This window comes from Pinus tabuliformis, chromosome 3_1 (genome assembly GCF_031772625.1).
Source record: "Pinus tabuliformis cultivar Carrire ecotype Pingquan chromosome 3_1, CPIR1, whole genome shotgun sequence".
Lineage (NCBI taxonomy): Eukaryota > Viridiplantae > Streptophyta > Pinopsida > Pinales > Pinaceae > Pinus > Pinus tabuliformis.
The window spans coordinates 288,242,248-288,314,336 of NC_142301.1; the positions used below are offsets into that span (position 1 = coordinate 288,242,248).

General features: G+C 38.2%; 3 pseudogenes; 2 read left to right on the forward strand and 1 right to left on the reverse strand.

Annotated features, from left to right (window-relative positions):
• Positions 1–14,429: 14,429 nt before the first annotated feature.
• Positions 14,430–14,831, forward strand: LOC149186912 (sucrose synthase pseudogene; annotated as a pseudogene).
• A 56-nt stretch (positions 14,832–14,887) lies between these two features.
• LOC149186913 (sucrose synthase pseudogene) lies at positions 14,888–15,331 on the forward strand (annotated as a pseudogene).
• A 26,591-nt stretch (positions 15,332–41,922) lies between these two features.
• Positions 41,923–42,552, reverse strand: LOC149186914 (L-type lectin-domain containing receptor kinase IV.4 pseudogene; annotated as a pseudogene).
• Between the last annotated feature and the right edge of the window lie 29,537 nt (positions 42,553–72,089).

The following is a 72,089-nucleotide window of genomic DNA, read 5'->3' on the forward strand; positions in this document are numbered from 1 at the left end:
GAAGAATGCCCTTATTAGTGCTCCTTTACTGCATCCCCCAAATTATCACCGTGATTATTTCTTGTACTTGGTCATCGCTGATAGTACTATTGTTATGGTACTTGTCTAGGACGATGATGATGGAAACGAACACATGATTTATTACTTGAGTCGAAATCTTATTGACACTAAGACTTGATATACCCATGTCGAGAAATTGGCTTTGGCAACCGTTCACATTGTTCAATGCTTTCGCCACTATATTCTCTTACGTAAGACCACTGTGATTTCTGATTGCAACCCCATGACATACATTCTGACTCGTCAGTTGTTGGGGGGCAAGTATTCTAAATGGATTTTTATCCTACAAGAATTCGATTTGGAATTTGCTAAAGCTAAATCGAATAAATCACTGGTTTTCGCCAAGTTGATTTGTGACCTTCCTTCTGCAACCACGTCTACTGCATTCGACAAGCTGATTCCTGACGAAACTCTCTTCCTCATTAGTATTGTCGATCCATGGTATGGAGATATCATTACCTATATCTAGACCCAAACCTTTCAACTAGATTTATACAACTCTGAATGCCGACGCATCCGACATTAGTCCCAACCTTATCGAATTATTGGGGATACTTCGTACCGTTTTAGTGTCGATTCCACCCTTCGTCGATGTTTAATGCTTGAAGAAGTTGAGAGAGTCTTAAATGATTGTCACCATGGGGCCTATGGTAGTCACATGTCAGGATATGCTATGGCTCAAAAAATCCTTCGCGTCGGTTATTTATGGCCTTCGATATTCAAAGATTTCATTTTAGCAGTCCAAAAATGTCATGCCTGCCAGATTTATAACTACAAATAGCGCACCCCTACCGCACCCTTGCACCCAATTGTTACCGTTAGACCCTTTGCAAAATGGGGTATTGAATTCATGACATGTAACCCTCGCTTGGCCAGGGGGCATGGTTATATTATCATCGTCGTCGATTATTTCACTAAATGGGCCGAGGCGATGCCCACATATGATGTTGACAGTAAAATTGCGGTTCAATTCCTTTTTAATCACGTCATAGCTTGATTTGGTGTCCCTCAAGCCATCGTCACCAACCATGGCTCTCATTTTTGAAATTATATGATGATAGATCTTACTGCTCAGTTGGGTCTATGTCACAACAGCTCAACTCCTTACTATCCACAGGCCAACAACCAAGTTGAGGCAGTCAACAAAGTCTTGGTTACAATGCTTCAATGTACTGTTGGGATGCATAAACAAAAATGGCACCTTATGCTATTTTCAGCTTTGTGGGTATACAAACCGCAGTTAAGACAACAACTGGATTCACACCCTTTCAGTTGGTGTATGGTCTAGAGGCAACCCTTTCAATTGAATGTGATATTCCTTCATTAAAACTAGTTGTCGAATTACTCCTTGGCACTTCACCGAAGGAGGAACGATTACTTTACCTCAAAAGGCTTGATGAAACTCGTCATATTGTTGTGTTAGTAATTGAAGCTCAAAAGAAACGAGTTAAAGCACAATACGATAAAACTGCTACTCCCCGTGTTTTTGTTGAAGGTGATTTGGTCTTGCTATATGATCAAGCCAATGATAAATTGGGAGCTGGGAAATTCGAACCAATGTGGCATGGGCCTTACATTGTTAAACGAGTATTATAGAAAGGTGCCTATGAGTTGGTTGACTATGAAGGAAATCAGTTGGCTAAGCCCTGAAACGGGATTTACCTCAAGAAGTATTATGCGTGATTTCGTGTAAATACTTTGTACATTAGTGTGCGGTCGGTTTTGGTGTGTTTGTTTGTTTTTGAAAACGTGTTTTCCTTTTCTTACCATGTGTTCTACTTGGTTTACAGATGTCATCGAACCTTTATGTCGGTTTTGTTGATGGAGCTTGTCGTAGTACACAGAATCTATCTTCCGCTGCATGGGCAATCTATGACCCTAATGGTGAGTTAGTGAATTTACAAGGCATATGTTTAGGTCGTACTACTAATAACATTGTTGAATATAGTGCGGTTATCGAGCTTTTTTCAGAAGCTATTTCTCTTGGAATTAGAGAGTTAGTCATTAATCTTGATTCACAACTCATTATACTACAACTTAACAGACAATATTTAGTCAGAAACCCTCAGATTTTGAGAATGTATTTGCGAGTTCGTCTCTTGGAACGAGATTTTGATTATATCACTTATCAACATATTCTGAGACGTTTGAACACATTAACAAATACAGTGGCTAATTATGTATTAAATAGACATCTGCAACATATGTAAAACAAAACCATCACACAATGAACATAACATGAAAACATGTGTGTGTGTGTATATATATAGTGTTTGCAAAAGTTTATTACATCAAAATGTCAAAAACTGTGTTCTGAGACGGATGACTTCTCAAGCCTAGATAAGCGCGGAAAATAAAGACTAGAGACAACTATTTGCCCACATGGTTCTCATGGTAGCACGACACAGCTCTGATGACTCGGTTGAGCAACCAATGCATTCTCACCTACCAGATGCCTCTAATATCATAGTGGCACCTCATCGATCGATGCATATTCTAGAATGCCCCTTGTTAGGGTTTCCAGGGTGCGTTCAACCTCTATGATTGGGTCTGCTCCTTCCTCATAGGGAGCATCCTCTATTTGTTGTGCCACTTGCTCGGTTATCGAAGAAACCCATGGAGGTCTCTCTGGTCTAACATCTGCAAAAATCACGAATGTCAAATCTCAGTACACGTAAGAAAAGAAAAAAAGAAAAACTCAAAAACTTTAAAAAACTGGTTTTTACCTACATCAGTCCATTGTGTGCTTGGTGGAAGTGGAAGGTCGGGATCTCCCCAGAAATTCATGTCAGAGTACACCCAATCATCTACCATGATTAGATTTTGTCGTAGTCATCCAAAAAATGTTGGGGGAAATGACATTCGCTGACCACCTCCCTGTCGAGGCATCAACTCACCCCACCTCAGCAACTGTGGATCTCTGAGCATTGGTGCATCCACTTCTATTGAAATAGTGGTACACATTCCAAGAAGAACGTCACCAAGATGGATCCATAGCCGAACTGTTTCAACTTTCCTGACTTGCATTTCATGAGTTGGCTCTTCATGTTGACCAACAATCCCTCACACCAGTTAAAAATTGTGGGGCTTAGACAATCAATGGCGTACTGGAAATGAGACTTTGTTGCTTCATGAAAATCCTGAGCCCCAGCTATTCGGACCATGGTATGGAGAATTGTTCTTAGTGGGAGATTAGTGATGGTATTTATGTCTATCTTCCCACTCTGAGTTTTTCGAGTGCCTGGGCAATGTCTCACAATCAACATATCTGTACTTTCCCCTCCAGTACAAGAACTAGACAGTTGAATTCGTTGTCCCCTTCTGGACAAACCCGTAATGAAATAGATGTCTGTGACATCTATCTCAAGTTCTTGGTCCCCAATCATAAATAGTTGGCGATCCACATCCCACCAACCAATTAAATGTTGCAGTAACTTAACCTGGCTCCTAATACCAGGGATCCGAAAGAATTCAGTAACCCACATTCTCGAAGGGCAGCAATGCAATTTGGGTCCTGGGTTGCTTGATGGTCTTCAACTTCATGTCCTCTTTCTTTCTATTCAATCACCATTTTTGGTTGACTTACCTGTGCAACATCCAAAACACAACATTTCATGAGTTTCTATGGAAACAAATTTGAGAAAAAACCATTAAACATGGAGAATTTTCCAAAAAATTCGAAACTCTGCGCTAGCGCATCTATCTGTATATTTTTTCGCGTTGCCACAGTTGGCCATAGGGTGAGAAACGTGGGTCCGATGGGTAAAACCCGCGTTGATTGCCCTCGGTATAAAATTTTGTTAAGCCATCCTTACAGCCTAATCTATAGATGAAAATGCATGAAATTACAACCAAATTGAATGGAAGGGACAAATCTCTTACCTGTAGTGAATGACTCGACGAATGGTGTCCGGGATTGATTGTACTCCTCACCTGAAGATCAAGGTAAAATAGGGTAAAAGTGCTCTTTGATTTACAAATTGTGAAATGGTAAAAATGTTTTCACTTTTTGAGTTTTTATAAATTTTTAAAAGATACTTTTACCAAATTAGGGCATATTTCACTTATATTTTAATATTCTTCCTCGAAATGGGTAATATGTGTTTTACTTATGGAGCGACATGTCATGGTACATGGTGATGGTGATTAATTATAACTGATTCAATGAGTTTTATTTTATCGCTTTTTCAGAGTCGTCAAAAATAAACGAAAAATTGACCCCCTTGAGCATCTTTAAGCTCTTTTCTAACTCTTGAAACATGAAAAGATTGTCGAGTACTTGTCGTTTCAAACTCGTTAAAGTAAATGAAATGATGTCTACTCAGTATTAATTTAACCCTTTTATGGAATGAGATAAACTATTGTACGAAAAAGGAATACCTTAGTCGAACATGGCTAAGAGGTTCTCTTTGATATTATTTTCTACCTTTTCGGGTTCAAGAGACGATTTACGAAAAGGGACCTTTGGAGTTTTATTTTTTGCCTCTTTTTCAAACTCTCTAAACATGAAAAAGATGTTGAGTTTCACCTCCATCAAACTCGTAAAACTTAAATGACATAGGACTTGTCATCATGACGAGATTGAGTTTCTCCTTCCTAGGACTTGTTAAAATTACTAGGATGGATTCATTCGAAGGATGAACTTATATGGCAAGAATATGTTATCCCCTTCAAGCTTGCGATAAAAAATAATGGGGTACTCACTAGAAATAGTGGGGGGGAAATGAAAGTGAACATCTCTCGTATTTTGAATATGACACTTATCTGTTGCTCATGTCGGGTTTGGGTTATCCTCACTTCATCACTTGCCTTCCTGGGTTTGGGAAATCCATTTTTCCTCTCATCTGATTATACCACTTCATCATCATGACCTCTGATCCTATGTTGAGTCAAATGTTGCCAAACTCTAGAGTCGTGTCGTCGATATGTTCAAGAGAAGTCCTATCTGCAGTTTTTTACCGCTTATACATTGTCTGACTTTCTGCCACAGTCCTGAATCAAACTTACCTACTCTACTATATCCTTTGTTTCATGTCGATGATGTGGGATACATTATGGCCCTCCTTCGATGGATCACTTCCTGTTGACTTCAACTCATTATCCAGGAAGATGATCTAGAAATTCCCTTCCAGTACCTTGGAGCTTGCATGCCTCAATGGCAAGTTCTTCACATTTGACAATAGGTTTACATCATTGGCCTTCAATCAAATGATTCTATGAGTATTCGACTTCAGCTTCATTATTCACACTCATGGATTGTGCTGATTGTACCTTGAGAGCCATTATCATTATTGGTGGTTTCTCTCATGCTTGTTAACGGTTTACATCATTGACCGATAATCAGGTGGTTTTCTATCATGTTCAACTTCGACACATCTATTCACATGCTAGAATTCATACATTGATCAGATCGGGACAGAGCTCAAGACCCTGTTGTGTGGATTTGTAAGTTATTAATGATTGTACACATGATTATACAAATGGTTGCGACCATACCGTGGGTCCATATATATGATCCTTTCTATTTGGATGGTTGCGTCCATACCGTGGATCCATGCACATGATCCCTTCTATTCGAATGGTTGCACCCATGCCATGGATTCATGTATTGTTAGATGCCTATTCATGTATCATTAGGCATGTTTATATCAGAGATGTCAGATATGTATATGTATATGTATATGCTTGATTTGCAAGTCTCCTGATGATGTTTTTCCAGTCCTTGCCTTGACTTGTAAATCATTTCACCCATCACTCCTTGTTCTGCCTTCATGCTTTAGGGGCCATCTATTACATAGTATTTTGTCACATTTCCTGTTCACTTCCTATTCCACATCCCGAAGTGCCAAAATGTTAACAACTGTGAAGTGTACTCATCATGAAACACATACCAAAACATCCTTGGAGAATGGAAGAAAAATTGCCTTGAATCAATTCTGGAGAAGGTTGACTGAAACCCTAAATTTTAGGACTAACGCTCTTTGCTCCACTGCTTTCCCGTGTTGATGGCAGGCTACAATTTTTTGACCTAGCGCTGCCAGTGCGGGTTTTGATATGAAATCCCACATTGAACCTCTTCTAGTAGACTTTCTCAAAATGGAGGAGAAGCTTCGCATGTTAGAAACTTCGAGAACAATGAGCTAGATGTTGTTGGGTAGAGATATGGTCAAGTTATCCCATTTGAAGCTCTTGATCCTACCTTTAAGGGGCTTCCCCTTGATATGTGGACCTTCCTTCCTCTTTTTTGGATCTCTAACTCCCTCTCCCTTCCTATAAATCAAATCCCCTCCATCCCCAAATGGTTGGTCATTGATTGCCTGCATTCCTATGCTGATATTATGACCAAATGTTGCCCATCTAACTTAGAGAAGGAGTGCTTTAAGAGTCTTGGCTTGGACTTGGACATCCACCAAAAGGAGGTCTCCAACATCAAGGCAATGGTTGTATGCTTCCCTTTTTTATTTATTAATATACACATATGATGTTCACTTTCCGTAAATGTCTAAATATTTATGCATTTAGCTTGATACTCCTTGATCTATCGAGTAGTTTATGTTTGATATATAATGTGTATGCTCTTGTATCTTGTATTGTCCTTTGATATCTCTTGTAGGTGCTCGGACATAAGGACCACGCAAGGAGTGAGCCTAGAAGCTACGGGATCAAAGTCATCATCAAAATATTGAGCAATTAGCATCAGAGCAAGGTAAGTTTCTCTTTCTCTCTCTGCATTTTTAAACATAAGCTAGGAAAGTCTGCTTTAGTTTGTTCAGTTTGTTGCTAGACCCACTCATTGGGCTAAACAGATCGCCTTTGTCTGCAGAGGGTATTTATCTTCACAACAACAAGATTAAAGGAATTGGTGCATGATAACACCAAATTCTCTTCAAAATGCGGTGTTTAAAAAGGAATCATAAATGCATAAGTGATTGTTGAGACCACATAAACAATTTTAATGGCTAAGTAACAAATTGGTGAAGGGAATTGACAAGTACCCATGTGGGACGAGACTTGAGCAACCGAACATTGAAAGTTTCAAATGACATACTAGAATCACCTATAATGGAACATTTGTCGTAGATTTGGAACTGGAATAAGGCATACTATAATCTAATTGGTGTATTGTAACCATTTCCCTTGATGATAAAATTTAATCATGTGAAATATTGAAGACATAACAAAATCATTTCATAGATCAAACTTTGTCTCGAAAGAATATTGTAGTCAAGAGGAGCATCAACAACCTCTACCTCAATATTAATAGTTTTCCCCCCTAGTTTGACTAGAATGACATAGATGATTCCATGTGGTTTAAAAGTTCTACCATCGAAAGCTTAAACAAGGTGCTAAAAGGACTAAGTCTGGGAGAGCTTAAAGCTCGTTAACATGGCAAAGACACAATGCATGTAGAAGTTACCTCATCAATCACACAAATGAAAATATTCATGCTACATGAAGATATCTAGATTTGAAAACCAATGCGGTGAGGAAGTTGTGGTTTGGCTTGGTCAAGGTCAAATGTATGTAACCAAGTATCTGAAGGGTTGATCCCACCAATATTATTCAACAATGCCTTATTCTATGGGGGTAGCTATGAATGGCTCTTAAGGCAAACATGGTGCAAGGCACCTAAGCCAAATAAAGTTCCACAATGCTATAATTTTTAGTAGCTTGGGCATTAGGATTATGCATAGTCCTTCATAATACAACTTTAGGAGGGCATGGAATTGTGTTAATAATTGGCCTCTATATTTGTAGAGGATCGTTTGATTAGAATGTGGATGTCTCCTTATCATTTGATCTATTAATTAAAGCATTGTAATTACAAACATTGGTCCATATGTTGACATCCCTATCACACATGAAAATATTGCTACTCAAGGGAATACCCCCATGTAATGGGGCATATTGATTAGCCCCTTATAGAGCTGCAAGGTTATTAGCAAACAATTGCTATTATTCTGGAGGGAAATGTGAGGAGCCCCAAAAATGGATAATTATATGGGCTCATTCAACCTCCTAATTTGACTTAATCCACCATTCTCATTAGTTTATTGCATGTTTTTGATTATATTTATGCTAATAGAGTGAATTGGGTTAGTCATTATGCCAACAAGTCTAATGTGTGCTTTGTGTAGCCTTTTTGGTCAATTTGGAGACAAAATTGAAGGTTTTAATGAGCACTTGGCAGCCAAATTCGTGGGAGAACAAGGGAGAGGATTTGTAGGAAGGTGTCCCCTTCATTTATGGGCCATTACCTTGAATTCTCCACCATCATCTCGGAGTTCAAGGGCCACCAAATCAATTATCACAAGGGCAGCCGAGCAAGTGCTAGTAAAAGTGTTGTTAACTACAAGTTTTGGCAGCCGAATTCCTAAAGTTTAGGAGGGTTGTTGGGGTCCTCAATTTGTATAAATAAGAAGGTTTAGGGCCTCATTTTGGTTAGCCAGTAGTTAGTCACTTTGTAGGCAGAAGTTAGCTAGTTTGTAGTTCGATTTTAGGCAGTAGATTAGCTTTGCTCTCAGCACATTTTCAAGTTCTCCTTGTGGACAGTTTTTGGAATGTAACATTTCTTGCTCAATAAAGATGAATCTAGCTTTGCACCAGCTCTAAATCTCTCTTAGGAGGCTGTAGCTCTTGGGGTTGGGCCCATCTCAAGTGCCCAGTACCTCCTTTGTTTACTTTCATGTGTTTTTGCTGCATATTTAGATTTAAATCTTGTTTTGTTATTTAGGTTGTTTTTTATGAGTAAAATAACTTTGCTAACAGGAAAACTTCAAGAAAAGGGCCAAAAAACATTTGTGGTTTCACCTCTCCCTCAGTGGGATCAGGAGCTATGACTAGGATGACTTTGCTGCCCACAAAAACACTGATTTTGCTTTGCCATGCAATCACTAGTGTTTGATCTTCATGTGTAGAAGTTGGTTACAAGTTCAGACTTTCTTTTGCTTAGTTGCATGAGTTAAAATACATGGTTTCATTGCAGGTCACACTTCTGTTCATTCTCTTTACTGACAGCTAGCAAATTAGGTTAACGTAACTAGGTCTTTGAATTTACAAGTCTTTGTTGGTTCAGATTGGAAAAACGACTTGCAGAGCACCTGTATCACTCCTTCATCTACTTATTCTCCATCAGCACCATCCACTCCACCCTCTACTTAGAATCCTTACCTCACATTTGCCACATTTGCTCACATAACCCTAGTCTTTGTACATCATTGTTTCAGCCTTCTTTGAGCCAACTTAGCTATCTACACCTTCTCACCACTCCATCCACCAGTCCCTGGGCCACTTCAGACCCCTATCCTACCTCCATATCCATTCATGCATCTTCCCTCACTCACCCATCCTCCAAAATCCAATTTTTAAACATCCTGTAGAAATTTCTGAACATCCTGTAGAAATTCTTGAAACATCCTGTAGAACCCCTGTAGACTTCATGTAGAAGCTCACGAATGAGGTTTCTTGATAGCCAAACTCTGTGAAACTCTATGGAAGGGTGTTAGGGACCCCTTAGGCCCTCTCTGAACCTTCCCGACCTCTTCCAAGCATCTCCTCTCGCCAATCCACCTCTGCACAGTCAAAAACAGTTAAATTGTATGCATGATAATTGTGACAACTTATTCAAAAATACAAAAAGATGTTTTCTTCAGATAGTGATAACTTAGACACATGCATTTTACCTTCCTAGAAGTCAATGGCATCTCTTTCAGTAGCTTTCATCCTCTTTTTCGCATCAGTAGGGCTAGCTGGTAAAATTAGGGTTTGCTAGGGTTTGCATTTCCTTTCCGCTTTCCAGTTTCTTTCTGCAAGTAAATTAGCCCCTTTGAGTTAGCTTTCATTCATCAGTTAAAAAGCTTCTTCTAAGAGCTCATAGAAGTTGGCTTAAGCTCCTAGCAGACTTGTGCCAGCTGACCAAGTGACAGCTGCAGCAAGAGCTAGCACTTGTGCATACAGCACCGTCGCTTCCAAGTTTGTTACGAACTACCGGGTTGATAAAATTAAAGAAGGGAGTTCCAGGAGTTGCAGCATTATTGCTGCAATACTGGGGCCCACCATCTTTTTGGCGTCGTTGCCGAGGAAGCGTCAAAGTATTGGTGATTGTTGCTTTTCTTCTATTTTCCACTACAACCTTCTGCTAAGTATTTTATTTCATTCCATTTCCGCAAAAGTAGAGTAGGTATTTCTTGCTTTCATAGATTAGCATTTCAAGTCCGCAGTTTCCATTCTGCAAGCATAGACTAGCATTTCATTCCTGCAATTTCATTTGAGCAAAATAGATTAGTCCTTTCCTGCTTTCATTTCAATTCCGCATTTTCATTTCAGTAAGATAGTTAGTTGCAGTTCAATCTATTTTAGTTTTGCAGGTACCAGAAGAAAAATACAAAATCAACCAAAAAGATTTCCTTTCCTGCCTTGTAGGAGTAGAGATAAGTTAGAAAAATGATTGCACAACACCCCCATTGCTTCACACAACCAACCTTCTCTCTTCTTCGATCGCTGTGATTAAAGAACCCTTAGGTGGACAACAAGACATATTGGAAGAACCTTAAGGGAAGAAGAAGAAGAAAACATTCCTCTGGAGCAAATGGCTGCAAACAGAAATGTTGGGAGCAATACCTTGTCCAAGAACGAATTTGCAAATCAGATGGAAGATTTCAAGAGTGATATAAGGCAGTTTCTTGCCATGCAACTGGATACCTTACAGATCCGAAGGAAGCAAGAGGAAGCCAAGAGGGCTTTGGTCATCTTTTGTCCGAGGTGCACTAGAAAGCATCCTAGGAACGAATGTCCAATGCACTCCCTAGAAGTGTGTTTCGTCTGTGAAGAATACCATCCTACAAATCAGTGCCCTTCCTTGCCTGGACTTAAAGCTGCATATCAGAGAGCCAAAGGAGCCACTGAACCACTCTATTATATGAACCAAAGGAGGCCACATGGACCTAGATCTTACCAGCAGGAACTGCAAGGGACATCTGAGACCTATTATGACCCCTATCAAGCCACTTTCATGCCTTCTTGGGGTCCCCCTGCTCATCCTTCCTGGTTCACACCTCCTCCTTGTTCCTTCATAGATCCATATTATGCCCAACCAGCTGCTCATTCATTTCACTCTTATGCTCAGCCACAGCCTCAGTGGAATGCACCTCATCAAGGGTGGAGGCCCCAGTACAACTCTCCTCCCACTCCTTTGCCTCCACCACCTGCTCAACCGCAACCATCGCCTCCTCCTCCACCAAGGCAGCCCCACATGCCTACCCAACCACAAACCCATCCACATCCATCTCAAAAATACACCTCCACTCAATTACCCATACCACCATTCCCAAAACCATACTATGGAGTAGCTCCATCCAATTACAATGCTGAGGCACAACATGTCCAAATGACTCCTCTTGAGCTCGATGATCTTCACCATAGCTCAGGAAGAGTATTGCAACACAAAGATTATATTGACAACATTGAAGGACCAAAGGCAAAAGAAGATTCACAAGAAAGGATCAAAGAACCATGGGCTGCTCTTGATGAAGAGAAGAGATCAGGATCAGAGATCAAGAAAGCTCCCTCATGGTTACCATCAAATCTTCCATGTATTCAAGAGAAAGATCAGCAAAAAGAGGAAGATGAGAAAGTCATGTTAGAAGGTGACATGAAACATGATCCAGATCAGCAAAAGAACCAAGGATATCAGAGCTATATTGAGATATGGTTTCATACTGTCACTAAGTTGCAGCGGTACTCTCTTCCTCAGCTATGTTTGATCCCTTCAAAGTCAGATCATTTGGTCTCTGAAATCCGGATACCTGTCAAAGCATGCATTTCGAGCCTTCACATCATCTTGTCTCTAATCTCGATGTGCACATGGCTCCATTGGAAGTATTCTTATACTTGAAAATGATTTTTTTTTTCAAGTAGGGTAGGGTAGAAAAAAGAAAAAAGATAAAAAAATGAAAATAAGAGGAAAATAGAAATCTAAGGTGAAAACCTCCTCGGAGGTGCCTTAGATTGGCTCATTGATTGAAAACCTCCATGACGCGGTCAATGGGTTGGAAAAAAGAGAAAAGAGAATAAGATCTCTGGATGAAAACCTCCCTTGGAGGCGCCTAGGGCAGGCAATTATGGTGAAAACCTCCATGAGGCGCCCTAGTTGTTTTTCAAAAAAAAAAAAGAGAAAAAGAAGAAGAAAAATAAACCTAATTTGCATTGAATAATTGCAGGTTGCAGCAAGGACGTTTCAGGTCAGGAGGATCACTCAAAACAAAGACAAAGGAATTTTTGTGCCTTCTACAGGAAGTTCTGTATTTCTACAGGAAACATCCTGTAGAACCTTCAGGCGAGCCAGATTTGATTTTGGAAGGGAATCTAAAGCTTGGAATCTATTGGTTATGCCTACAAGCATCCATGTTTCCATTCCTCACCCTTCTCCATCATTTTTTCCATGTCATTGTGCTTCTTTCCTCAAAACTGTGTTTTCTACAGGAAGTTCCTGTAGAAACTACAAGAAGTTAAAAATGGATTGAAAAAAAGTAGTTTGGCGAACATGATAGCTTCCTCAAGGGTTCAGAAGTCCTCCTGCAATTTTCAAACTCCTCCTCCATCATCTCCATGCCTGCATCACAGCCCAAGCTCATTCTTTTTCACCATGCAAAAACTTGCAGAATGCTTTGAAGAAAAAATACATAGAACAGAATTTGTTTTTGCCCTAACTTGAAAACCATGCATCCATTTGAAAAACCGTTTTACGGGGAATTGTACAGGGGTGATGGCAACATGTCGGAGCAGTTTCAGCCAATTACGGTGCACGGTTTCCAAGAAATAAGCCTCCATCACCATCAGCCATTTTTGCATTTTCTCCATATCCGTGCATCCGTTTCAAACCTGTTTCATGGGGAGATGCACATGGGTGATAGTAGCCTACCCAAGCAGTTTCAGCCGATTCCGATGCACGGTTTCCGAGAAATTGATCTCTGAAATATTCAGCCATTTTCCATTTTTCTAGGAATCTGTGCATCCATTGATCGCAATTTTGCTATGGGAGGTGCATAATGATGATAGGAACATGCTCAGCAAGTTTCAGATCGATCCGATCTATCGTTCCGGAGCAATGGAGAAAACAAGTTTCGGTCTTGAGAAAATTCAGCAGCAGCAGCTTGAGGGTGCAGATCTGAACGTGGAAACGAACTCCTGCAACTTAGATCCGGCTAGAGGATACCTGCACAAGCAAAATAACCACACATCAGACAGCAAAGAGCTTATAGCACAAAGGAGCCATCATGCAACCACCGAAACAGATGCATGCAGCAGCAAAAAGCACCTCACAGCAACCATTTGACTTCAGGTACGTGACTAAAACTTGTTCCTCTATTGCATGAATCTAATCTAAGCACTGCATGAACGAATGAGATGGGGGGATTCATCCAGGAAGCTAACCATATTCGATTGCACTCATCCAGGCAAAAATCACGCAGCATGCGTGTATAGTCATTCACGTGGAAGTTGAAAAACACAGGCAGTGGTAGACGTGTTGAACTCCAGCACACAGGACATCAAATGATTAACAGATAGAAGAAGACATGCAGTTCATAACATCACTGCAGTTCGAAAAAGCCAGCGCACATGTTTTTGCCACCTCACCACAAATCACGCAGCAACTAAAGAAGGCTCGGCTGAAACTCACGAACTGTTGTTCATCTGCACTTTCCACATCCTCAACTGAAGTGTGCACAATCGGTTAACCTATCGTCCTCCACTGAGTTTTTCTACCTGTCTTCGAGATTCTGCTGCGTATCAGGTTCGCTCAGAGGCGCAGGGGTGCTCTACAAGCATTTCTACAGGAAGCTATGCTACAGGAAACCCAGCATACGAAGAAGCTTGGACTGTTCACGTCGAGGGTGGCAATTCTTAGAGAGGTAGGCCTGAACATTACTTTCCCATGCAAATAATTCAAAAGGTGGTGAATTCGACGTGTTGAGGGGGTAGGGAAAATGTGAATGAAAGTCTGTCTATGAATTCAAAAGCCTTTTTCTTATTGCTGCCTGGAATTGTCTTTGTGGTCTGCATGTGATATTTTCTCCAGGGTCTTGAATTAAAATCCCTCCTGTAGAAAAATTGAGACACTGTCAAGGCTCACCGGTGAAAATTTGTGAATTTTATATGACTGTGTGCATAACGGAGACGTAGCTCTGCGTTCTATGTAGAAAAATCCTGAAGTCCTCCTTCTATACGCGAGCAGGCAAGTTCAGAACAACAAAAACAGAGTTTTTTTTACCATGCTAGGAGGGTTCATTAGAAAAGAACCTTCGGACTCCAAGAAATTACGAGAAACCCCTGAGGTGGTGGACTTGTTTTCCCATGCATTGGAGAATGAAATGTTGCTGAGAATAAAACATCAAGGATTGGACATCAAACCTGAAATTATTGTGGTGACTCGGTTGATTCCTGAGGCCTATGGTACAACATGCAATCAACGAATTAAAAGAATTGGTGGAACACAGCATTCAAGGATACTCCGGGTACCCTTTAGAACAGAAAAAGGAGTTCTACAGAAATGGGTTTCTCGATTTGATGTGTGGCCTTACTTGGAAAGATTTTCAGAGGATGTATTAAATGAAGTAACGACAGAGCTAAAAGGTCAACCTAATCTGATCATTGGCAATTACAGTGATGGAAATTTGGTTGCATCTCTGATTTCACATAGACAAGGAATCACTCAGTGCAACATAGCCCATGCTTTGGAGAAGACCAAGTACCCATATTCAGACATATACTGAAAAAATATGAAGGAAAATACCATTTCTCTTGCCAGTTTACTGCAGATCTAATTGCAATGAATCATGCAGATTTTATTATCACTAGCACATATCAAGAGATTGCTGGAAGCAAGGATACTGTTGGACAGTATGAGAGCCACACTGCTTTCACCCTTCCTGGTCTTTATCATGTGGTTCATGGAATTGATGTTTTTGATCCCAAATTCAACATTGTTTCTCCTGGAGCAGACATGCAGATTTATTTCCCTTATACAGAGAAGCAGCATCGTCTTACTGCTTTACATGGTTCAATTGAGGAACTCTTGTTCAATCTTGAACAGATAGCTGAACACATGTGTATTTTGAATGACCGTAAAAAGCCCATTATCTTTTCTATGGCAAGACTCGATAGAGTGAAAAACATGACAGGACTGGTTGAATGGTTTACAAAGAACAAACACTTGAGGGATACTGTCCTCCACGTTCTGGGGAGGAAACCATATACAGAATTCCCATTCTGATCAGTGCACAAGCCAAAACAGAGTGTGAGGAAGCAAGATATTGAGGCAGAGAAGAAAACTAAGGGTAAGGAAGCTAAGGGAAAGAAAACCTAGGGCAAACCATCACAAGAAAAGCAAGAAAGAGAAAGAAGGAAGAAACAGAGAGAAAAAAACAAGTTTAATCCCTGGTAATTGTTGCAGGTTGCAGGTACACAATGCGGAAAGGGGGCCTCCCAACACAAGCAGAAGGGTCCCTACCAAGTTCCCAGGCATCCTCACATCCATCCCCTCCATGAACACTCATTTTTTTAGGGTTTGGACACAATCTAATCATGGTTCAACCTTCTACAGGAAGCTACAAGACTTTCTACAGGAAGTTCTGTATTTCTACCAGAAACATCCTGTAGAGCCTTTGGGCAGGCCAGAATCGATTATGGAGAGGGATTTGAAGCTTGAAGTCTGTTGAGGAGGCATGCAACCACTCTTTTCTTCCATCCTCCACTGGTTTCATCTCCTTTCACCACCATTGCCACCATCTGATTGAATATACTTGCACAATCATACCAAAGCTGAGAATTCTCTAGGAAAAGGAGCAGGCAGTGGGAAGAAGCAGAGAGAAAAGCATGATTTCATGACCGAGAAGAGGACATCACTTCAGAAGCTTAGCATGACAGGGAGGCCACCAGGGCCATCAAAGATGAGGAGATAGATTGGTTGCTCAGAGGATGAGCAACACTTTCAGTAGGGGGGTGATGATGAGCCCCAAAAATGGATAATTATATGGGCTCATTCAACCTCCTAATTTGACTTAATCCACCATTCTCATTAGTTTATTGCATGTTTTTGATTATATTTATGCTAATAGAGTGAATTGGGTTAGTCATTATGCCAACAAGTCTAATGTGTGCTTTGTGTAGCCTTTTTGGTCAATTTGGAGACAAAATTGAAGGTTTTAATGAGCACTTGGTAGCCAAATTCGTGGGAGAACAAGGGAGAGGATTTGTAGGAAGGTGTCCCCTTCATTTATGGGCCCTTACCTCGAATTCTCCACCATCAGCTCGGAGTTCAAGGGCCACCAAATCAATTATCACAAGGGCAGCCGAGCAAGTGCTAGTAAAAGTGTTGTTACCTACAAGTTTTGGCAGCCGAGTTCCTAAAGTTTAGGAGGGTTGTTGGGGTCCTCAATTTGTATAAATAAGAAGGCTTAGGGCCTCATTTTGGTTAGCCAGTAGTTAGTCACTTTGTAGGCAGAAGTTAGCTAGTTTGTAGTTCGATTTTAGGCAGTAGATTAGCTTTGCTCTTAGCACATTTTTCAAGTTCTCCTTGTGGACAGTTTTTGGAATGTAACATTTCTTGCTCAATAAAGATGAATCTAGCTTTGCACCAGATCTAAATCTCTCTTAGGAGGCTGTAGCTCTTGGGGTTGGGCCCATCTCAAGTGCCCAATACCTCCTTTGTTTACTTTCATGTGTTTTTGCTGCATTCTTAGAATAAAATCTGCTATTTAGATTTAAATCTTGTATTATTATTTAGGTTGTTTTTGATGAGTAAAATAAATTTTCATGCTCAGATTTAGTTGATCGGTTGCTAACAAAAAAAGCTTCAAGAAAAGGGCCAACAAACATCTGTGGTTTCACCTCTCCCTCAGTGGGATCAGGAGCTATGACTAGGATGACTTTTCTGCCCACAAAAACACTGATTTTTCTTTGCCATGCAATCACTAGTGTTTGATCTTCATGTGTAGAAGTTGGTTACAAGTTCAGACTTTCGTTTGCTTAGTTGCATGAGTTAAAATACATGGTTTCATTGCAGGTCACACTTCTGTTCATTCTCTTTACTGACAGCTAGCAAATTAGGTCAACGTAACTAGGTCTTTGAATTTACAAGTCTTTGTTGGTTCAGATTGGAAAAACGACTTGCAGAGCACCTGTACCACTCCTTCATCTGCTTATTATCCATCAGCACCATCCACTCCACCCTCTACTTAGAATCCTTACCTCACGTTTGCCACATTTGCTCACATAACCCTAGTTTTTGTACATCATTGTTTCAGCCTTCTTTGAGCCAACTTAGCTATCTACACCTTCTCACCACTCCATCCACCAGTCCCTGGGCCACTTCAGACCCCTATCCTACCTCCATATCCATTCATGCATCTTCCCTCACTCACCCATCCTCCAAAATCCAATTTTTAAACATCCTGTAGAAATTTCTGAACATCCTGTAGAAATTCCTGAAACATCCTGTAGAACCCCTGTAGACTTCCTGTAGAAGCTCACGAATGAGGTTTCTTGATAGCCAAACTCTGTGAAACTCTCTGGAAGGGTGTTAGGGACCCCTTAGGCCCTCTTTGAACCTTCCCGACCTCTTCCAAGCATCTCCTCTCGCCAATCCACCTCTGCACAGTCAAAAACAGTTAAATTGTATGCATGATAATTGTGACAACTTATTCAAAAATACAAAAAGATGTTTTCTTCAGATAGTGATAACTTAGACACATGCATTTTACCTTCCTAGAAGTCAATGGAATCTCTTTCAGTAGCTTGCATCCTCTTTTTCGCATCAGTAGGGCTAGCTGGTAAAATTAGGGTTTGCTAGGGTTTGCATTTTCTTTCCGCTTTCCAGTTTCTTTCTGAAAGTAAATTAGCCCCTTTGAGTTAGCTTTCATTCATCAGTTAAAAAGATTCTTCTAAGAGCTCATAGAAGTTGGCTTAAGCTCCTAGCGGACTTGTGCCAGTTGACCAAGTGATAGCTGCGGCAAGAGCTAGGACTTGTGCATACAGCACCGTCGCTTCCAAGTTTGTTACGAACTACCGGGTTGATAAAATTAAAGAAGGGAGTTCCAGGAGTTGCAGCATTATTGTTGCAATACTAGGGCCCACCAAAATGGTTATAAGCATTGCAAATAAATTGGTCTCTTGTTGAACCATTCATCATTTGATGTCCTCCATCTTGGGGTATATGTGAGCCAAATGATTGTCTTTGCAAATCTTACAAGGGAATCTGCCCTTTGTTCTCTCCTTCTTGCCCCCAACATCATTATTTGTCTCATTATTCTTAGTGACACCTTGTCTAGAGTTATAATTTTGCTTCTTATTCTTCCTTTTTCCTCAAGTTGTCAATTGCCTTCTAGAATTGAAGGTTGAACCAAATGGACATCAAAGATATAATTAGGTGTTGAGACATGTTGCGAGCATTGCATAATCATAGGTTGGTTAGTGTTTATCAATAATTGTCCCATTTGAATTTCCATTTGATTCGTTGTGTTATTTCTAGTAGAATCAATCACATCATTAACATGAGACCTTGGCATTGACTTTCCAGGATCAATATCAAAGTGAGAAAAAATTGGAATTATCTCATATAATATGAAATATTGAAAATAAATGTTATGTAACCAAATTAGAAAATAGAAGAAGAAATAGATCAACGACTTCAAAATAAGCCTCTTCGAGGGGGAAACCTCATTTTGCCTGACATAAATGAACAATTCTTGGATGATACAAATGACAAGACCTCCTTGGTATATACAGGAGTCTAAGGGGTCACAATATAATTAGAGCCTACACAACAATAATAATGTAAGGACACAACAATAACAATAATGAGCTTCTATGAGGCACAATCATAACAATAGGGGGATACATTAACATTATAGGTACCTAACATGCCCCTATTCTTCAAAAAAGTGTTGTCATCAATGCTTGAGTAGTTCTAGATGCTTTTGTATAAAATTTCCATCCTCCCATGTGAAATTTTCAGCGGGTAAGTTCTTCCACTTAAAGAGAAACTCTAAAATTGATTGATTTCATAGTTGTCGGGTTCTTATTTCTGTGACTGCTTTAGGATCCAATATGATTTTTCCTTCTTCTTTAAGTTCTAGCAATATTATTTGAACTGGGAGCTTCTCACCGATAACCTTTTTTAAGCATGAAACATGGAAAACTAGGTGTACTCAGGAAGATGCAGGCAACTCCAATTTGTATGCCATGGTACAATCTTTTGCAACACCTTGTAAGGACCATAGTACTTGGGTGATAATTTATTATCCTTCTTAGCTTTCTTGAGGGACATTTGTGTGTATGGTTGTAGCCATAAAAATACCCAGTCGCCTACATAAAAAAATCTTTCACTACGATGTTGATCGGCTTGTTGTTTCATTTGATTTTGTGCTAGAGTGAGGTTAACTATTAAGAGTTGCAAAACTTGTTGTTGATGCTCGATGCGATCTTCCACTGCTTGAACCTTAGAATTTTCTCTTAAAGATGATGTGATGGACGGTGGATAATATCCATAAAGTGCTATAAATGGGGTCATTTTTGTTGTTGTATGGAAGGAAGTGTTGTACCACCATTCAACCAGAGCTAACCCCTTGACCCATTGTGTTTGTTTATTAGATACAAAGCAACGAAGATATCCTTCCAAACATTTATTCATTATCTCAGTTTTCCCATCAGATTGAGGATGATAAGATGAGTTATGAGCTAATTGAGTACCAAGACAAGAAAACGATTTCATCCAAAAATTTCTAGTGAAAATGGGATCTTTGTCACTTACAACAATATTTGGGTTTCCATGTAGCTTTTGAATTATTTCCATAAATGCAGTAGCAACTGTACTGGTTTTAAAAGGATGAGATAATGTAAAAAATTATCCATGCTTCGTAAGTCTATCAACTACCACCATGATGACGCTCTTTCCTTTAGAATTGGGTAAAATTATGATAAAATCCATTGGGACCTTCTCCCAACACTAAATTGGAATGGTTAAAGGTTGTAACAGACGAGGTCTTAATTGTCTCAACTTTATTTTGTTGGCAAACCAAAAATTCTGCCACAAACTTCTAAGTAACATATTTAAGGTCATCCCAATAAAGATTCCTTCTTGACCCTCTGGTAAGTTTTTAAAAATCCCGAGTGCCCTCCTAAGGGGAAGGTGTGCAATTCAAAAAGAATATTTTGTTTAAGTTGGGAATTATATAGATATATAAGTGATCTTTGTACCATAACGAATCATTTTTCCAGATAAATGTATCAAATGTTCTGGGATCTTGTTGGATGATCTAAAATTAAAAATTCAAGGTTTCTTGAAAAAGTTTGCAAGCTAGTTTATGTCTTGTGGGCAATGGATCGAAATTGCAAAAGCACATAAACTTAGAAATTTTAGTTAAGTTTTGCAGATTTAACTAGAGAAAAATAGACAACATGCAGCATCACAAAACAACAATTTGATGACAGAGTTCACCCCTCCTGGGTTACGTCTTCGGGTCCAGATTCCAATGTTGTCCCTTTGTATTATATGATCAAAATGTAAATTACATCAACATACAATGCTCAAATCACAAAAATAATGTTGCCATTATGTCTAGAACATCTAAAAACCCTTCTGTAAGCTCTTCTTGGGCTCAAAAAGGTTGAAAAAAGCCAAGATAGGCCTCCTTGCTCCTTTCTCTGCTATTTGTCCTGTAAAATGACCAAACTGGAAAAACAGGCAATGAATTTCTCCTTTGGCAGAATCGCCATGCGACAATTTAGCGTAGGAGCAGCGAAAATTCCACCGAAAATGGTGCATTTTGTCGAATCATTAATCACGCCAATAAGGCTTGCACAACAATTCCTTAGTCCCTTTTGAAGGTCATATGGTGTCATGTGGTCAGGGGTGCGGGCCAGAGGCCATGCTCCCGCTGGCTCTATGTCCCTAGTCATGTGGAGAGCCATATGGTCGTGAGATGGGAACGCACACAATCCCTCCTCTGCAACCTCGTCTATGGTCTTGTTGCATTGAATAAGACCTAGAGTTAGGGCTAACCACCTGCCCCCTCTGCTTCCACCATGGGCACGTTAGATGTAATATGACCCAGGGTTAGGGCTACGTGCCCGACCCCTATAGAAATTTCTCTATAGATCAGCTAGCTCTGATATCATGTAGAAATTCTGCAAATTCTCTACAAATCTTGCTCTGAGGCCTATGTAGAAAATCTGACTATAGATTAACCCGATAATGCAATATACCAAAGCAAAATACTATAATCTACTTCTACTATCAATTTGCTTTGCGGAAGCTTAAAGATTGAACAAGATCAAGTTGAACACATATAACCAGAAGAAGAAGAATCAATGCACATGAAACACAGAAAATACGCAGGGGAAAGCCTCAGCTAAAAACCCCACTATCTGTATTATCATACAAGGTGGAAATACATCAGAATTATACAAAACCTTAGTTCTCACAACTAGCGAGCTCTCAGTACAATCCTCATGGATTCTCACAGGCAATCAAAGCTTCTCAAAAGCCTTCCTCGCTACCCTCCAAGCTCCTATTTCCTTGCGTTGTTCCTCTGGGATGATCTTCTCCAACCAAGTGGAAAACTGATCTCACACCCTGTATGAACTTCGCAATCCTCAAGGAACCTTCCCTTGACTGCATGCATGAGTTTCCTTTATAGGAAAACACATGCAACTTATAGTACATTGTCCTTAACATTTAGCTCAACTGGGTCTTTCTCATAATAGACAAGCATGAGTTTCTGATGAGGGAATCTTCAGTTATCTAGAGTACAATAGTTGAGAGCATGCATGCATCAACTGACTGATAACTCACAATTAGTTCCTCAAACAGTTTGGAACTAATTTAACTGGACTTAACTCAGTAAACTGAGCTAACTAATTACAACTCAAATATAACTCAATCTTATCTCCTTAATTTAAGGGATAACTGTTGCATGACTTCAAAAAGACTTCTAACTTGAATTTCTCCAACTAATTAATCCATAATGAATTAATTAATTATTTCCAAGCAGATAGTGAGACTAAATTCAATTTTAATTCAAGGACAAATTAAAATTGGAATTTCTGGATTCTATTTTTATCATTTCTTGTTGCTATTTTCAACAGCCTCCTCCCGCCAACGTTGAAACCACATTAAAATATATATAAATGGTCTGCTATGTATTAACGAGCAACTTTGGTGGTTCAACGATTCAGTGGTTTGTTGGTTGAGGTGAGGTCATGGGTTTGATTCCCCATCGGGTTGGTTGGTTGACCCAACAAATTTTGCACAGAACTCAAGGGCCACTTGATGCCCTCCCATTGGCCCATGTGGTGCCTCCTAATTGGATGAATTGAAACTCACCAACCAATGAAATTTTTCCACCCAGACCTATACGACCTGCCTTGTGTCAGCACGGGATTGGCTCGTCTAACATATGTACTTACCAGTCAACTTGTTGACATTAGTGCCACGTCACTATGCATCCTACCCAGTCAACCCTACAAGTTGACTTTTTAGTTGTTTGCCCAAAAGTTTAGAACGTGATAACTTTCACATATGATGTTGGATTGAGGCGATTCAAGTGTCGTTGCAATCAACACAACGATATCTATGATTTGGCATTGGTTTCAAAATATTTTGAGCACTTTGATTTTTGAGCATATTTTTGATCCCCTAGATCATTCCTCCCCATTGGAAGATTTTGGACCACCAAAAGTATGTTTTTACTCAACAAGTAAGTGAGGTTACAACTCCCTCACTTTCCCAATCTCAATCCACCTTGCTTTACTTGGATTGGTACCTTTGAGCCCCACTCGAAGATACTCCACATTACCTCTGTGTGAAGTCCTTATTCTCCTGTCAAGAATTGAGTCTTCCTGCAACTCATCTAAATATTTAGGAGAAAAATATTCAATAGATGGAATCTGAACATTCTCTTCATGATCATCAATCATTGGAGGCTCATACAATCTCAAGTTTTCCACATTCACAATAGAAAAAATTTGCATGTAAGGCGGAAAATCTAATCAGAAAGCATTGTTACCAATCTTCTCCAAGATTTTGAAAGGACCATATTTGATTGGATTGATATTTTTACCTTCTTCTTGAAGTATTTCCTTAGTGATAGACAACCAAACTTGATTTCCCACTTATAAATCATGATCAACTCGATGCTTGTCATGCCTTGCTTTGTACTTCGCGTTGCTTTTCTCAAGTTGCTCTTATACTCTTTGATGCACTAACTGAATTTGTTCAATGAAATGCTTGGCTTTGTCCACATCACTATGTCCATATACTACAAGTTGCTCTTATACTCTTTGATGCACTAACTGAATTTGTTCAATGAAATGCTTGGCTTTGTCCACATCACTATGTCCATCTACTACAATATCTTTACCAAAGATGAAATCCAAAGGAGACTTTGGCAAATAACCCAAACAAGCTTCAAATGGAGATACTTGTGTAGATGAATGCTTGACACGATTGTAGGCATGCTATATGTAATGCAAATGATTATCCCAAAGTTTAGGATGCTTACCACAATATCCACAAAGGATATGCACTATTATTTTGTTCACTACTTCTGTCTAGTTTTCGATTTGTGGATGAAATGCGGTGCTCTTCTTCAAATTGGTGTCCATGAGTTCCCATAAATTTGACCAAAACTTCCTGACAAATCAAGAATCTCGATTAGAAATAATAAAAGTGGGTAGCCCAAAGTGAACCCATACATTTTGGAATAACATCTTTGCGGATTGTTTCGTTGAAACATGTTTCTTGCATGACATCAACACACACATTTTTCCTAAACGATCCACAACAACATATAGATAATCATGACCTTTCCTAGACATTGGTAGCCCCCCTACAAAATCCATAGAAATAATTTCCCAAGGATGAGAAGGAATAGGAAGTGGAGTGTACAAACCCAATTTCCTATTGCTAGGCTTGCTAGTAGCACACATGGAACATCCCTTTACATATCTTGAAATAGTTTCATTCATGTGAGGCCAATAACAATACCTATGAATTTGTGCAACTATTTTGCCTACACCAAAGTGACCAACAATAAGAGAAGTGTGGGCTTCCCTTATGACATTGACTCTTTCACCCTGTGGAACACATAACTTGCCAAGATGATACAACAACTTGTTATGAACATGATAATCCAACTCTTCAACATGATTGCCTTGAATCAAAGTTGCATAAACATCTTTAAAATTGTCATCTTGAGCATACTGTTCAATATAACTTTCATGCATGATTGAGTTATGCTTAAGAATGACAGATGCATTAACAATAGGCCTTGATAACATATTAGCAACTTTGTTGTATATACCTTTCTTGTACCTAATTACCAAATGAAATTGTTGTAGGAATCCCATCCACCTGAAATGTCTAGCTTGTTGTAGCTTGGTTTTCGATTGTAAATATTGCAAAGGTTGATGGTTAGTATGAATAATTGTTTTTTTACCCATCAAATAGTGCTTCCATTTCTTCACGCTTTGTACCAAAGCATACAAATCTTTATCATAAGTTGGATAGTTAATTATTGCATTGGTAAAGGTTTCAAAATGATAACAAATAGGGTTACCATGTTGCATCAAAATTGCTCCCATAGCATAATTGCTTGCATCGGTTTGAATCTCAAATAACTGCTTAAGATATGGAAGTGTTAGAACTGAGGTTGTATTGATTTTCTATTTCATTGTGTCGAAGGATTTCTGCTACTTTCCTCCCCACTGAAAGATATGTTTCACACTTTTAAGAGCATTTAATGGTGTTGCAATAAGTGAGAAGTTCGCTGTAAATTTTCTCCAATATTGGGATGCTCCCAAAAATCTCCTAACTTATGTTACATTGTTGGGTTTAGGCCAATTCACAATAACTTCAACTTTTGAGGGATCAATCTTCAATTCATCCCCTCCTACAATATGACCCAAATAAACCAAACGGTTTTCCCAAATTCACACTTGGACATCTTCAAAAACAACAACTCTTTTTTCAAGACATCTAAAACTTGTTTCACATGCTTGACATGCTCTTCAAGAGTCTTACTGAAAATCAGAATATCATCTAAGTAGACTTAAATAAAATCATCAAGAAATGGTCTCAACACATCATTCATAACTCTCATGAATGTTGCAGGTTAATTGCAAATCCCAAACTACATAACTAACCATTCAAACAAACCTCATTTTGTCTTGAAATCATTTTTCCAAATATCATCTTCAACAATCCTTATCTAATGATAACCGCTTCTCAAATCTAACTTAGTGAAGTAAACAACATCCTTTAACTGATCTAGAAAATCATCAATGCGAGGAAGAGGATAGTGATTCTTTACCGTGATTTTTTTCAAAGCTCTAAAATCCACACACATGTGCCATGTACCATCTTTCTTTGGAACCAAGACAATAGGAGACCCACGAGGAGATGTGTTAGGCTTGATGAACCCTTTGCCAAGCAGTTCTTGAATTTGCTTCTTGATTTCTACATTCTCCAAAGCTAATATTTTGTACATGCTAATATTTGGAAGTGGTGCATTTGCTGCAAGTGAATCTCATGTTGGATTCCTCTTTTAGGAGACAACCATTAAGGTTCTCGAACCATCTTTCCATAAGTGTTAACAACTTAAACCAAATCATGCTTGAGTTTTGAATCACATCATGTGAAAGCTTCAGATTCAACAATATCTTTAGCTTTAATCATCAACAACACAAAATTATTACTAGCATTTACAAGACTTTTCATCTGACCAACACTTACAAGAGATAAGTTCATCTTCTTGTGATGTGATTTAACAATATACTCAACTCCATCTTTAAAAAGATTATATTTGTTCTCATGACGATATAATATGGCTTTTCGATCATGCAAGTATGGACTCCCTAAAACAATTATGCATATGTCAAGTGGTACAACATCAAGTTCTACCTCATCTATAAAGTTTGCAATGATGGTGAATTTGAGTTTACATTTTCTTGTCACTTGCAATTTGGAAACTTCACATACCCAACCCAAAGAGTAATGTTTATTATGAGGTGTAGTTTCTAGATTTATTTTCTTGACAATTGCTTCAGAAATAAGATTGACTTGGGATCCACTATCAAACAAGTTATCAACTTTTTTATGTTTTGTAATGACCCTGATATGGAAAAGCTCAATTCTTTCTTTATCAGTTTGAGACTCAATAGGCTTACTAGAAGAACTAGTACTTGCATTAGAAGCTTTACCTTTAATTACCATGGCTGTGATTTTGGTTTCATCGCCCAAATCAGATCCTAGATCTTGTTGAGTTGTTGCGGCAATCTTTTGTTTCCCCTTGTTATTAAACTTCTTTGGCCTCATTTCTGTATGTAATTTCCAATAATGGTCTTCATCATGGCCTTATTTTGAGCAATGTTTACAGGTAAGTTTCTCTCCCTCTTTCTTGACTTCAGAATTCTTTTTTCCTTTGCCTTTAAACTTCCCCTTTCCTTTGTCTACATATTTGGATGGTTTCTTGCTAGTCTCTTGAGGAACATTCTTGCCTCTTGATTTTAAATGAGTTTCCTAAACACATACTTCATCTAGGTTGGTGGGATTACACATAAGTATAGTATGTCTCAAATAACTATGTAATCCACCTATGTATTTAAGGAGAGTATCTTGTGAAGACAAATCAACACCTAAGATTAAAGCTCTTCTTCTAAATTCTTGTGTGTAACTTTGAACACTCTGATCTTTAGATTGTCTAAAATTTTGCCAATTCATAATTTCTTTTTGCATAAAAGCTAATGGATAAAATTGTCTTCTTAATACAACTATAAAATCATTCCAAGAAGAGATAATTTTACCACTTCTTCAAATCTTCTTGAGTTTTGACCTCCCACCAGATAAGGGTTACACTTTCCAAACGAAGAGAACCAAGTTGGATCTTTGTAACATCATCCTTAATCTTTTGAATCTTGTAATAGACTTCAATTTGACAAACCCCATTATCCATCTTTTCATCATTTACTTCCCCATTGTACATAGGCAATTGAAACTTAACATCAAGCTTAAGCAAAGGAGACTTAACATGTCCTTTTGGAGATCTAGGTGGAGTATGTCTAGGTGTTGAAGGAGGTTATGAAGGAGGTGAGGATGGAGGTCAAGGTGGAGGCGAAGGATGAGGTAGAGGTGGAGGCTTTCTCCCATCACCACCATTACCTTTTGTTGATTATAACTTTCTCCTTGCAACTTTGCTATCCTTTCATTGTACAACACTTTCACCATCTCAGACATATCATAGAAATCCTTTCTAAAAGTGCTCTCATCCTCATATATCAACTTCTACCCTTCTTTATGTGCCATGACTAGTGGATTTTTTGGATTTTCGGACTTCCTTGAACCAATTTGAGGGTTTGGCTCTTCAAGCACTCCTTCTCCTCTTCTCAACTTAGACCTTGTAATCATTCAAAAACACTTGCAAAAACTGTCAAACCTTCAAAACAACCATGCTCTAATACCAAACTAATCTGAAATTAAAAATTGAAGGTTTCTTGAAAAAGTTTGCAAGCTAGTTTATGTCTTGTGGGAAATGGATCGAAATTGCAAAAGCACATAAACTTATAAATTTTAGTTAAGTTTTGCAGATTTAACCCGAGAAAAATATACAACATGCAGCATCATAAAACAAAATTTTGATGACAAAATTCACCCCTCTTTGGCTACATCTTCGGGTCCAGCTTCCAATGTTGGCCCTTTATATTATATGCTCAAAATGTAAATTACATCAACATACAATGTTGAAATCACAACAATAATATTCCCATTATGTCCAGAACACCCAAAAACCCTTGTGTAAGCTCTTATTAAGCTCAAAAAGGCTAAAAAATGGCCAAGATAGGCCTCCTTGTTCCTTTCTCTTCTATATGTCCTGCAAAATGACCATACTGGACAAACAGGCAACGAATTCCTCCTTTAGCAAAACCATCAAGTGACAATTTGGCACGGGAGCAACCAAAATTCTGCTAAAAATGGTGCATCTTGTAGAATCATTAATCGTGCCAATTCCTTAGCCCATTTTGAAGGTCATATGGTGTCATGTGGCCAAGGGCGCGAGCCAAAGGCCACGTGCCTGCCGGATTTATGTCCCTAATCATGTGGAGGGCCATATGTCTGTGAGCTAGGGTCGTATACTAGCCCTCCTCTGCAATCCCCGCCTATGGTCTCATTGCATTGAATAGGACCTGGGGTCAAGGCTAACCGCCCGCCCCCTCCACTTCCACCATGGGCATGTCATATGTAATATGAACAAGGGCTTGGGCCATGTGCCCGTCCCCTCCTGCCAACGCTAAAACCACAGTAAAATATATATAAATGCCCAACATTATATTAACGAGTAGCTCCGGTGGTTCAACGGTTCAATGGTTGGTTAGTTGCGGTGAGGTCATGGGTTCAATTCCCCACTGGGTCGGTTGGTCAGCCCAACAAATTTTGCACGGAACCCCAAGGTACGTGTGGCACCCTCCCATTGGGCCACATGGCAACCTCATGATTGGATGAACCATGACTCACCAACCAATGAATTTTTTCCACCCAGACCTGTGTACATGTCAACATGAGATTGGTCCGTCTGACATTCGTACTGCCTAGCCTTCCAGCTGACGTCAACGCCATGACATTGTACGACCTGCCCAGTCAGCAACATAGTCTACCCTGCAAGTTGACTTTTTAGTTGTTTTCCAAAAACTTCAGAATACGATAACTTTCACATACAGTGTCAGATTGAGGCGATTAAAGCGTTCTTTGGAATCAACATGACGAGATCTACATTTTGGAACTGGTTTCGTGTTATGCAACCAGCTCACAAAATAGAATAAGATATGTATCAACGACTTCAAAATAATCCTCTTCGAGGGGGAAACCTCCTTTACATTACACAAATGAACAATTCTTGGATGATACAAATGAAAATACCTCATTTCTATATATATGAGTTTAAGGTGTCACAATATAATCAGAGCCGACATAACAATAATAATGTAAGGGCACAAAAATAACAGTACTGGGCTTCTATGGGGCACAATAATAACAATATGGGGACTACATGGGCACAATAATACAATAAGGGGGTTGCACTAATAACAATAAGGGGCTACACTAGTAGTATAGGGACCTAACATTTTGAAATATTTTGAACACTTGATTTTTGAGAATATTTTTGATCCCCTGGATCATTGCAACTTTTGAATGAGTGTCCACATCTCTTCATCATTATTCCATTTATCCCTTGCTTCAGTTATCCAATCAGGTTGGATAATAGAAATGGCACAGAGTAATGCTTCCACATCCTCATCATTTCTTGAGAGTGCATCTGCAACAACATTTTGCTTCCCTTTTTTATAGACGATTTCAAAGTCATAACCCAACATCCTGGTGACCCATTTTTTCTACTCTTCTGAAGATAATCTTTGTTCCAAAAAATATTTAAGACTATCGTCTATGTTTTTACCTTGAAGTGTCTTCCCATCAGGTAAGGTCGTTATTGCTTTAGTGCATGTATTATTACCAACATTTCCTTCTCATAAATAGGCTTGTGTAAATACTTTCATATCGACCGATAGGACCTTCTATCTGTCTTGTGCTGCTCTTCCCCTATATCGATAAAGGATTTATTGATACATTGGGATAAAGGAAACATAAAATAAGACAGATGGATAAAGGATTTAGAAAGGAAGCCTCGTCTGTTGATCCCTTGATTGGACGAATTTCAAAAGCAATGCGTCTTCCTTCTTGCATTAAAACAATACTAATTCCATTTCTTGAGGCATCACATTCCATAATAAAGGTTTTTGTGAAGACTGATGTAGCTAATTGCTTGGCACATTAACTCTTTAAGATTTTCAAAGGATTTAGTTGCTTTTGGAGTCCAAAAAATACATCTTTCTTCAGTAATGTTGTTAGAGGTGCTGCTATTCTCCCATAATTATTAACAAACTTGTGATAATACATTGTCAACCTGAGAAATACTTGAAGATGTTTTAGGGTTGTGGGGATTGTCCATTCCTTAACTACTTTAATTTTGTTAGGGTCTACCTTAACACCCTCATGAGATTTAATATGGCCCAAATATTTCACCTCTTATACTCCAAAGAAACTTTTGGAGGTTTTTTCATATAATTGTTTCTCCTCCAATAGTTTGAGCACCCTGCCAACGTGTTGAACATGATCCTTCGAAGACTTGTTGTAGATGAGTATATCATAATAAAATACTAACACAAATTTTCTAAGGAAGGGTTTGAAAATGGAATACGTCAAACCTGGAAATGTCAAAGGTGCATTAGTAAGGCCAAAAGGCATGACCGAAAATTCATAATGACCTTCATGAGTTTTGAATGTTTTTTTCGAAATGTATTCAGTCTTCATTCTAATGTGATGATATCCTGAACGAAGGTCCAACTTGGTGAAGTAAATTGCTCCATGTAATTCATCCAAAATTCATCAATGATAGGAATGGTAAATTTATCTTGAATAGTGAGCTTGTTGAGCACCCTATAATCCAAACACATACACCATGATCCATCCTTCTTGTGCACCAACACTATTGGAGCAGATAAAGAACTTTGACTAGGTTGAATTATATCGGCCTCTAGCATTTCTGCAACCATACGTTCAATTTCACTCTTTCAAGCATAGGGATATTTGTAAGGCTTGATGTTTGGAGGAACACTTCCTAGAATCAAGTGAATAGCATGATCCTAATCATGAAAATGTGGGAGGCCTTTGGGAGTCTCAAATACCTTGGAATAAATGATTGTCTAATATTTTTTGGTGATATCGAGAAATAGATGATTTCGATGTTCAAAACCCTAGTGTGCATAATTGTGAAATTAAGCCTGTTTGTTCTTTCTTCAAAAGCTTTGTCATGCCATTAGAGATAATTATCTTCCCTAGTTTCCCTGCGATACCCCTTAATTCAATTTCCTCTCCTTCCCCAAAAAATATCAAGAAAAAATCTTGAAAATTAAAAGCTATCGTCCCCAAAGATTGTAACCATTGGGCTCCTAGTACAACAACAATACCATCTATTGGAACATAAAGCATTATACTATTCAATACATATTCCCCCATCGATAGATTGATATTATGACACTTTCCAGAGTAATTTATAGTTCCTCCATTTGCAACCATCACTTGGCACTCTAGTGTTGGATATAGAAAGCAGTTTAATTCCTTGCCTATCTTATAATGAATAAAATTATGGGTACTTCCCAAATCAATCATCATTATTACCTTTTTCTTCTTGATATATTCTTCTATCTTGAGAATTTGAGGAGTGGTAATTCTCGCCAATGCATTACAAGATATGGTCAATTTCATTTCTTCTTTCTCTGGGGTTGGTTCCTAGTGTACATCCTCTTCTTTTGATATTTCTTGTTCCTTTCTTCCTCCTCTTCATAATCTATGTAAAATAATTTCTTCTCAGCACACTTATGACCTTCAGTGTATTTTCTATCAAAACTATAGCAAATCCATTTTTCTCTTTTTCCTCCAATTTTTATGGTGTCAACCTTGTAGGTTGTGGAAGGCTAGGAGCAACAACACTTTTATCTTTATAGTTATGAGTGGGAGACTTCCTTGTTGTCATAATTTTTCTTTCAACTTTTATTTCAAGCCTAAATGTCTTCTCCAATGAATTAAATTCCCAAAGGTGAACCTCATGTTGGATGTTATCCTTTAAAGTTCCTATGAAGACATCAATCCTATGCTCCTCTGAAATATCAGTTACCCTGATATTAAATTTTCGGAATTCCTCAACGTGCTCCACCATTGAACCCTTTTGTTTGAGACTTATCAATTGGACAAAATAGGTGTTGTTCTTTGTATCCTCATAATGTGCTATCATTTCTTTCGTAAAAATTGACCAAGTGACAAGTGGTTTACGATAACAAAGCCATCAATACCATACAAATTGGTTGGATTCTAAATATAAATATGCAATGTGTACCTTTTGTGTGTGTTGCACATCATGTAGATCAAAATATTGCTTCATCTGTAGTATCCATGTTACCGGATCCTTACCATCAAACTTACTCATATCTATCTTTGGAATGTGGTGGTTCTTAAACCCCACATTGGAGTCTCTAAAATCATAATTCATATTCCTTTTGTCCTCATCATGATTTTCATGGATTACCTTGTCACCACTGTGAAGTCTTTCTTGCAACAACTTTGTCAACCCTTCCAACTTGACATTCATCACATCCATGTCTACTTTAATAACCTTCATGTTTGCTTTTATTTTTTCTTCTAAACCATCCATCTTAGATTCCAATTCATTTTTTGTTACTCTTTGCGAGAGAGAAATTTGTTGCACTTGGTCTTGTAATTTTGATATATCATGTTGTGTTTCTTCCTCTTTTTAATGCGTCATAGTAGAGCTTTTTGGTTGCCTACTAAGCGTATTCATTTTTATTCTTAGAGGCATTTTGGAATCAAACAACGATATTTATGCTTCACTATGCCCTTTGAATCACTTCAAACTGATTTTTTAAATAAAAGTTATGCAATTTTTTTTTTTTAAATACACACATTTTTCTTGCTTTTAGAAGTTTGATATTGAAACTATTTTATCTTTGCAATTTCGGCCTCCCAAGGTCTAAAATTTCATCCTATGGTAGGCCTATGAGTCTTTTTTCCAATGTTACAAGTCAAACCAAGATTGGATTCTTGAAGGTAAAGTTGTGTCAAATTTTCCATGATGACCTGATTATGGACTAGTTCAGTAGACTGAAATTGTATGTAATGCCACATGTCACTGTTTCAGCCTTCGACCCTGAAATTGATACATGACAAACTACAGTCCATGTGTTTTCTGTCACTTTTTACGAAATTCAAATTCGATTCTTGAAGAGAGAGTTATGATGATTTTCCTTAGGTCACTTGTTTGAGACTAAATTTTGGAGCATGCAGAAACCCTAACTTCTTCAGAATATAAGAAAATATAGCGAACCAAGACCTAAAATTTCTACACGAAGTTCACCAAGATTTCAGTTACACGTGGTCGAAAGTTCAGCTTCTGAAGCTTCGTAGAAAAAAGTTATAACGAAAATGCCAAGATGACCTATTTGAAGCAACGAAACCCTAGAATCCAAAGCCCTAATAGCAAATGTTATGTAACAAGATCACAAAATAGAAGAAGAAATAGATCAACAACTTGAAAATAAGCCTCTTCGAGGGGCAACCTCTTTTTACATCACATAAATGAACAATTCTTGGATGATACAAATGACAAGACCTCCTTGATATATATAAGAGTCTAAGGGGTCACAATATAATTAGAGCCTACATAACAATAATAATGTAAGGACACAACAATAACAATAATGGGCTTCTATGGGGCACAACAATAACATTAGGGGGCTACAGTACCATTATAAGGATCTAACAATAAATCAAACCCAACTATTACACTAATAATTTGTTTTATATATAATCACTCATGAGTAAACTCCATCTTTAATAATATTAAATAATAAAAATTTCACAAATTATTTAATAAATAAAAAATCTAAAACCTTGTATTCCTAAGTTTTTATAATATTTATTTATTTATTTGACAAATTATTTAATAAGTAAACCATCTAAAATCTTGTATTCTTAAGTTTTTATAATATTTATTTAACAAATTATTTAATAAATAAACAATCTAAAACCTTGTATTCCTAAGTTTTTATAATATTTATTTATTTATTTATTTTTACCATATTATTTTATTTTTTGGATTTAAATAATAAAATTGATTTAAACCATTATTTTGATTTATATTTTATTTTTTCATATTTTGATTTTTATTGTTTAGAATAGTTAAATTTGACCTTATTATTATTGATTTTAGTTTTGCTTAAAATAATAATAATAAAAAATTAATTTAATTCTTTATTTATAGCGAATTTCCATCTATTACTTTATTTTAATTAAAAAGTTGTTAATTAATTAATGATAATTTTTTAGTCAAAACTAATTGTTATATTAGAAAACACCTATTTTCATCTATTTAATCTAATGCCATGATCTGGTTCTTTATCTTATTTTGAAAATAAACCATACTAGCTAGTTTCAAACAAGTAGACTTATGGTTTTTTTTATATAAATTTTACCGAAAAATCTATCAACAAAATCTAAAATCTTATTAAATTTTATTATTTTTATCTCCATTATTATTATTTTTTGAATTTCTAAAATTTTATTATTAATTTTTTATTTTATTATATTATTTTTAAAATTTGCTATTTACTTATTTATTAATTATTATTATTATTAAAAAATTAGATTGTTTGCTTCTCTTTAATTGCATTTCATTCTTTGATTATCTTCCCTTTCTTTATGGTTATTTTGTTTCTTCATTTCTTTAATTTAATATGCAGTTTTTAGTTACAGTCTTGTATTGCTTTCAATTAAGAAAAACTATCTGCCCTTCTTTATTGGAAGTGCTTTTTATCATTATTTTTAATTCAGAAAGTATGTTTTTGGTTTATTTTGTTCTTTGCTTGTATATATATTTTTTCCTTCTTAAAGTTGTTTTTTTGTTTTTTTATTTGGTTTGTTTTTAGTTTTTAATTTTGTTATTACTGTAATTTTTTTCAAATCATTTATGTATTTAGTTTTTTTGGTTTATTTTATTATTATTTTTTTTTATTTTATATATAATTGTTTTCTTTGTTTTTTTAGATTTTAAGTTAATATTTTTGCGTGGTTATTATTTAATTGGTATTTATAGATATTTGTTTTAATTTGACTTGCTTTATACTTGATTGTATTATTTTTAGCTAAACCAATTACACCATTAAAATGAAGTCTTAAAATATGTTTTTCAAGATTAATATCAGAGTGAGGAGCATTCAAAATTATCTCACATAGTATTCGACTAGGAGTAAATTAAATTTGACTACTGGAACTCAAGGATGTTCTTAAGTGACTACTCTCGACAAAGCTACATATTCGACAATATTAGGCAATAAAAATTCCACAAACTAATTAGCTAATAAATTATTTGGAAGCACATTATTTCTTGAATCAAGAGTGGAATAAAGCCTTCCAAAAATCAACCTTGGAGCAGTAAGACCCAAGATTAATCAATGAGGAAAGCAAAGACAATTGTGGTAACCATCGTGAAATAATCACCCAAGTTGTAAATGCTCTCATGGAGACAAGCATCAACCACTTCCTATTTGCAATCACTCACGAGAAATCTAGGGAAACCACTAAGTTGACAACTTCACAATCAGTAGTTGGGTGGAACAGTTGTGGGTTAAGCACTTATTTAGGGTAGGGGCATATAAGACTTATGTCCCATGGCTGAAATTTTGAAGAAGATGCATCACCTTGAGGATCTACCACTTCTACCAAAGTCCCTTAGTATGCATCCACCCACCGACAAGAGTGAGAAGAGATATCTCAACACCTAAATTGGTTGGACCTAGTGCTTGACACTTCTGTTGGAGGTGCTCTCCCAACAAATAACTTATGTTACTAATTGATTTTGTTTTATTTAATAGGTTCTTAGTTTCCATTAAGTGCCCTTGGAGAATTTACTCTCCGGACCTATAACCAAGACCATATCACTTTGACTAATGTTGGTTTTCTTATCAAAGAAAATTAAGTTTAGTTGATTTTAATTTTCACATTGCTTTTATTGTTGTTCCTTATTCATAATATAGTGGAATGAAACTCAATGGTGTGATGACTCGAGTATTCTAGAATTAAAAACAAAATTGGAAGACACATATAATTGTTCAACTCTTTTTCTTTGAATTCAAATTATGTAATGTTTGATACTACTCTTGAAACTTAGATAGAGAAAATCAAGCATGTTATTTCAAATTTCCTTTTATTTCAATTTCAAAATTCTATATGATGTGATCGAAGAAAAACAATAATTTAGAAATATTCTTTTAAACCCTTAACAAAGATTCCTGGAACAACAAAATCTAAATTTTGTTTCCTCACTTGCACAACATACAAATGATAATAAAACAACTAATGCAACTCGATCTAATCTTTATTCGATAGGCAAAAAACTTGAATCTACAAATAGAGGCCAAAATTCAATTATGGGTTAAAAGAGAGCAAACAAATTTTCCAATTTGTCTACAAGTGCACTAGACAAAATGGAGCAACTAGCACACACAAGAGAAGGTGCATTGTATTGCAAGTGTGCCCCACATGTATGTCCTATAGGATGCTAAAAAAATTGCGAGTCTAAACATAACACATTTTTTTTCAAACTATTGAGTTTAATTAGGAGGATACATAGTAGGGAATGCAAATCTAAAGGCTAGAACTATAAAAGACCCAAGAGTCAACCCGAAAAAAAGAGAATTTCTCCCCGGTGGCATCACCAACTTTTTAATAGGGAATTTTGTCCTAATCTAAGATCTAGAATTCACCAATGAGAGGGTTGGAAACCAACACACACTATAGATAGATAAAAAATCTATCTTTCTCTCAGTTAATTGCTTATACATGTAATGAAATAAAAGGGAGAAATAACATACCTTGTTTTTGAAGTTTGATGTAGATCTAAGTTATGTGATCCAATCCAATGCTACCTTCCTATTTATATTTAGCTTCAAAATTGCACACAAAAGATACCGACAAACTCTTTCTCCAACGTGTACATCTCAAGTGTATAAAATTCAAAAATGATTAACCTTAATCACTTTTTAAATGAAGCAAATCACAATCAATTCATAGATCTAAAATATAATTTAGAAATAGAAAAATAATGAATTGAAAGAGGGAAAGAAGATAGATATATTAAAATTTATGAATAGAATTTGAGCATCAACTTATCAAAAGATATTTAATCTAATTTATAGTATCTCCATCATCCAGTTCTAGGATCTTCCTCCCTTATAAAATCACTCCTAAAGAGTGAAGGAAACACTCTTCACAAGCAAAGATCACATGAACTAAAGGTATCAATGATAACCTAGCCCAATTCCACTGGCATAAGGATGTTATATTACCAAATCTCTCTAACTCTCAACCCCAACAAGAACCTTCTTTTCAAATTAAAAGGAGGTATACATTAGTTGTCAAGATCTAACTTTAGAAATGCACTTGCATGGTTTTAGGGCCACTTTTGAAAGCATTTTAAAAGGTAAATTGGGCTAAAAAAATTATTTTAATTGCAAAACTAATGACAATAGTTCAACTTCACACAAATAATTAGAAGGACCAAATTTTGAGTGGAATAATCTAGTTGAATTAGCTAAGATATTTAACACACAACTTGAAGATAAATGAGTATATTTATTGTTGTTTTAATTTGAAGTAATAAGACATTTTAAAGATGTTAGATGCTTTGTAAAGTAAGCCCTAAGTGCTATAACATTGCGATATTGAAGTACACTTGTATGGTATTTACTCTCTTGAGTTGTTAAATGAAATTGGGTTGAAGAAAAGTGAAATATTAAGTTGTGATTTAATATTTCAAATTAGTCTCAAGGCTAAAAGTTCATAGGGAATATATCCAATAAACTTCATGGTTGAGGTGAAATTTCAGAAATAGCCTCAAGTGTTTGATTCTTGTTTTTTCCAGATTCATAATGTTATAAAATCAACCCCTGCCCCAAAGTGCATCCACCACTACCACAATGTATTAGGAAAAGGACCATGGAGTGGAACATGGGGAATGGTATCCACATGATGTGATTCCATTCAAATTTTAGATGAAAGCATTGCCATAAGTTGGCATATTAGAAATACATGCATAGACATAAGTAGAGGGCACATGAGAACCAAGGCATAATAGATTTGGGAGAGTAAGGAAGTTATTCAAGCATAGAGGAATATTTTTGCATAAAGGCGCTGGATGCAAAGAATAAGGATGTGTAAGGAAAATATTGATGAGTAAAGGCACAAGTGGAAAACACAACAAACACACATGGGCATTATTGTAACATGGGAAATATGGTTAAAACCCATTGTGGTGTCGGTTCATTGTAGGTTGCTTAAGGAAAATATAAATATGATACCCTAAAGGGAGTTCAATTTGGTCACTAGGTGTAGATTTTCCTGTAGATTCACAAGCTCGTGTAATCTACTAAAACAAGAGACAATAATATACGTCTAATTTCAACTAGTGGAAGCCAATAGATCGATGAAAACAATATGAACAAGAAGAAGATAAATCAATGGCACATAACACAAGATATGTCTGGGGAAAGCCATTGCTCAAAACCTCTACTATCTGTATTGCATTAAATAAAAAATTCAATATGAGAATACAATGCTTGTTCTCACAAGAACAATCCATGGACAAGTATAATCAACTCTCAGCACACAAGCTAGCTCAATCCAAACTCTAGGCTTATTTTGCAACTCTCCAAACCCCTATTTCCTTGTGCAATTCCTCTGGATGAATAGCCCATATTAATGGGAATCCAGTGCTTCCAAAACTGCACAATCCAAACTAGGTCCAGTTCCTGTTTGCATGCATGATATTTACAACTCAGTAAATCATACAACTGATAGTACATTGTCCCTGCACTCTAGTCTCAACTAGGTCTTTCTTTGAACTGACATGCATGAGTTTATGATAAGGGAATCTTCAGTTAACTGGAGTAACACTTGTGGATGCACCAGTGCACCAACTGACTGCTAATCCTTTATTAGTTCCACAAACAATTAGAACTAATTTAACTCAATAAACTAAGTTATCTAAGTACAACTCATAAATAAACTCATCCTGGACCCCTAAAACTTAGGGATCACACTTACATGACTTCAAATAGACTTCCAACTCGAAATTCCTAAGTTAATTAAGTCAACTTAACTTAGTTAACTATTACAAGTTGCTATGAGAAAATAATTACAATTTTAATTCACAATTTAATTCAAGGACAAATTAAATTGGAATTTCTGGATTCTATTTTTAACATTTCTTGTTGCTATTTTCAACACTCCCTCTCAACAAGAAAGGAATTCAACTCGATCCCGATCCTGAACCTTTGGAATGTTATGCATGCAACACTTCTCTCTAGTGTTGTTGCTATAGCAACTCCAGAAACAAAAAAAGCATCCAACCTGAATCAGTATGATGCATATGTCATCAAAGTCTCTAACTGTTATTGCCTCTGTCGACTGAAAACTCTGCACTTATGTTGAATATGCCTTTCTGCACTCTTGTCAAACCTTCTCTGCGCTCTTCGGTCTCTGACTGCTCTAGCCACTCTGATGTCTAACTATATCAATCACCACTGATTCCTCCTGCTACTATTTACTTTGGGCTCCCGTAGCAAGGTACCATCCATGAGATAAAACCTCTCAATGGACCCCGGCCAATTTTAGCCCTCTTGGGACTATCACTTCACATCGCCCCACCTCACACCTGGAGGTATGGCTGCATGTGATCCCTATGCCCACTTGGCTTGAAATTTCCCCCTACTAGAGGTCTCTGCATGAGCGGATGCCTTCACTCGGTCTCCTCTCATCTTCTCTAGTTGTGGATGCTCCACAACTTCCTGAAGCTGCTTTTGAGGCTTCTTCTGGGGCTGCATGTTGAGACATAATTTACTCTCCCTCTCAACCACTAAGTATATAACCTTTGCATTTCTCCTTAAGGCTTTGCATGCATCTTATACATACCTCAAGTGCATACAGGTTCTTGACTAGCAAACCAATCTGTTTCATTTGTCCCACCGTCACGCAATTTTATGGAAAAAGAACTAATTTTAAATCAACGATATCTCCCTCATCCAAACTCTGATTCGGCATATTTTTTTTTGAATTCGGGTATTTTTTTCGCAAGGAATCCATACCTTCTATTTGCTTTTGAAAAATGTCAACAAAAATTTTCAAATATGCTTTGCAAACTCGCAGCCCAAAAAAAAAATCCTGCTCCGACACCATGTAGAAAATTTCTACAAATCTAGCTCTGATACCATGTAGATTTCCCTATAGATTCACAAGCTCATGTAATCTACTAAAAAAAGAGACAAGAATCTACTTCTACTTTCAACCAGCGGAAGCCAATAGATCAATGAAAACAATATGAACAAGAAGAAGATAAATCAATGGCACATAACATAAGATGTATCTGGGGAAAGCCACTACTCAAAACCCCCTACTATCTATATTGCACTAAATCAGAAATTCAAGATGAGAATACAATGCTTGTTCTCACAAGAACAATCCCTGCACACGTATAATCAACTCTCAGCGCACAAGCTAGCTCAAGCCAAACTCTAGGCCTATTCCGCAGCTCTCCAAGCTCCTATTTCCTTGCGTAATTCCTATGGCTAAATAGCCCATATTAATGGGAATACAGTGCTTCCAAAACTGCACAATCCTAACTAGGTCCAGTTCCTGATTGCATGCATGATATTTACAACTCAATAAATCATACAACTGATAGTACATTGTCCTTGCACTCTAGTCTCAACTGGGTCTTTCTCTGAACTGACATGCATGAGTTTCTGATGAGGGAATCTTCAGTTAACTGGAGTAACACTTGTGGATGCACCAATGCACCAACTGACTACTAATCCTCTATTAGTTCCATAAATAGTTAGAACTAATTTAACTGACCATAACTCAATAAACTGAGTTATCTAATTACAACTCATAAATAAACTCATCGTGGACCCCTAAAACTTAGGGATCACACTTACGTGACTTTAGATAAACTTCCAACTCGAAATTCCTAAGTTAACTAAGTCAACTTAACTTAGTTAACTATTACAAGTTGCTATGCGAAAATAATTACAATTTAGTTCGATGACAAATTAAATTGGAATTTCTGGATTCTGTTTTTAACATTTGTTGTTGCTATTTTCAACACTAGGAACCACAAGTTAGTGAGTGGCCATAAATAGGTCAGTCAGGGATCAGAATTAGCATAACAGAGGAAGGAGTCTTGAAGGAAGGAAGAACATTGATTTAAGAGGAGGTTTAATGTGGAAGACCAATCAAAGCTACTATAAATGCCAGGAACAATACTTAAGTGCATGATTATTGCACATAAATATTTATTATGAATGATGAGAATGAGTAGACCAATTCATGAATCTTTTTGTCCTTAAATATTTCTTGTGTTGTTTTCCTTATCATGTTGTATGATCAAGTCTAGTCTCCAATGTTTGTGCATTTCACTACATTATACAATGGTGTTTTAAGATCACATAAGGCTCAACCTTAGACGTACCCACTCAAAGGGCTCCTTGCACGTCCCTTTCACCAAACAAAAAACGTGGGGTTGGGCTTGACTCTGTAGCAAAAATGATCCATTTGAACACTAATTTGTATTGACATAGATCCATCTTTAATACATCGAGAGGGATCAATAGGTTTGTGCTTCAATTTCTTTTTGATCCATCTTGGTGCTTAAATGATTAGTGTTAAGATGACTTTACATTGAGTTATCTTATTATTATATTTTAAATAATATTAAGGTTAGTTTTGAAAAAACCAAAATTGTTTTAACTTACCTCAGTTTTTATTCAATGTAATTGCATCAAGAGAATAGAGGTGAATCTACAACCTAGCTATCCCCAAATGGGGTGACACATGTGAGCCACATGGGGGGGAGGATTACCATCATCCCACCCATTGATATAGTGAGTGGACATGGAAATGCCTCCCCCCTCAATAATTAGGCCGATAGGCCTTTCCTATTGAAAGGGACTTTCGTCGTCCTTTTCAATCCCACGTTGACACGTCAAAGCACTCGCCTTTTCAATCTCACGTTGACACGTCAAAGCACTCGCCCTTTTCAATCTCACGTTGACACGTCAAAGCACTCGCGCCTTCCAAAATTTCAGGCCTACAAAGCCCTTACTTCACGGTGTATATCATGCGGTTATCGGTTAACGACCCACAATACTCACGTCTAACGAAGTCGTGCAGATGTCTGGAACAGGAGCTTCGCCTTCCAGTATTTGACAAACATGCCGCATTTCCAGTCTGCTTTCTGGCTTTGGATTACAACACAACAACCCCAATTTCAGGACCTTATCCATCTCCACCACATCATATCGCTTCCCCAGCTTTGGATCCGATGCCTCCACCAGCCTCCCTTCCGTGTACAACTCCCACGCCCACTCCGTCAAAATCATCTTCTCCGCCTCCGTTAACGGATCCACGTTCCTTCTCCCGCAGGCCACCTCCAACAGCAAAACCCCGAAGCTGAACACGTCCGAGCTGGGAGTGCCCTGCCCCGTGTGTATCAGCTCCGGCGCAATGTACCCCGGCGTTCCCACCACATGAGCCTTCTGCGGATTCTCGCTGTGATCATACAGCGGAGCCAGGCCGAACTCACCCAGTCGCCCGTTGAATTCCGAATCCAGCAGCACATTGCTCGACTTGATATCTCTGTGGACGACCGGGAGAAGCGACACCTCAAGGTCCGGCGCCGTGCCTTCGGTGGTGAAACTCCACGCCAGAACGTAATGGTCTTCAGTCAACGTCCCCGTTGCCGCTGAAAAGCCAACGAACATCTTCTCCTCCAGAACGTAGCGCAGGTCCCCATGAATTACCGGGTTAGTATAAATAAGAAACCTTGCTTTACCATTTCACTGTCATCTAAGAATTTTGCGAAAGGGTGACACCACATTCTTTACTGAAACAGAATTTTTTTTAATTATACTTTAAAATTCAAGTCAAGGTCAAGCTTCATTGGAATTCAATGATAAAAAATGTAATTGTCAAGAACGTTTTATGTTTCTTTGGTCGTGCTATACAAACAATGTAGACATCAAGGATTCAAATCGAAATATCAACGATTTGTTCGGAAATTATAGACTTTAACATCCAAGCCGAGGTGAAGGTTGACTGTGTTTTTTCTTACAATAATCGAAGTGTGAAGAATGCTTTATCTTCTAGGGATAGCGAGGAATTTTGGGAAGAAAAGCTGTAAACCTAAAAGTCACGGCGAGATTAAGAACTTTTGGAAATTATAATTTTAAGTCAGGGCGATATCAAAGCATTTTTGGAACATTATAGATTTATGAAATTATAAATTTAAAAATTATGGTAATATCAAGGAAATTTTGGAACATTATAGACTTTCGGAAACTATACTTTCAAACTTCAAATAATATCAAGGAGTTTTTGAAAATTATAAGATTTTGGAAATTATAAATTTAAAAATCAAAGCAATATTAATAAATTTTTGGAAAATAAAAAATATTTAGAAATTATAAATTTAAAAGGCTTTGAAAATTATTCACATTTGAAAATTATATAAACTTAAAGTCATAATAACACTATTAAAAGTGTGAAACCGTATAGATTTTTATATTCTACATTTTTATAAAAGTTTAGAAATATAATATTTTTTGAAAAATTAATTTGTCGTTTGTTATTGCAATATTTTTGCCAAATCTTTATAGTGAATATTTTTGGGATTACAAAAATTTATCAAAATTTCTACATTTACAACAAAAATATGGTTCCTAAGGTTTTTTCTGACTTCATTTTACTGGGAAAGCGAAGTTGACCACAAACACCAGTTTGTGATTTCATTGTACATGAAATTTTGATCATATAGACCAGTTGGACAGTTCTTGTTTTGGGTATCTTAAATATCGGGAATTTGTAGCTCAAACCTCACGGATTTTGGACATATTTGACTCGCTTTGCATTGGATTAGTGTTCATGAATGTTGAACGAAATTATATGCAGGGACCATATATAGCTGCTGGGGAGAGCTTACGGATTCAGCTTTTGCATTGGCACCTAAGCTTCGCCACGCCGAGTGGCCTTAGCCCACTTCATGGACTTTCAATTTCCCTAGGAGCTCAGCGCGCTACAGAACTACAGGAACATATGTATATGTACAGAGAATCATCCTTGCTCGTGAAAAATTTTTGTTGTCGATGAATATTCTCAATCCGAATTTGGAAAAAGTTGTCCACCCGTGTTACCGTGGGTTGTCAATAAAGTGTCTTACTCGTGAAGATATCGTTGTCGATGAATATTCTCAATCCGAATTTGAAAAAGTTGTCCACCCGTGTTCCTGTGGCTTGTCAATAAAGTGTCTTACTCGTGAAGATAATAAAGATCCTCATACGATGAGATATCGTTGTCTTAATGAAATTGGTGTTTCATTGATCTGAGGGTAATGCAATTATTTAATACTCTTAGTTTGAATATTTGTGATTATTTCATCCTTCAGTTACTGGCGGAACTCGTCTTGGCCTTCATTTCTGTTATGGGGTCCTTCATTTTTATGGGTTGAATACATATGATATACATATCTATAATGCATTTTTTGTACCATTTTTTCAATTTCATACTATTCCTTTAATTTAAAAAATCTATTGTCTTAATGAAATTGGTGTTTCATTGATCTGAGGGTAATGCAATTGAGAATTTGTAATTATTTAATATTTTTAGTTTGAATATTTGTGATTATTTCACCCTTCAATTACTAGCCAAACTCATCCTCCCCTTCATTTTTGTTATGGGGGTCCTTCATTTTTATGAGCTGAATACATATCTATAAATGCATTTTTTTATCATTTTTCCAATTTTCATACTATTTATGCAATTGAGAATTTGTGATTATTTAATATTCTTAGTTTGAATATTTGTGATTGAGAATTTGTAATTATTTAATATTCTTAGTTTGAATATTTGTGATTATTTCACCCTTCAATTACTAGCCAAACTCATCCGGGCCTTGGCCTTCATTTTTGTTATGGGGGTCCTTTATTTTTATGAGCTGAATATATCTATAAATGCATTTTTTTATTATCATTTTTCCAATTTCCATACTATTTTTCTAATTTAAAAAATCTATCGGCCTCTTTTTGCACTTTTTAGGGCAATTGCTAGTAATATAACACATCATATCATCCTTGAAGAGGTCGCTCCTTTACTCCATGATCATCCCACTAAGACTACACACAAGAAACCATTCAATGCCTCAACTCTCTCGACACACAGGGTCCAAGGAATTTTAACTCCTCTCATCCTCGTCGGTCGCTTGTCACATGTGATGCAAAGCTCATGGCGCATATTAGTCCTTCACGGTGGCAGGGAATTATAATAATGAGTAGAACCACCTCCAGACACACAAATTACATCAATCCTTGTTGATTTACGAGCTCAGTCTGATGGATTTGGTTAATTACAACCATTTTGGTCCTCATTTGGCAGCTTAAGCTTGAGGTATATATCTATCTCAAGCTTTACTTATTTAGGTCGCTCATCTTTCCTATTTGTCTCAAAGTCTCTTCAAGATTCCATAATTATTTCCCTTTTTAGGAACTAGTCCACCCTTTCGCTCTCGGTTCGTCCCCCTCTCTAGCTTATGGTTCTCTTGGTCCCTTCAACGGGTCTTACTTCAAACCTACCTAACATCCCTCGTCTCATTCAATAACCTTCATTTTTTCTTAAAGTGCCTCTCCCATCACCTTCCCTTGCCATTGTCGCCCCCCCCCCCCCCCCACTCATCCCTAGCCTTCTTCACCACCCATTAAGCTACCTTCTGCCCCACCACCTATTGAGCTACCACCTAGTCCTCCCCTCGATTTGCCTCCCCCATCTGGGTGTGCACTAGAATGTAACAACAACATGCCCATGTTAGGCTAGGTGCTACTGATTACATGGAAATGGGTGGTTTTGAGACCCAACAAAGAGTTAAAAGCTCAACTATGTGATTTTGAGCTCATATTCCTCCTCGGGTCTAGGAAACAATTACTAATGTAGAGCGAGAAATAGTTGGTGAATGTTGATGCTTTAGATTTTGAAGTGCTAGTGCAGATGGCAGATTGAGTTCCTGATACATGTCACTCATGAGGCTGATTCAATTACTACGTAAACTAATCCATAAATTATCGTGGATATTCCACTAGATAGTTTGTCAGAACAGATCTAATAAAATTATACTTAAAAGTCCAAAATATACACTATGATGGTTTATTTCTCTTTAGATTTATAGATTTTTAAATTATTGTTTATTGTGTATACATGTAAATTATAATTATGCAAAAAATAGAAAACAATGAAATAAAAACTCATAAACCACGATTGATACAAGATATATCCTAGGAAACCCTTTTGGAAAAAAACTCGATTGGAATGTGAGGCCTCTCTGCTCTCTTTCTCTCAATAGAAAATAACTGCAAGTACAAAGAAGTAAGGCATGTGGCCCGTGAGCTACTGTAATGTACAAATCCTCTATGTATGCTCTCTCCTTATCCCTCTTGGCATAAGGCATGTGGCTGTGAGCTACTGCAATGTACAAATCCTCTCTGTATGCTCTCTCCCTATCCCGCTTGGCTACTCTACTCGTCTATGGAACAAATGCACTCAAAAAGAATGGAACCCATTTTCCTCCTAGTGGCCAGGTTGTAGCACATCTCGATAGCCTATTAGTGGTTAGGTTTTACTCCTTCAACTTTTTATTAGAGTTACACTATGGATTATTTTAGAGTATTCTTCATCATGCTTATGTGGCTAGCCCCTTTTCCATAAATAATGGGGCCAACATGGCATTATCTCAAATTATGGTGACCAAAATAGTAAAGTTAACTTCCAAGTGCAATAACTTTTGCATATAAACTTTGATTGAGATGATTCTTGCGTCATTGAAAAGTTCTTTGTGTGTAGAATAGAAAAAACACGTGTGACACTAAAGTGGAAAAAAAATTACCCCAAAAAGGATCTCATTTGATGCCTCAAAATTCTCCCAAAAGGTTTCAAACCCCAATTTGCCAAACTGGGTCCCGTCTGTAAAAATGGTCCTGTGAGCTGTTTCCTCCACTTTTTCCACATTAGAAGCATCAATATGGAAGGCAAAAATTATGATGATCAAATCCAAATCATGCACATCTAAAAGCATTGTTGGGTAGGGTGTTGATAGATAAGAATGAGGCTTAAGAGGAAATCCTCCTCTAGTTGGATGAACTCTAGGTGCTCTCATGATCCATGGACTACAAACTCAATAAAATTGAGGCTCACCTAAGACTATCTCCTGCATTGAGTTTTTCACCAGATGACACCAAGGAACTTATCCCAGCTTAAGCCTCCGACTCTGATAAATATTAGTGCACTCTTGGTTAGCAAGTTTTTTCTTTCTTAGACTTAGACTTTTAGTTCAATGATGAAAAATGGCCCTAGTGGCCTAACCTTTGTAAATGTCTTTGTCATATTTTGGTCAAACTCTTCAATTGGTTTTTGGAAACTGCAATTCTATGTTTGGTCTAGTTTTTGTATCGACTAACCAACACAAACTACAGAATCTTTGATGTAAATATTGCTTATAGGAAAAGAAAATTAACTCCTAAACAAAATCTACAACCTAGGCATATGTGTGATGTATGCAAGGGTAATAAATTAAATTGAATAAAATGAAATGAGTAAAAAAAAAACACAATATTAACAAAAATTTAAAATAAAATAAGCCAAAGTATACACTATCTTTTAAGCAAGTATAGGTTTGTGCTTTGATTTTTTTTTTTTTTAAATCTCTCTTTGTGTTAAGAACTTTAAGGTAAGATGAATTTATACTAGATTATTAGCACTATAGACATGACACATTAATTCTAATTATATATATTTATGTCATTAACCCTAAACCAAGTTAATAAGTGGGAAATTATAAAAAAAATATTGAATTGGTTTTTTTACCATGATAAAATTTTGCTTTGATCCACTACTTTAAGCAATAGATGAAATGGTTTATTTGGCCAATTCAGCAATATAATTTCTAGTGAGATTGTGATTTTTATTGTTTAAAATACACTTTTGAATGCATAAATGGATTCATGACATGGAAAACCCCATAAGGCACTTGATTTTTGCAAACTAAACAACTTAAACTAATGATTTTTTAAAATTTGTACTGGATTATGAGAAAATTTGACTAGAAAAATATGCTTAGGAAAGGGCCATTTCATTTATTAGTTAGACTATACTTTTGTTTTGAGATTTCAACATTTTGAGTATTCTTAAAATGAACTAAAATGTTTAGGAGCATAGTTTTAAGATCAAAGTTCTTATCAATTCGATAAAACTATAAATTTTGACCAAAACTTGGTACCTATAACTTTTGGTAAAGGTTTGAAGAGAATTTTTGACAAAAAATTGTTAAGTTTGTCTACATATTAACTTACTAGTAGTTCCCATGACCATAAATGCCACTATCATCATAGTTGCCCTGTGTTGTTGATTTTTGTAGCTTGGGAGGTACTCCAAGCCTTGAGGATCAAGGGTTTGGAGGAAGGAGCTCCACAAATGGCCTTGTGGGCTTGAAACCCAAGCTTGGGGTTTTGCACCCATCGATGTTGGGGACAAAACTATGGAGATATTTCGACATGTGATGGATGAGGATGATAGTACTCATCAAGATGAATCCGACGCATCAAAAATCATCTGATTCCAAGTTGTGGTTGAAGAGAAATGAATTTTTGAAGTTAAGATGGGTAAATTTGTCTAGTTGGGCAGGTCGACTTGAGGTTAAAGTAGTGCCCAAAGAAAAATTCATTGGAGCCACTTGATGCCTATAAATATAGGTCAAGTGTGAGGAATTCGGACATATCCAAGAAGCATCTTTCATAGTCTACACATCAAGAAAGGCAACGCAAGTGTAGGAACGCTAGAGCAGGGACGCGCAAGTGCAGGACTACGTGAGTGTAGAAATGCGTGAGTGTAGGAATGCGTGAATGCAGGAATGTGCAAGTGCAAGAACACGCTAGTGCAGGAACACGCTAGCGAAGGACTGCAAGTGTAAGAACACGCGGGTGCAAGAAAGCGAGTGCAGGCAGCGCGAGTGAGGGCTAAGCATGTAGCAGACTGCACCAGGGTGACGCAAAAGCTGAGCAAGGCTCAGTGTGTATTCTATTGATGTGTTAAGGTTGAATTGATGTTAGTAGATGGTGTCCGTTAGCATCCATGTGGAGGGGTTTCCTAGGTGTTGGATGCCCTAACTAGGAGCATATGCTACAACAGACTTGGTCACTCGTGGACTGTTGGAGGGTAGTGTGAGAGTGGACCAAGTGTGGATAGTGATTGGGAATTTATGGTCTACTAGAGGACAACATGATAGTGCCCAAGTTGGAGCCCGGTGTGCAACACTTTGATGGAAAAAAATAGTTGCTAGAGTGGAAGTTGTTGAGCTCAAGGGTTGACGAACCAGAGAAGCAATTGAGCAACCCTAGAGTTGTATGTGGAGAAGAACTTATACAACATATGATGGGAAATCCTCCTAGCTCGTGTTCATTGTGGGAGATGGAAATCTTGCAGTGATAGGTGGCAGCCCTCCATGCCCTATGTTGGTCTTTATTGGAGTGGCGCAGGAATACCATATTGGGCTAAAGTCCCTGAGTAGTTGAGGAGCAACAATGGGCAGATTGAGAGTTTAAGAGAATTCTTCGGCTTAAATCACATGATAGTATATTTGTTAACGCGTTTCGAACCAACCAGTGTGGTTCATCGTCAGGACAAGTTGAAGAATCAGATCCAGATCGCATGTTAAATAGTCAGAGCAGAGCTTCCAACGACTATAATTTTTGACCCGACAATAGCTAAATTGACTAACTAACGGCTATATTAGACTAGGAAACGGCTAGTTGGATCGGACCTAGGGAAAAGGGGCAAAACTATATTTTAAATTAAGTTGAGGTTATTATTAAATTAATAGTTAGTTATACTATTATTAAATTAAAAGTAAATTTACATAAAAGGTATATTTATTTTAATACATATGTATATATATAAATATTAAATTATATTAATTTAAGTATTATATAGTAAGAACAACTCGACGGGAATCTCGATGTGTTGATGCGTTGATGACGAACGACCAATTAGTGAGAAGATTGACAACGAGGTTAATGGTGAGATGGACTTGGAGCATTGATAGAGGCAAGAGTTGCAGATCGTGAGTCGAAGGACTGGGCAGGTACATGGTATGACTGAGGGGAGCTAAGAGAGTCGAATACATCAACAAGATGATAATAGTATCTTGATGAGGGTAGATTGGTTGTCGATGGACTGACACGAAGCCCTAATTTTGTATTCTTTTACTAGTGGATATTTGAGGGCCATTATCCCTGGTACAAGAGCCCTAAACTGTTGTATTATACGTGGATTAATATAACGAAGTTGGTTTGAAAAATGTAAAAGGTTGTCCATATTTTGTGCACTAGTAGATTTACTGTTTTTTATATCCCGTTGTGCAAAGTAGTATCGTTGCGATTCTTGATTTGATAACGTCAAAGATTTAAGATTTATCCTAGACAGCAAGGTTGTGGAAAAACGATCTGGGATCAAAGCGTATCTAAGCTACTTTGAGGGACATTGAATCAGAATGTGCACACCAAAGAAACTCAGGGGGAGTTGTGGGTATCTAGATCAAGGAGCAGAGGGTTCAACTGAAGACATGGAGATGTGGTCTTGATTGGCTTGGTAGCGAGATTGGCTGGGAGTTCTAGTGGATTGGTAGTCAGCCTGGTGAACAACAATTTATTGTAGGGAAAATTATTGATCACGGACTTCCGTTGATTTGTCATGAATGGTTGGGACAACTCGAGGGTTTCTTTGGTTTGGACAAGATTAGGTCGATCGAGATGGCTTCATGTGATGGAATTCAGATTGATAAGGTAGAGTCTTCATTCGATCGTGATGTTGCATATCTGAGATTAGAGGGATTTTCATGAGTGGTATTTGATCCAGGAGGATGAATGCTTGCAAGACTGAGCTAGTGGAGATCGTGTAGGCTCAGAGGGAGTCTAGCCTCAGAGGGAACATCCCTATGGATGTTTGGGATCTTCAAGTTCATATGTGATGAGGTAGAGGCACTACCAAGGTTGTCGGGTTCATTCTACAGGGTATGCTGCAGTGATGGATGCCAGATGGGCTAGTGTCGCTGATGATGATGGTTACTTCCTAGTCTTGGAAGTACCTCCCTCCCTAAGAGGGAGGTGTGTCAATTTTTGTAGCTTGGGAGGTACTCCAAGCCTTGAGGATTGAGGGTTTGGAGGAAGGAGCTCCACAAATGGCCTTGTGGGCTTGAAACCCAAGCTTGGGGTTTTGCACCCATTGATGTTGGGGACAAAACTATGGAGAGATTTCGACATGTGATGGATGAGGATGATAGTACTCATTGAGACGAATTCGATGCATCGAAAATCATCCGATTCTGAGTTGTGGTTGAAGAGAAATGAATTTTTGAAGTTAAGATGGGTAAATTTGTCTAGTTGGGTAGGTCGAGTTAAGGTTAAAGTAGTGCCAAAGACAAATTTGTTGGAGCCACTTGATGCCTATAAATATAGGTCAAGTGTGAGGCATTTAGACACATCTAAGAAGCATCTTTCATAGTCTACACATCAAGAAAGGCAGTGCGAGCGCAGGAAAAGACGAGTGCAGGAACTCGCTCGTGCAAGAACGTGCTAGTGCAAGAACGTGAGTGCAGGAATGTGCGAGTGCAGGAATGCGAGTGTAGGCAGCACGAGTGAGGGTTGAGCATGTAGCAGACTGCACTAGGGTGATGCAGAAGCTGAGCAAGGCTCGGTATGTATTTTATTGATGTTTTAAGGTTTAATTGATGCTAGTGGATGGGTATCCCAGGAGAGGGAAGTTTGGAAGTCGTCAGGAACCGTGTGGAGGGGTTTCCTAAGTGTTGGATGGCCTAACTAGGAGCATATGCTACAATAGACTTGGTCACTCGTAGATTGTTGGAGGGCAGTGTGAGAGTGGATCAAGTGTGGATAGTGATGGGAATTTATGGTCTACTGGAGGATAGCGTGGCAGTGCCCAAGTTGGAGCCCAGTGTGCAACACTTTGATGGAAAAAAGTGGTTGCTAGAGTGGCAGTTATTGAGCTTAAGGGTTGACGAACCAGAGGAGCAGCTGAGAAGCCCTAGACTTGTATGTTGACAAGGAATTCTACAACAGATGATGGAAAGTCCTCCTAGCTGTGTTCATTGTGGGAGATGGACATCTTGCAATGATAGGTGGCAGTTCTTTGTGCCCTATGTTGGTCTTGATTGGAGCAACGCAGGAAGACCATAGTGGGTTGAAGTCCCTGAGTACCTGGGGATCAACAATGGGTAGATTGAGAGTTGAGTCTCGATGTGTGTGATGCGTTGATTGAGGAACAATCAACTAATGAGCATATTGACAACTGACGTTAAGTGGTGAGATGGACTTGGAGCATTGATAGAGGCAAGAGCTACAGATTTGGAGTCGAAGGAACTGGAAAGTATAGGGTATGAACGAGGGGAGCTAAGAGAGTCAACTACATTAGCCAGATGTTCAGAGTATCTTGTTGAGGGTAGATTGGTTGTCGATGGACTAACACCAAGCCCCAGTTTGTATTCTTGTACTAGTGGATATTTGAGGGCCATTATCCCTGGTATGGGAGCCCTAAATTGTTGTATTATATGTTGATTAATATAACGAAGTTGGGTTGAAAAATGTAAAAAGTTGTCCATATTTTGTGCACTAGTAGATTTACTATTGATTATATGCCACTGTGAAAGTAGTATCGTTGTGATTCTTGGTTTGGTAGCGCTAGAGATTTATGATTCTATCCCAGACACCAAAGTCGTGGAAAAACAACATATGCCACCTTAGGATATTGGGCAAATGATAACAATATGCACCTCACAATATAACAATTAATGTTGTATAAATTGGGATGAAAATAACAACTTAAGGGTGGTGTTGGAGCGAGAAATTTCATAGTCTATCTTTTTTTTTTTGTCAAGTTGTTTGTGATCCTCCAGGCTTGACCTGTGCCTTGAGAAATCGCAACCTAGGGGCATCTAGTCTATCAAAGTCACCCGAGGATCGCACCTAGCCTAGGCCACACTAGCCCTAAGCTAACTGGATTTTTTTAGCATGTCTCCTCCCCCTAGCATAGGCAAAACCGCCCCCGTGAGGTTTGATCTTGGTTTGCCTTGCTAACGAGGCCCATCCTCAACCAGTTGTGCTAGCGGGACTTGACAATTTCATACTCTTAATTTTTTTTTGTTGTTCAAAGGTGCATTTTTATATTATCATCATAGAAAACCATGTAGAAATTTTCTACAAATCAGCTAGCTCTGATACCTTGTAGAAATTCCCACTTGTAGATCACTAGATAATGCAATATACTAAAGCAAAATACTTGATCTACTTCTACAACCAATTTAGCGGAAGCTTAATCGAACATGAGCAACATCAATAAGAACACATATAACTGATAAGAAGGAATCAATCACACATAACACAGAAGATATAACCCGGGGAAAGCCTCAGCCTAAAACCCCAACTCCGTATTATCATACAAGTGGAAATATAACCAATATTACAAAAAGAATCAGCTCAAAAGCTATCCTGCTCTCTCTGCAATACCTTTGTTGCTCATAGACTGTCAAAGGCCTCTATCTAACCTCTAGTCTGCCCTCCAAACCTCCTATTTCGTTGTGCAATTTTGATTGGGTTCAGTGCAGCCACTTGTGTGAATTGGCCTCTTCACACACTCACTAACCTCTGATCCAACTACGCAGTCCTGAAGGAGATAAATCCTCATCATGGATGAGCTTCCTTTATAGGAAAAATATTCATCCAACTGATAGTACATTGTCCCTTCTCTGATCTCAACTGGGTCTTTGTCTGAACTGACATGCATGAGTTATTCATGAGAGAATCTTCAGTTATTTGAAGTGCAGTAGTTACATGCAAGCATGCATTAACTAATTGAACTTACTTAATTTAAACAAATTATTTAAATCAATTATAACTGGACTTGACTCAGTTAACTGAGCCAACTAATTATTACTCAAATTAGAACTCATCCTTATCTCTTTAACTGATGGATAAATTCCTCAATTAATAGAGAAATTGTTGCATGTCCTCACATAGACTTCATGTTTTATTTTTCACAACTAATTAACTCAAGATGAATTAATTAATTAATTTTCAAACAACTGTTAAGTTCAAATTCGAATTTTACTTCCTATTTTTAGTCCAGGGACTGACTAAAATAGGAATCCATCCTGAACTGCTAAAAATAGCAATTCTATTTTTAGCACTTCCATTTTTCATTCCCTGTTGCTCAATCCAGCACTGGTACCCAAACTGCTATTTATAGCAGTGCTATTTTTAGCATTTCTTGTTGCCATTTTCAACACTCCCTCTCAACAAGAAAGGCTTCCTCTCGAACCCGATCCTGTACCTTCAGAATGTTCTGCATGCAACACTTCTACCAAGTGTGGTTGCTCCAGCAACTCTCGAACAAAAAAACTCCCAACTGACCTCTCTGTTGGGCTAGAAACATACTCTGATGTTGAAGCTCTACCTGTTGTTGACAAGTGCTCCCTCTCTGACCTCTGAGCTGCTGCAACACTCCATGCATCTTGCACCGTTGCACACCTCTCTATGCCATCCTGCACTGGTGCAACACTCTTGTGCCTCTCGCATTGCTGCAGCCTGCTAGCTCTACACAGTCCTGGGACTCCTGCATTGTAGCTCTACTTGCCGCTCCATCCGCATCTATCTCTACCCAATTAGTCAGTCCTGCTACTCCTCGTCGGGGCTCCTGTAGCAAAGTTGAATCAAAGAGGTTGGGTACCTCAAGGATCCTGCCCCTATTCCAGCCCTCTTAGGACGATCACTCCACATCGCCCCACCTCCTACCTAGAGGTATGGATGCATGTGATCCCTCTGCCCACTTGGCTCGAAATTTCCCCCTACTGGAGGTCTCTGCATGAGTGGATGCCTCCACTCTGTCTCCTCTCGGCTTCCCCAGTTGTGGCTGCTCCACAACCTCCTGAAGCTGCTTCACCAATTGTGGCTCCTCCACAATTGTCTGAGACTTCTTCTGGCGCTGCATGTTGAGAGGTAATTTACTCTCCCTCTCAACCACCAAGTATCTAACCTTTGCCTTGCTCCTCAAGGCTTTGCATGCATCTTGTACCTCAAGTGCATACAAGTTCTTGGCTAGCACACCAATCTGTTTCATATTTCCGCCGTCACGAAATTTTCTGGGAAAAGAGCTGATTTTAAATCAGCGATATCTCCCTCATTGAACTCCAATTCAGCCGATTTTTTTTTTTGAATTTGGGTATTTTTTCGCAAGGAATCTAGATCTGCTATTTGTTTCTGAAAATTTTGCACAAAAATTTTCAGATCTGCTCTGAAAACTCGTGGCCCAAAACTCAAAACTTCGAAATCTCCTCTAGTATATTGTTCTCCACTTTGATCACCTTTGCTCTGATACCATGTAGAATTTTTCTACAAATCAGCTAGCTCTGATACCATGTAGAAATTCCCACCTGTAGATCACCTGATAATGCAATATACTAAAGCAAAATACTTGATCTACTTCTACAACCAATTTAGCGGAAGCTTAATCAAACATGAGCAACATCAATAAGAACACATATAACTAATAAGAAGGAATCAATCACACATAACACAGAAGATATAACCCGGGGAAAGCCTCAGCCTAAAACCCCAACTCTGTATTATCATACAAGTGGAAATATAACTAGTATTACAAAAAGAATCAGCTCAAAAGCTATCCTGCTCTCTCTGCAATACCTCTGCTGCTCATAGACAGTCAAAGGCCTCTATCTAACCTTGGTCTGCCCTCCAAGCCTCCTATTTATTTGCGCAATTTTGGATTGGGGTCTAGTGCAGCCACTTGTGTGAATTGGCATCTTCACACACTCACTAACCTCTGATCCAACTACGCAGTCCTGAAGGAGATTTTAAATCAATCTAACTGGACTTGACTCAGTTAACTGAGCCAACTAATTACTACTCAAATTAGAACTCATCCTTATCTCTTTAACTGATGGATAAATTCCTCAATTAATAGATAAACTGTTGCATGTCCTCACATAGACTTCATGTTTGATTTTTCACAACTAATTAACTCATGGTGAATTAATTAATTTATTTTCAAACAACTGTTAAGTTCAAATTCGAATTTTACTTCCTATTTTTAGTCCAAGGACTGACTAAAATAGGAATCCATACTGAACTGCTAAAAATAGAATGCTATTTTTAGCACTTCCATTTTTCATTCCCTGTTGCCCAATCCAGCACTGGTACCCAAATTGCTATTTATAGCAGTGCTATTTTTAGCACTTCTATTTTTAGCATTTCTTGTTGCTATTTTCAACAAACCATAGTACAAAATTTGTCTTCTCGACACTCCTAGTTTCATTTCGACTAGAGAAGTTAGTAAGGAGAGTCGAAGAATGCAGGAGATATAACCATACAACCATTATTTCCGATAGGTTATACAACCTTACGAACAAAAAAGGTGACAAAATAGATAGAGAACCTGAAACCAACGTGTCATAGGAGTTGGCTGAGGAGGAATCCCAGGAGGTGCTATAAGGAGGCCATCTCTCTCTGCAAGTAGAAGTCATATGCTTCACTCGAGCCTCCAAGTCGCGTAGACAGTCGTTGATGCGTCGCTGGTTTCGTTGAAAGCTCTCCAACTGTTCTAAAGTTTCACTGAGTTGAATTGAATATCATTCATGTACGCCATCAATTCGTTTCTATTTTTGTAACGATGATCTCTAAGGATGTCTAATTCGTCTTGAACTCCTCGGAGTTGTTCAATAATCGATTCTAGTGTAGCTAGTGACTCTACTAAACTTGGTGAGCAATCACGGTCATGAGCCACCTCTCCCACTCGTTCCCCACTTTCCGAGTCCTCCGAAGCTAAGCTTTGGTAGTTGGCTTGACGCCGACAGGGCCATGTAGCCCCCCTCCGTGGTGGGGACACCCTTGCTATTGGGACATGGTTGGTGGCCTCCAAGAACCACTGAACATGAATACAAAAGCCACCTAAGTGGAATTACCCACCAAAACATGCCAGAACAAACCAGGATCCCACCACAACCACAACACAATGCCCCCACGACCAAGGCCATGCCAGGGCTCACACAGGGTCTTCCCTACCCACTCCCTCTCAAGCCCTTAAGCCGACTCACCCCCCCAGCAACTCACAACCAGAACTGGAGAAGGCAGATGACGACTCTCAGGACAAGACCATAAGACAACAACCCAACACCACATTAAACAAAAGTAGGTTAAAGCTAACAAGAGTCCTTATGGCCAGACGACGACCAACTCTACTATAGGCCTGTTATTTTCCTTATGTGGTGCTTGGCAAGAACGAAATTCACCACAGACTCTGGCAGCCCCCTATAGAATTCTCACCAGTATAAACCCACACCCGAGAACTTACCCACATCCCAAACCACTCACTCAACATGATAACCAACAGTGACACTAAACCAACCACCCTCAGAAGAAAACTTTCATAAAAAGACCAGAGCCAAAGAAGCCAAATTACCTGAAGAACACTGGGTTCCCAGCTTCCTGGAGCACCCCACCACCAATGACAATCAAGGTTCCCCCACACAAGGCCAGACTTACAATGACAGATTGAAGTGTTGCATCCATTCATTCCAGGATCCCAAGTGAAGGAATAACAACCCTCCTGAAAAGCCACTATGGCAATACTTGGCCCCTCCACGTAACACCAATTATCCCATGGCCCTAGCAAGCTCACTTGGACACCAATGCTCATATCTGCCACCCTGCAACCCAAATTCATCGCCCAAGGATCGACATTCGTTCTGCTTAAGTTGCTCGTCATTATATCAAACACACACGAGTCTGGATTGTTCGGACCACCCCTGTCCCATCGCATAACTTTGTACACCATAATCATAAATTTACCTGCTGCGTGCCTCGTGGGGCGAACCCCGAGATTGTGTTGCCAACTGTTTGTTCACCCCCATTAGGGGAATTTCATAGTCTTAATTAAAGTTATAAACTTATTCATTTTATTTGAGGCAAATAATATGCATCCAATAATAGAACAATTAATGTTTTATATATTAGATATATACTATCCAATCTCAATGTATTTCAAATGGGAATGATATATGTCTCAATTGTTTTTTATTTTTTAATTTTCAAACAAAAAAAGTGAGTATTGAGGACCATTTAGAGAAAAAATCAACTTCTTTCTAAGCTTAAAGGTAAGAGTGAGATTACTCATACCATGCTAGTGCCACATCTCAGTTAAGAGCATAAACATATCACTCCTTAAAATTGAATTTGGGTGGGAAGGTTAATAATCACAACCCATAATCATCAAAATTAAATATAACACACACACACACATAACTTATCTAAGTAATCAACAATTTTGCTTGGACAACAATTTTCTTGTCGGAATCTCGCGATATATTATATATATATATATTATATATATATTTTTTTTTTAATATGAAACTAAGAGCGTTTGAATCGTTTTTTTTTTAATTGTGGAAATTGATTCAACACCCTCAAGAACCTCAGAGCACCCAAAATTCTGAAACTTGATAAGTATAACTTAGATTTCCAAAATTTTCGCTAGATTTCATCAAAATCTTAAATCTTAGAAAACCATTCTTTTCGAATGAAATCATCACGTGTTTAAACTACACTTTATATATATAAAATTAACATTAAAACATTAATTGCTTTAGTATTAAATGCATATTATTTACTCAATTACCATAACATTAATTGCTTTAGTATTAAATGCATATTATTTACTCAATTAAAATGAATAAAATTACAATTACGATTATGAAATCTGTGGACCCATCTCTAGTGCTAAGACCTCATTTTTGACATGATGTAAAGTAACCCTAAGAAGGTGAGGAGTCAAATGTTGATGTTCACTTGTTTCCATAGGGTGGAAAATCATTGGATACCTCTAAGCATGTGATCCAATAATTGAGTGCAGTGATGGATAAAATATGAAGAGCCCACGAGCCCGAGGGACAAGGAGACAAAGCCACTTCAAACTACACTATATTAACCACTTTAATAACTTATCATACCAATAATCCCAATGATTTAAGATTCAAAACATTAAAAAACCCCCAAAAAATAAGACAGCGATGACCCATTTTCAAAAATCTCCAACGGCTCTCTTCTCCAACGTCCTGCTCTGCTCTGCTCGTCTTCTTTTTCTGTTTGGATCTGACATTTTACAAGGAGATAGATTGAGGTCCCAAGGTTCTCTCTTGCTCTGATCAAAAGTTCTCATGATGTTGAGACATCACAGGCAGATCTCCAGATCACCCAGAGCCTGAATTCGACCCCGCACAGCTCTCCCCATCTCTCCAGTTCCAGAGGTTGAAGCATCGAATCCCGGCTCGGGCATTACCAGCTTTCTTTGAAGTCCTTTTGGAGCAAAAATGGCCGGGTTTCGCTCTCGGCCGCTGAGGGGGATCTCTGCAGAGCGGGAGCCCTTTTCTGAGAGGCTGTCGCGGCCCAAAAACAGCAGCGTTACTCCCAGGAGGACTGCTAGGAATGGAACCGAGAATATGCCGCCCGAGGACGAAAACGTGAGGGTGAATGTCCCGCCAGGAAGAGGTGACGGGGCATCAGGTTCTCCAGCCAAAATGGTTGCCAAGTCCAGCAGGCCTCCCAGGCCCCCCAGATCTGCGAAGCGGAAATTAGGGTTGGAGTGCCAGCCGGAGTCAACGGCCTCCGTGCCACCAGACAGGACTGTGAACGACACCGGGGTTAAGGTGAGTTAAAACCCTGCTGTCCTTAGTTTAATATTCAGCATATGGCTAATTTTCCTTAGTTTAATATTCAGCATTTGGCTAATTTTTCCGGAAAATATCCGCTAACTCAAAATGAATATATTAGCGTCAGAATGAAATCGCTCTTACATTTTTCCATATAATATATATTCTCTTTAGAAATTTAGAAAGGTTTTGCCATTTTTGTTTTTTTTTTTTGTAGTTTAACACTTTTTAAGATTTGCAAGGTTTAAGTTTTCTGGACAGTTTCTCTGTAAAATATACTAAAAATCCTTGGAATTTGAGAAAGATTTTGCAATTTTTCACAGTTTAACATGTCAAAGATCTTAAAATTTTGTCAATGTGTACTATTTTTATAAGTTTTCTATAAATTATATAAAATCTTTGGAAACTAAGGAAGACTGTCAAATATTTAAAACATTATAAAGATTTATCCAGGTTTCTGCACAGTTTTTCTAAAATGTAAATAAAATCCTTAGAATGATTTTGCCAATATTTCAACAGTTTAAATATTATAATAAGTTTTTTTGCACAGTTTTGTATATAAAATTCTTTAGGCAAAACTTTATAGTTAAATATTTTGAAGATTATAAGAGATTTGCCAAGGTAAGGTTCCTGCACTCTTTTTTAAGCTAGATAATACTAGTATAAATATATCATGAAATAACGAATAACCAACACTGACTGTGTCCTGCCACCTGGGAAACCAGGACCACAGCAGTTTCTTCTGCATCATTAAACTCCTGACAATTTTCGGAGTGCCTACAAGCCCTATACCATGACAACAGGAAACCAAATGACAACAGGAAAAATAGCATATACCATGTGTTTGGGGAGGCTGTTGTTACCCCTCCCCTCTCCTGTCATAGATGAACAGAGGGAGTGAACCCTGTGGCCCATATTGCTGATTTTGCCGAGGTTCATCGTCTAGCAGAATGGGATTTGGAGTACCTGTACAAGCTGTGACTTGGTTTGTTTCCTCTACTAAATTATCTTGCATCTCTGCATAGCCGTTCACTGTTATTTTAATATTTAAACCTTCTCTTCATAAGGCATCAAGCTTCTGGTTCATCACATGCAGCTTTTGCAATATAGCTTGTTCCTGCTGCCTTTCTCATCCACTACCCTAGCGATGAATATTCAGCCAGTAGAGATCAATAAGTTTGAAAACTTTTATCTCTTATTTTGGAATAGCCTGAGACAGGGACCTACTCTTTAAACTCTGCCACTAGCTGTGCCTTGGAGAGTGTTTGTCTTTTCTACTTGATAGCCTGCTACATGTTCGCCATCTCAGCTTTGAATTCTGTGGAGAGTCTGCAGTGGAAGTTCGCTGCAGCTCGCCATCCTCTGACCAGCAAACACGACAGTCTATCACCAGAGCCCAAACAGATGATGACATGCTTCTATCCAACCCATATTTGTTGCCTTTTTAGGGCCAGACCTTTTGCCTGCAGTCCTCATTGTGGAGAACACACCAATGATAGGATGAATTGAGGGCTGACTGAAGGCTGAAGGAGTGGAGGAGCACTAGATCAGAGAATAGGTGGGCCTACAGAAAAATCTTTTCACATTGAAAACAAGCAGGTAGAGCTTCAAACAAACTTTGGGGATCTCTAGGTGAGCCAGGAATTGGGTCAACTCCTAGGTACATAAAGGATGCTAAGAGAGAGGTTGGGGGAGCTAAGATTACGGCAAACCACAGATATAAGCAGACAAGAAACCTGAATAGCCAAGTCCTCAAGAGACAAGGATAGTTGATGCCAAAGGCTATTGGCAACCACGTCGAAGAGGTGGACTAGGTAGAGGGCCAAACGGTAGGCTGGGTGCTTATATCGGGAAATTGTTAACTTTGAAAATCCAAACACCATTTAACCCATAATTCTTTCCGATTCTTGAATCCTTTTGATAAATATTCGACCCTAGAATAGAATGCCATTGAAATCCAAATACCATAAAGTAGGAACCAAGAAACTAATCAACCGAGTTTGAATAAGATCGAGAGAGCTGAGCTTGGGACTAATGCTATCTCCCTCAGAGTAACCTAGGAGTCTAGGACTCCTTCTACTGCCACGAACCTTGCATCTTTGAGCACAAAACTGGTTTAAAGAACTTAAGCCCTAATTTTCCACGTTTGCACATAGTCTTGCCCCCTTGCTAGAATCATACCTTGTTGTTTAGGTATGTTCTATGCTAGAGCAATTTATTTCAATTTTCATAGTTAGCTCAATATCTTTTCCAGATTAGCAATCACCTCAGCGTTAAAGTACACTGCAAATAGAACATAAATATAAATTGCAGAAGACAAGCCAAGACAAGAGGACACAAGATGTGGCGCCAGGGACAAACCCCAATGTGGGGAAACCCTTGATCAATTCTTCTTTTATGTTCTTCAAAGTTCAGCAGAGAGAGAGATAGTACGTTTACAAGAGAAGTTAACATTTTGAATTATCTAGATATGAGCATAGATCATCTCCTATAATGATGATACATGAGATCAATTGAAGACATTCTGCTTCAACTGATTCTCCAAGGTGACGGCTTCACCTAACGTAGTGTTGCAACTTGTACTCATGTGGTACCCGTCACTGTGCTGCACCTAGTCACTGAGCTGCTTCCATCTGCTCCCATCATCATGCTGCTCCTTACTAATATGCCCATCATGCTGTCTCATTCATCATCATGCTGTTCCTATCAAGAACTTCATTACACAAGGTTCTTGAGATCATCATTGGTGCACCATGACTTCTCCTTGAGATTATTATTGAGATGATCTCTCCACCTATGACGATTACGACTGCACATTGCTGTAGGATGAGATCATTGTGAGATCATGATCCTAGACACTGATCCTTGCCAAAGCTGGCTCTCCTTGATTTGGTGATCATTGCTTCTTTCATCATGCTGAGACTGTAATGATCATACTACTTATGATCCTTATCATCTTGATTTACAGGTATGCCGAGAAGCTCATAATCAATACTGAAACCTAATTCATCATTGTGGTTATGCCGAGATAGTAACATCTACATATGTGAGACTGAGATGACACCCAACGTAATCCTCATTAAGTCGAGACAATGTGAAAAAGAGTAGATCTTCTTTCGGTAGTCTGAGTTATTGTTGTTCATTGTATCTACACTGCCACAGGGATACCACCGAGATCTATATGCCGAGACTGATCCTTGTCATGCGAGATTCTATTTGTAATGTCGAGATAGTATCTAGCCCAAACTTCAACTCACTGCTGCGTCCTCACACGAGGTCATTTCTGCTCCATTTATCCGGGATCATGACTGCACCTAAAACCCAAATGAGGTGCAGTCAAATCCTTACTGCGGCTCTACTCCTTCATGCGAGATTTCAGAGGAAAATGCGAGATTCTTTCTCTACGTGAACATGTCTCCTTGACTGCGTGAACAAGTCTCCTTGCTGTGTTTAGATGTCTCCATTGACTGCGTATAAGGTGTCTCCATTGACTACGTTTTAGCTGTCTCCATTGACTGCGTTTAGATTTCCTCATAAGCCTGCGGCTTACTGCGGCTAGGGCATCAGCTACTGCGGCTAGGGCATCATCTACTTAGCCCAGCGTACTCTTAGTGTCTTTCTCCTTCACCAAAAACCCAAAGACGTGGAGAGGAGGAGATCACATGAAGAGTGTGTGTCTCAAATGACTTCAAGTCCTCTCCTATTTATACTAAAACGTAGATGATGAATAGACATGACTATTGGGCTTCTGAGCCTACTCAAGTTGCTGGCCGACTTGACAATTTGTCTTATAACACAAATAAATTCATAACTCCATGAATACTTGACGGAATCGGATGATCTTTAGATCAATCCTACACCTCTCGATGAGAGGGATCCAATAAAAATATCAACTGCCATAAATAAGATGACCCACATGGAGTTTGGCCCTAGTTGCCAATTTTAACACTCCCTCTCAACTAGGGAGAACTCCATCTGCTGATCCATATGTCCGACTGTACTATCTCTGCCATCAGTGCCCTGCACTGCTCTGCTCTACTTTGCTCAGCTCTGCTCTGCTCAACCATGAAGAAGAAGAATTGATCGAGAATGTCTCATACCATTCTCCACTGACCCGAAGTCAGTCTCAGAGTGTGTACCACTGGTCCCAAACCAGTCCTCTACCGACCCGAAGTCAGTGTCATAGTGGGTACCACTCTCACTGGTCCCAGACCAGTATCATTGATCCCAGATCAATGAAGGTCATCCTAGCATAGGGAGTACGGTAGATACAACGATGCATCCATCGGTACTACTATGGTCCCTATCCTCATTTCCCTGCTCATTGATCAGATGAGAGGTACTTCCCATGAGTCCCGAACTGCATGGGTAGGATGCCTTGACAGGAGAACTAATCATCCTGTCCATAGGAGAGTGAATCATCCTGTCCACAGGAGAGCGAATCATCCTGTCCATAGGAGAGCGAATCATCTTGTCCACAGGAGAGCAAATCATCCTGTCCACAGGAGAGCGAATCATCCTGTCACAGGAGAGCGAATCATCCTGTCTAGTGGATGCCACAGAGAACTAATCATCTTGGCCATAGTTGCCATGGAGAACGAATCATCCTGTTCATAGCGCACCGCTAGGGGAGGGTGAGTCACCCTGTGGTCGTATGTTGCTCCAGTAAGTACCCCAAGCCCCCAGAGCTCCCAGAGCTTAGTGTATGCAACATGATCCTTTTACAAGGGTCTCTCGACGACTCCAAGTCGTTCGGGAAAATCACAGATTTGATCTTTCCCCAGGGCTTTGACAAAATGTCTACGACCTGTACATCAGTCTCAATGCGATGGAGCCTCCTTGCTCATCGACTTACCATATCCCAGATAAGGCAGTATCTGATGTCTATCTGCTGGAGCAATCATCAAATACAAGATTCCTCAATAATTGAATCCCACCTCTGGTTGTCACAAAGAATCATAGTGGTATTCATCATGTGTACAAACAGCTCACTTAAGAGCTTCTGCAACCATGCAGCTTCACACGAGATCATACTCATAGCTGTGTATTCGGTCTCGGCGGTGCTTATAGCAACCGATTTCTGCTTCCTGCTCATCCATGATATTGAAGCAGAATCCAAAGAGAACCAGCACTGAGAAGTGCTCTAGTGATCCTCCACACTACCTGCCCACTCAGCATTCGAATAATCATGCAGTTTCATATTTCCGGCAGTGTATCTCAATCCATGAGAGATTGTGCCCCGAAGATATCTTAGAAGATTCTTGGCACCAATCCAGTGAGGCTCAACCAAATATGAGCTCACCATGCTAACTGCAAAACATATGTCCGGACGGAAGTTCACCAAGAACATCAACGCGAATGAGTTTATGAAACTTAGAGGCATTTCCCAAATCTGGTCCGACATCACTACCATATAACTTCTGAAAGTTAATATCCTCGAGGTAGTCACAGGCTTGCAGTTTATCATTCCACATTCGGAATCCAACTCCCTCTTACTTCTACAAATGAGAGGGTCTTCACCTTTTAGAAGTAGGTCGTCCTCATAAGGTGCTAGTATGAGAGTTCTATCATCCACAACCTTCGGGTAATGGTTTGGATCGGTTTCACTCCTAGTGAATCTTAGCTTCATCTGATAGCTATCAATCCTCTCATACTATGCCCGGGGAGTTTTGCTTCAAGCCATAGAGGGCTTTCTTCCACCTGTATACATGAGATTCCCGATCATGAATCTCAAACTCCTCGGGTTGTTCCAAACCTGTGGACCTGCTACATGAGGGGAATGGTCCCCTTGTAAGATTTTCCTTTGGTACATCTCAGACATGTACTTTCATGCTCTTTTTGAATTCAGGCATCCCTGTCACCATCTGACTCACAGACCTTCGGTGCTATGTGTCAATGGACATGGTCCCCAGTGGACTTCCTCCTGTCACTGCTCTCAACTCTCTTGAAATGAACTCAAACATCTTTGAAAATTCATTTCAAACATGTACCTTCCATCGATGAGTGCCACCTTGAAACCTTTGACTTCCATTGCTGAAATGGACACCAGGTCTTCTTGCGATCAGGTACATAAAAGAGATTCTGTAAATGAATTGAGTTACCCTCATTCAATTGAGGGATAACATTCCCTACACCGGGATAGGTGGCATCGACTCCAAGTATAATCCCACGATTGTTTCCATCTCTACCATATCAGAAACAACATTTGATTCTTCATACCTGGGGTTCCTTGCTTTCTTTGAAGAGTCGACCATTTCCTTGATGTCCCTGGAATGATTGTAATCAAGAGATGTGTCTCTGCCATTCAGACACTCCTTCGCATAATGGCCGAACTTATTGTAACCGAGGCATCCGCCTTTCCTTCCACCCTTAGATCCGAACTTCCCAATGAAGTGATCTTTAGGTAGGCCATCAGAAACTTCTGCTGCGCCATTCTGATAATATTCTCTGATACGACTTCACCCTTGGTGAATTTGAAGAGGGATGAGGAATCCACTGATCCTTTTGTCCTTTCCCAACTGTCTTCGGTGATTGCTCTTTCATTTTTGCTTGGGCATTGTCTTCACCTCAGCTCTGATACCATGTTGTTTAGGTATGGTCTATGCTAGAGCAATTTATTTCAATTTTCATAGTTAGCTCAATATCTTTTCCAGATTAGCAATCACATCAGCATTAAAGTAAACTGCAGATAGAACATAAATATAAATCGCAAAAGACAAGCCAAGACAAGAGGACACAAGATGTGGCGCTAGCCAGGGACAAACCCCAATGTGGGGAAACCCTTGATCAATTCTTCTTTTATGTTCTTCAAAGTTCAACAGAGAGAGAGAGATAGTACATTTACAACAGAAGTCAACACTTTGACTTATCTAGATATGAGCATAGATCATCTCCTATAATGATGATACATGAGATCAGTTGAAGACATTCTGCTTCAACTGATTCTCCAAGGTGACAACTTCACCTAACATAGTGTTGCAGCTTGTACTCATGTTGCACCCGTCACTGTGCTGCACCTAGTCACTGAGCTGCTCCCATTTGCTCCCATCATCATGCTGCTCCTTACTAATATGCCCATCATGTTGCATCATGCTGTCTCATTCATCATCATGCTGTTCCTATCAAGAGCTTCATTATGCAAGGTTCTTGAGATCATCATTGGTGCACCATGACTTCTCCTTGAGATTATTATTGAGATGATCTCTTCACCTATGAAGATTACGACTGCACATTGCTATAGGATGAGATCATTGTGAGATCATGATCCTAGACACTGATCCTTGCCAAAGCTGACTCTCCTTGATTTGGTGATCATTGCTTCTTTCATCATGCTGAGACTGCAATGATCATACTACTTATGATCCTTATCATCTTGATTTACAGGTATGCCAAGAAGCTCTTGATCAATACTAAAACCTAATTCATCATTGTGGTTATGCCGAGACAGTAACATCTACATATGTGAGACTGAGATGACACCCAACGTAATCCTCATTAAGCTGAGACAATGTGCAAAAGAGTAGATCTGCTTTAGGTAATCTGAGTTACTGTTGTTCATTGTATCTAAACTGCCACAGGGATACCACCGAGATTTATATGCCGAGACTGATCCTTGTCATGCGAGATTCTATCTGTAATGTTGAGATAGTATCTAGCCCAAACTTCAACTCACTGTTGCGTCCTCACACGAGGTCATTTCTGCTCCATTTATCCGGGATCATGACTGCACCTAAAACCCAAACGAGGTGCAGTCAAATCCTTATTGCGGCTCTACTCCTTCATGCGAGATTTCAGAGGAAAATGCGAGATTCTTTCTCTGCGTGAACATGTCTCCTTGACTGCGTGAACAGGTCTCCTTGCTGTGTTTAGATGTCTCCATTGACTGCGTATAAGGTGTCTCCATTGACTGCGTTTTAGCTGTCTCCATTGACTGCGTTTAGATTTCCTCATAAGCCTGCGGCTTACTGTGGCTAGGGCATCACTACGGCTAGGGAATTAGCTACTGCGGCTAGGGCATCATCTACTTAGCCCAGCGTACTCTTTTAATGTCTTTCTCCTTCACCAAAAACCCAAAGACGTGGAGAGGAGGAGATCACATGTAGAGTGTGTGTCTCAAATGACTTCAAGTCCTTTCCTATTTATACTAAAACGTAGATGATGAATAGACATGACTATTGGGCTTCTGAGTCTACTCAAGTTGCTGGCTGACTTGACAATTTGTCTTATAACACAAATAAATTTGTAACTCCATGAATACTTGACGGAATCGGATGATCTTTAGATCAATCCTACACCTCTCAATGAGAGGGATCCAATAAAAATATCAACTGCCATAAATAAGATGACGCACATGGAGTTTGGACCTAGTTGCCAATTTTAACATACCTTAAATTGTTGACTAGACGAAATGGCTTTGTACTAAAAGTCTTGTCCTCCCTTCACCTTTCATCATCATAATGCTCTCTTGTGCGGGCTCCTCTGGGCATGTGGTGGACAACCTCAGTAGTTAAAACCCCATTTGGGTCAAGGCTTTTCTACAGTTAATTAGTAGAAGGTTAGACGGATTTTGCCAAATTTTTATATTTTAATATTTCAAAGATTAGTAAGATTTGTCCAGCTTAATTTTCAGACTTCTCTACAAAATAAGTAAAATCCTTAGTAGCTTAGAAAGATTTGACCCATTTTTTTTAATTTAACATTTTAAAGTTTACAAATGTTTTCCAAGGGATAAACTAAAGATTTGACCAATTTTTTTATAATTTAACATTTTAAAGGCTATATAAAACTATGCCAAGGGCTAAGGTTTTTGCACAATTTTTCTATAAAATATATGCCTTAAAAACTAAAAGATATTGCTAAACTTTTATAGATGATCACAATGTTGTTAATATCATTTTGGGGAATATGTTGTTAAGAAATGTCGGGGAACTTATCAGGAAAAGTATCAAACAAATTGACAACTTGAAAAGCTTGAGAAAAATCAGAGATATTTGCAACACTAATTTAACATTTTAAAGATTATGTCGAAGTTTAAGGTTTCCAGATAGCATTATTTTTTTTGCTTATAATATATAAAATTGTTAGAAATTTGAAAGGAGTTTTCCAAGTTTTATAGTTTAACACTTTAAAGGTTATAAAGATTTGCCAAGGTTTTTAAGGTTTTTAAGGTCTCTGTACTTGCAATAAAATATGTGATGCCAATTGGTGTAATGCCTTCTCCTTTCCTACTCCCACTCCTTATACTATAATGATTTTTGTAGACTTGAAGAAGTTTGATTTGCATCTTAATATTTAGCAGATATTTATTGACGACGTTTGTGAAAAAGTAACATTGTTGATATTTTCGTGCTTAAGCTTGGAGCAACCTATTGTTAAAGATGGGTGATATTAATATATAGATTGATAAGATTATACATTGTTTCTTAGTGGTGTACCTCTAATATATATTTGCACAGAGAAAAGTGAGGTGCTTTAGAGTTATGGGGCATTTGAAATGTTTATGTATATTTGTGTCAAATAAAATGAAAAAAGAGCTAGTGACTTTTTTGTTTTCTAATGTAAAAATATATGGACAGATTATTTATCTTGGAATATTTAAACAACTTTAAATAAAATAGCATAGATCCATGTTAACACCATATGTATTATGAATCGATAGGATTGCGCCCGAAGTATTTTTATCCCTCTTGATGCTTATTAGATCTAGGGTTACACACGGATCTATCTTATTTATAAGTTATAACACCCTCTAATGGGATGCTGTGTTTCTTCTTCATTACGATGTTGACATTTTCAGAGGAATCTTGATCTGTAATGCTCTGCTGATGAATTGGGCATGTTACAAGTCTTCTGAAGCTTTGGTGGAAGAGTGTATTTGCTACTTATATCCACGGTTACACAAAGTTTAAACACCCTTTAGTTGGATATTATGATTCTTCTTCATTATTATCTTGATATTTTTGAAGGAATCTTGATTTGTAATGCATTGTTGACAACTTAGGTATGTTGTAAGCCTTATGAAGCTTTGGTGGCAGAGTGTCTTTGCTACTGACTCTTCTTGATCATGAAATGAAATTGATGTTTTCTCATGAATCATAAGTTATAATACCCTCTAATTGGATATTGTGATTCTTCTTCATTATAATGTTGATGTTTTTGGATGAATCTTGATTTGTAACATACTATTGATAGATTGGTTATGTTATCAGTCTTGTGAAGTTGTGGTGGCAAAGTGTTGTGATTGGATATTGTGAATCTTCTAGATCACGGAAATGATGTTTTCTCACGAATCATAATATCGAATTCACTATTGACAAATTTGGTATGTTACAAGCATTATGAACTTGTGGTTGCAAATTGTGTATGTTAGTTATAGTATATATCCTCTAATTTGATATAACTCTGTAGGTGGATATCATATCTCTTCTTTGCTAATTTCTAAATTCCATATACAATTTTAATTCCTTGTAATTTTTATAACCTAGAAAAATTATTTCTACAAATACTGAATGAAGGACACTTGGAATTTTGACTCAAAAATTAAATAGTGGAAGAAAACATAGGGAATCAATCATAGAAAATTATCCTCCAATCGATCTTCACTTATTTTTTTAGAATAGTGAGGACTCCCTCATTGGGATAATAGCCCACGGAGAAAAATACAAACTACAACAAATTTTCGAAAATAACTATTGCACCTATATGGCTGCGTTGTACCTTCTCTTCCTCTTGCACTTGCGAATTGCACTGGGGATTTGCACTTGTGAGGTTGCGACTTGCACCTGTGCCCTCATAGACATGAATGACTTGTCCTTACTATTCTTGTTGTACAGTCTGTGCTGGGGTTCTCCTTTGCTGCAAAAATTTACCTTGTTAGATTTCCTGTCATAACCTTGAGTATCACACTCACTAAGAAAATCACTATCTCAAATCTTTGTCAAATTGTGTCTTTCTCCTCTTCTTCGGCTTTCTTTTATAATTTCTCATTGAGCTAAATCCTAAGCCGAAACTCCAAAGTGATGGATGGCTAGGATCAAATCCCTAACCCACTTGAGATTAGTGGTGGAGATTAAAACAAATTCGCTTATGTAATTAAAATTACATTTCCTTAATTTTCCTAGCTCAATTGCGAACATTAATTATTAACTTAATCAATGTGCTTCTCCTAAGTTAGACTTAGGACAACTTACACAATAAATTGAGCAAGTTTCCTAAGGAGGCTTTGGATAATTCTTGTATACTTGACACAACCAATGCAGGAATACCTGTCCACTGCTACAAACATCAACATTTTTCATTAAGATGTAGATGTTTTTGCACCATTGACAAATTGGGTCTGATGCAAGTCTTATGAAGTTATGGTTTCAATCTGTATAGTGTCAAAGGAGACTAATCTATAACACCCTAGTTCTTTGTTCTTAAAGATGGTCAACATTATTTTAGGGGTCAATAATGTTTGTATATAATGAACCAACCGATAGGCATAAGATGTATAATACTAGTTTATTAGGTTGGACCTCCTATGTTGTATATTGGTAAAGGATTAAATCTTGATCACTAAGGATCAATAATAATGTTAGCAAAGTAGTTCAAGAAAAGGATTTTGAAGTATGCATGTACTTTGCTGCATTGTTCAACGAAGTTCTTCGATTCAAAATAATTGAACAATTCAAAATCCAATCCTCTTAAAGACCCAATATCATGTTTGTACCTTCTTGTAGTAATTAGGTAATCAAGGAAGCCTCCCTTGCAAGGTAAGGTCTTGGTCAACGAGTAGCAAAAGAAATGTTAAACTCATTATCTAATGAACCAGTTGGAAAGTGCAAAAATGGTTACATTGTTAGTTGTTCATTTTTTCTTTGATTTTGTTATACTTTGCTTTATGCTTTGTACATAGCTTAGGGTACCTTTACAAATTGGTATCATTGATTTTACCTTCTGGTCCCATGGACCTTTTATCGGTCAGTTATTATACATTAATAAGATTATCTTATCTTATTTTTTCTTTCTATCACATGTTTATCGCAAGTAAGTCAGTCCTATAATAAATGATTAATAACTCCAATCATTATTACTGGGAGCATCCTCCGAAGGGTTGATCCTACCTTAGAATTGTGCTTTGAGCGGCAGTGTCTAGGGAGTTCCCTTGTGAGTGCACTCCCTACCACTGAGTTTTCCTTGGAGAGTGCTTTTGCCACTAATGGGAGCATGGCACTCCTTGGGACACTGCCAGAGCAAAGAGTTGCCTAAATGCTTTTGTGGAACATAAGGATTTTTTTTTTTTTTTTAAATTTCTCTCTCTTAGGGTTTAGGGAAAACTCAAAGGAGAAACAAGAGTACTTCTCCCCCACCATTTTCTTCATTACATTCATCTTTGTGTGCTTGAGCTTGGAATATGTAGCTTGGACTTCTTGTTGGTTTTTGAGGAAGGCAAATTTATGAGAGCTTGGAGGGAACAAGTTGTTCATCTAAGACTCGAGA